Here is a 72,089-nt window from a genome sequence, read left to right on the forward strand (position 1 = left end):
TATTCTGAAAACTTACTTCGCTGTAGTTTTTCCGAATCGCCTATGACAGTTTCCTTAAAAAACCGGGGAAAATGTAATGCTTTTTCTATGAGACGCTAACCCTAAAAAGGTGATTTTTTCGTTTAGCATTACAAACGGGTATCAAGTCATATTTACAAGGGCCTACAGGCCCTGTAGAATCATTAAACAAAAGTTAGCTTCAAAATTCCAGATAACGTTATAATTATTATATATATATTAAAGAGTTCATATTTAACTGCATTTACCAAGGCTAAAATACCTGACAACACGTAATTTCACCTTTCATTTCATAAAGACAAATAAATAGTTATTTCCAATAGAATGTTCCATTGTTTGCCCTAACACGCTGCCCAGTGTTGTTCTTAGCAATTATGGGAATGCACTTCTCTCAACTCTAAAACGTTCTTTTCCAGAAATTAGCACGCCATCTATGATACAAAATATCTTAAATATAATTTTAGGATTATTTTTATATTAATTTATGGGATATTGTTTATTTTATTATAATTGTTTTATATAATACTATTCAATATAAATTATTGACCACGATAATTGATACTTCTGTGCATGTGCAGATGTTATAGCATCAAAGATAAGGCGCATTGAAATTCTATATAAAGATTTGTAGTCACATAGATAACGTATACTGTGAAAAATAATGGTTTGAATGTAAACCCTAAAGGGGTATTTCATTTTTGTCAGAAAATCCAACCCTAAATGGTTTAAATTCAAACCACCTCCAAATATAATGGTTTAAAAAGATACCATACGTTATATCCAAAATTCTCTTAAGAGTTTAAAATAAAACCCTTTGCGGTCTTATTAGAAACCGTTTCAGGTTAAAATCAAAACCATTTTCACCCAAAACAATTCACCTAATTGCTTTAATTTAAACCATAATTAGCTTTAAAAGTACTCCCTATTGATTATGCTTGTTTTGTGTTCTTAGTCCCTTTTGTTACTTATTTCAATCCATTATGGTTTCCCATTTCATTTATTAGACCCCACAACTTCCCAATTTAGTCCATTTACATTCCTTATAAATACCCTTTCTTTTAGAAAGCGGGTGTGATTTTAAACCCCATAAAAATTAATTTAAACCCCTTAATTTCATTTAATCCCCTTTAATTTAGTCCCAACAAATTTCATTTTAATCCTTTTATAACTAAGACTAATAAATCAGTTTAGATTATTACATCTTTTCTTACTGTTACATAACTTTACTCGGAAACGTCAATATCAAAATGAAATATTTATTAAAAATTCTTAATTGGATGTGTATAATCCACACTAAGATACTGAATTAATTTTATTCTAAGTCTAAAACCTTTTTGCATTTAGTTTCTAAATTAGAAACTACTTTGCTTAATTTAGTATAATTGAGTCCTAGTAGACACACTTCTATAAAAGCCAGAGTTTTTTTAGTGTGTGGTTATAAACTATATTAAAAATCCAGAAAGAGGCAAATATAGCGCCAATAGCACTCTCCACATCATCGGCCAGAGCAATTTTATGTCCGTCCACATAAATCTCATACTCTTTGCTGCATACGATCGAACTCCCAGTGTAGACAATTATTGCACCTTTAGAATTGGTTTCAATATCGCACGGTTTCCAGAACATCCTTTGAACGTTTTCTTTCAACAGATTTGGCAAGAGCAAAATGGTTAATATCTCTTTACCACCTAGGAGAATTTAAACATTAAAAAATTATAATTCAGCCGCAGGAAAGAAAAAACATACCTTTATCATTTTTCATCTTTCGCATGACATCTGCTTTTAAACCAAATAAATCTTTTTTGGTTAAATCCCACATTTTCTCCTCGTAGAGGACCATTGATTCTTTCATCTTCTTTAATATGTCAATTTTCATCAATCTTGAAAATTCAGTTAACACCTACAAAGAGATATATAATAAATTTTGTTGCAATGTCACATTTCAAATTATGAGTGTTGCATACTTGTCGAACATTAAATAGAGCGGGATACTCCATTTTAACTTTTTCAATATCTTCACTTCTGATTAATTTCGTTCTATCTGCGAATGTTTTGTCCATATTGTTATTGATTAATACCAAATCGGGTTCTCGCTTTTTCATTTCGCTTTGCTTCAATCCCTTCAAATCATCAATGCTTCTCTTATTCTACAGGACCGGAAGGCCCTTGTAGATATGACTTGGTACTCTTTTGTAACAATAAAGCACAATTAACATGTTTTTACCAATTATCCTATGGAGATTAACATGGGGTTTTTCGTGATATTAACCACCTCTAACTGAAAAACTAGAGCGAAGTTACTCTTCGGAATACTCTTAATTCAACAATTAAGTATTCAGGGTGTGTCCATCACTGCTTTAGAGCTCGAAAGCAGTATAATATCGGCTGCAAAACATAATATGTTACATAGTGTTCCGCCTATATCGAAGCCAACCCCAACGGGAAGGTCTCGAACGAGTTCGTCCATGAGAGTGTTGAACAAAATTGGAGACATAGGATCACCCTGCTTAACACCATTTGTGACAAGCACGCGGTCTCTTCTCATTCCCGCATACGAAATCACAGTTGATGATTCCTGATAGCTCGCAGAGACATATTGCACCATTTCTTCCTCAATGCCAGCATTTCTCAGAGATCGGGTTATTGAGCTGTGTGAAACGCTATTGAACGCCTTAGATGAAACAAAGAGGTTTTTCCGTCGATGGTGTGCCTCATGTATGACGAAGTCAAGAGCCATGGAGTTACTACTTATTCCGTCTTCGGGAATGAAAGCCTGTTGGGCCGGGTGCAAGTCAATGGCTTTGAGTAGACGACTCAATATGCCGTGGAATACTCTGATTAAAATTGGAGCAATCGTGATCCGTCTCCAATTGGTTGCCATAGACAAATCTCCTTTCTTCGGTAGAAGCACTGAACGGGCCATTTTCATGGGCGCTGGTAAAGCTTTTCTACAGAGAAATATGTTAAGCACGAGAGCGAGCATGGAGTTATCAGTCCTCCTTAGATCTTGGAGGGTAACACCATCTGGACCGGGAGAAGAGGAATTGCATAATCTTAGAGCCGTCTTAAGCTCGTCTATAGGTATAGGATAGTACGAATTACAACGCCTATTCCGAGACAAAAAATGGTGCTTTGACTTTTGATGGTTTTGAGAAAAGGTAAGAGAAAGTCTCATTAATGTCCGCCAGCGAAGGTTTCATTTCGACCTCATCAAAACTCGAGAAAATCTCAGACGATAGCTTCTTGCGGTTATTTTTAAACAGCTCTTGAAATCTCTCGTACAGCGCACGACGCTCATGGCGGCGCTTCGGTCTTTCAATTTTGGGATCGTTGGAGGCCCGATCCGGTCTCCGCTCGGTCTCCCGTTTATTAATTAGGTTTTGCACCATACCATCGATGTGGCGTTGATCGTCTTCTAAGACCCACTCAGCGAGGGTGGGAACACGCTCAGAGGTAGAGTCCAGGAAGTGACGGAACGTGTCCAAGAATGACTCCTTAATAGGAGAATCTTGATTCAGATCGCACTCATAGTCAGGACTAAAGGCACCAAGATCCTCCCGGCCGGAACAGGGAGTCACCTGGATTGCCGCAGCAGACCTTAGGCGTTCTAAAATAGCTTTATAAGACGCATTGGGGCGACGAGACTTCCTAGCGTCGAAGCAAAGTGACGTTCGCAAAAGCGACACCCAAATTGCTCAACAACGGGAGCAGATGATGGTACCGCCAAGCAGAGGATCAGATTTTGCTTTGCACCATTTCGAGTGGGAGCTGACACCAAAGATCGATGGTTTCTCGAGTCCGCAAAATCGGCATCGGTAAATGATAGGATTAGAGCCATGGCGCATCATATGATTACGCCATGAGGTGTGGTCAATAAAGTTTTCGTTTTCACATAGAGAACAAGTATTCCCACCCATTACTGGGTAGAAATAGACTGCCGGCGCTGCTTGGCCTTGAAAGATGCTGGCGACTTATCTGCAAAATAGCAAGAATAAGAGAATACGGCGTAGATATGAGAGAAAGCCAGAAAGAACACTCAATTACTTATATGGTGTACTTTCATTGAGGTTGGGGGTTGCCAGAGACCATAATGTTTTGAACACCCTATGGCTTGGACTTTAACGAGTGTGGAAGGAGGAAAGGTCATAGTTACTCCCGCCGTTTACCCGCGCTTGGTTAAATTTCTTCACTTGGACATTCAGAGCACTGGGAAGAAATCACATTGCGTCAACACCGATCAACGGCCATCGCAATGCTTTGTTTTAATTAATCAAAAATGTCTTGATTAGAATCAAGACCTAAAAAATATCGATAAGACTGAGGTTATCACTTGACTGAGAGATCAGATATTAGGTTTTCTTTTTAATTGAATCTTAAAGGCATGCTTAAGAAAAAACAATGTTCCATTACCGTTTTCCGATGAAATAACTTATTTTACTGGTAGTCTATTTTAAACATTTACTTATCTCGGCTTTTCGACAACAATTCCATTCCCCGAAAACATTTTATCATTACATTAATTACTTTTGACAGAGTACGTGCACGGCTTTGCGTTTTAAAAGGTTCCTAAAGACGTTTCATCCCCATTCCCGGCACGCTTCGCAGTGGAACATTTTAATTATTCTAAAACCAATGGCGGCAATTTCAATAGGGACAGTGAGATTTTTACTCGTGGTTTTGCAAAATGATGTAATATCAAGTGTATGTTAGTCAACCGTCGTGTTGTTCTTTCTCATTACCTCATAGTTCAGGGCATGATCTATGTTAGTCCCCAATTTCTCTAGTTTCAAACAATGGGTAAAGAATATTTGATATGGCACGTGAAAACGTTATATAAATTTGTAAATTCTAAGTTGCACAAAAGGAAAAAGAATCCAATTTTTTTATATTTTGGTTTGAAAAAATAAACTCATGATTGTAGTTATGACGAACTGAAAGTCAAGGGAATGACACCGGTAATGAGCAGGAAATGAGAGGAAAGTTTGCTTCAATATAGCAGAGGGAGATAGGTAGTGAAAATAGTAATCTATAATTTTGTTCGTTCAAATCTTAATATAATCATGAAAAATTCAAGTCAGGAGGCGGCACTACCCTGAAAGATTGATTTGGCGTGAACGAGTAGGAGAAAACAGCGAACAAATTCGTTTGGATCATAGCCCACTCTATCCATGCTCACAGACGAAAGATGCTCGCGCCATAACAGCTAGTGCCGTTAAGTGTGCGTGATCGAATGGGCTACGCCTGGCACCGAAGTCCTCCCAGCATCCTCAGCGTTTAGATGATGCATCACAAGGTACACTGGGAAAGTTTCGGTGCCACATTTCGCTAATGATAATATTTCAACTCCAGTTTACATCAATTCTCGCTGGTCTTACTAGTAGCGGGATAAGCTTTAGTTTGTTCAGGTCCTGTTAGTCTCGAAAGTGTTATATGGTTCTTGTAACTTTTAAAAGGTTGTTGTCTTGGCTAAACAGACCGCTATTACAGTTTTTATTGTTTTATAGCTTATTTTGACACGTTATCTCCCAAAAGTAATTAATGTAATGATAAAATATTTTCGGGGAATTGAATTGTGGTCGAAAAGCCGAGATAAGTAAATTTTTGAAATTGATTACCAGTAAAATAAGTTATTTCAACGGAAAACGGTAATGGAACGTTGTTTTTTCTTAAGCATGAAATTAATTTTCAATTAAAAAGAAAAATTTATATCTGATCCTTCAGTCAAGTGATAACCTCAGTAGTATCGATACTTTTCAGGTCTTGATTCTAATCAAGACATTTTTGATTAATATCTGTTCCTCAGTCTTCATTTTAATTAAGATTATTAAGAAACTGTTTTACATTTTCAAAATCTGCACTAAGTAGAAACATATATAAAGGGGACCGTGACTTTAGCTCAATCAAACATTTATTTATAATGATACTTCAAATAAAACTTAAATCATTATAAGTTTGTATTCTTATTATAATTAACATAATACAATTTTTTACAATCGTTTATTGAAACAAGAGGTGCTCCCTTAAAAATTCCAGAAATAGTTGCAAATTGACAATATTACACATGTTTTAAAAACGCTGATTTATGTCCGTTACAGAATAGTACGGCAGTATAGGGAAAGGATCTCCCCTGCGATCCCCCTTGCTGACCCCATTTGTATTATAGGGAAAACTCCCGCTCCCCTCCCCCATTTTTGTACTCTTTTTCTGGGACCCCCTTGCTGACCTCCACTTGGTTTTATAGGGAAAATCGGTTTTGGGTTTATAGGGAAGCTGGACGACCAAATTTTCATCCCCATATTTTAAAATTAAAGTCCCCCAATTGAAATTTAGGAGGCTTAACGATTATTTTCTTCGTTTTCTGATCTTTTTGCTTTGCGCCATCTATCGGATGGTGCAAAGGTTTAGTCCGACTATTTTTTACGGCTGGGCGCGCCTTTTTCCCCCATTTTTCCCCTCTTTTTCCCGTGCGGAATTCAGAAATTTTTAAAAAGTACTCAGTATCACACTTAGGTGGCTCTGCAACGTGAAAGAATTTTATTTATTTATGAAATTATTTTCCTCCTCGACCGGGTTTCGATCCCGCACCATCCACAGAGCACTCACTCCACGGATTGATGCCTTTACGCTCTCGGCCGTCTAGTCATATTAACAAGCTCGAGTTATGTTGCTTAAACCTAGCATCTATCTCACGTCGGCAGCCGGCGCGTTCCTCTCGCGTCTTGCTTAGTTGGGGCAGGGAGGAGGGAACTTTGTTCGAGGCGGCGTCGCGGCGAGTCTCGCGTTTCCATGGTAGCGCGCCTATACAATGCCGAGAATTGAAATCTCTTGGCGGGAAACTCGCGAATGGTAGATAGGCAGTTTAAAACGGGTAGCGCTACAATTATAAAATACGTCGCGTTTTTAGCATTAGAAGGTTTACAAAATAATTTTAGGAATTGCACTCGTCGGAAAGTCTGAAATATAATAAAAACTAAACACATTTTTAAAGTAAGAGATATTTGATTTGTAAACCAAAAGAAATTAATACCGTAGTCTCTGGAGAGTGTATCAGGGAAACCTCTGTAACTAAGCAAGTTTATGATATTACCATCTCTGTAAGTGTTCGAATTAAATAAATATATATTTATATTGTAAGTTAATTAAATTAACTTGCAAGTGCTTCTAGACAGACACATTTTTGAGGTTAACCATACCTGTACATTTAATTTGGGAATTTAGGTTTTGGGATTAGATAAGCTAAAGTCTAAAAACTTATTTTTTCTCTTTAAGCGCGTTACAATTTTGGACAAACAAAAACGATAATTTGATGTTTAATTTTAGTATTGGCATTTGCAATAAAATCTTTCTATTAACGTTTGATTACTCAAATAATACTAATAATAAATTTTACGAAGCACAAGCACTTTCTAAGGTTCTTTTCACTTTTCAGTAACAAATTTTGACAATGAAAAGTTATCATTTCAAGTTTAAATTTGCCTAAAAACGATAATGATAATTTATTTAATTAACTCTTAATTGGATTCTTTTCAGTTACATATTTGCCAAAGACAAAATATCGTTTCAAGTTTAAATTTCCCTATAAACGTTAATAATAATTTATTTAATAAACTCTTAATTTTAACTAATAAGAGTAATCAATTACTAATCATCACTTATGATCACTAACTTTAAGAAAAAAAGTTCAATATTATTTTTATAAACGTAATCAAAATAAGCATTGTTAACATGATAATTCAAAACCGAATACTACAACTTCACATTAAGTAATGAGTTTAGAAATAAATGTACATGTTTCTCTCACCAGAAGGAAAACCATTATCTAGACATCAAGAAACAATATCAATATCATCATCCCATTCGTAAACGCAACAGTTATGAACCAAATTTGAAAATTTGCAAAAAAATATCTTCGAACTCACTTCCTTGCTGATTGCAGACGCTTTTCTATGCCTAGCAGCCTACCGGCGTTTCCCTATTGTAGCGTCATCTACGTACACTACTATTTTAGCAATTTGGAAGAAATAATTATTCATTTTTAACTATCTATTAAATTTAGTTTTTTAATTGTAAATTTTATGTATGAGCAAAACAGTTTAAAATAACTTTGGCATATGTATTAAAATTAGGCCGACATGATGGCGCTAAATAGAGCCTAGATCTGACTTAGATAACCAGCCTTCATTCCGACTCTCAGAGCATTCCACCCCCATTTTCCTTATAACTACACCCCCAGTTCAAAGAATTCGATTTACATGTATAAGCGCGACTTTTGAAGAAAATTCGAAGGAACTGAAAATTAACATTAAGTTTTATGGGAGGAGGTAGGTATTTTTGCCAGATCCTTTCTTTGACCTATTGATTCAAATGACCTTAAATTGTAGTGAGACGTGTGTTTCAATGTGTTTTATTATACTAAGAAAGATTAAAGCTTTTTTGTGTAAAAATTATTTCCAAGGCCAAACTGATGATATCTTCGGATCTACTGATCCAAATGTCCTGAAATTTCACCCTGAGCTGTGTTACAATCTATTCTATTATATTAAATAGGATAAATATTTGAATAAAAATTAATTTCTAAAGTAAAAATTGTAAATTCAGTATTTCTAATGTGAAAATTGTAAATTCAGTATTTAATCCACAATTCAACCATTTTCCAAGAAAGAAACCCATCCCCATCCTTGTCCAAAACAGGCCTTTTAGAGAGTAATAGCAAAAGTCTGATAAGACTTCATACAAAAAGTACTTAACTGGCGCGGGGGTGCGAAACGTGTTATTTTCAGTGCTTACCCCTTTGTCCGCGTGGGCAGATATCTCTGCAACGCGGCCTCTAAAATCGAGTGACGTTGACGCCGCTTCACCAAACATAGAAGGAAAATAGTGGCTACGCGCTACAAAACATAGTTCCCCCGGTTTTGACATATAACACAACTCTTACCAAGCGTAGAGTGATGGTAACAGCTAAGAAATGAAATTTGAAGTAATTTTTCCAATAGAAAGATTTTAAGTCAACAATAAATTAAAAATATGAATTATTAAACCATTATTGGTTAAATTTAACCACATGAATCGCTCTTGATTGGTTCACTAAGTTCGTCTGCTGTATTATTTTGGAGTCATGGCTCCCGAAACTTTGTAAGTAAACCTAGTTCCTTTAAAACTAATTTTAAATTAAATGTAATAAGTTTGAACTATTGAATTAGGTTAAAGATGAAACTTGATTTACTGAAGGACTTTAAAATCAAAGACATTCTCAATTTTGAAGATGACTTTTTCAAAGTTTGCCATTCAAAAAAGAAAATATTAGAAGACCTAGAAGGCAGTGGGAAATTGGACGAAATAATTATAATCTTAGTTGATAAGTTCTTTGAACTCAAAGATAATTTCGAGATGGGCCGCACACCGAATTCCAGTTTCCTTTGCGCTTGGAATTCATGGCTGCCTTCATATTCAATGAACCAGCCCGATAATTTCTTAATGAAGCTAAACTGTGATGAAATTGAATTTTCTTTAATAATTTATTGGATTGCAAAAAAAAATACTGGAAAAGCATGCTAACCAACTGAGATCCACCTCAACTGCTAGTCAAAGTAAAGCCAGCTCTACGCAAGTTATCGTTTCCCCTAAGAAGAAGAAAATCGTACGCAACAGGAATTCTGACAGGATTTATTCGTTGCAAAGACTAGTTGGTGGCTGCCTTGGGGAGATGTGGCGCGTAAACAAAAAAAGGATGCAAGTCTATTCAAAAATTAGGCAAGGGAAGAAGCCCCTGACTCAAAAGCAAAGAGACATTGCACACAAATTATACCAAATCAGCCTGTCACTACGCAACATGGATCAATCGTCAAAAGACATACCTACAGCTTTAATACAAATCAACCAAGGCGGATTATTAATACCCCATGTGTCCCTTAATCCATACATTGAGAAAGTTCATGATCTAGTTGTGGATGAATGGATAAAATGGGATAAGATTAAACCAGGAGAAGTACTAAGTAAGAATTATTTTAGCAATTATTTTTTAAATCATTATCCTAATCAATCGTCACATTTTTTCTTTAGAAGAGACTATGGCCACATTAATGAACAATGAAGGTTTCAAAGATATGTTCCACAACGCTTTATCCAAAATAACGGAAATAGTGAATAGGGATTTTTCGTATGACGAACTCGAACATTTCAGGAAGGTATATCAGAGAAAGATGGGTCACGCTAAGCTTGGTGATTTAGTACGTGCAAAAATTCAGTCACGAAATGACAGAAAGGGAAAAAGAGGAATTGGTGGTCAGAATCTCAGGTGCTACTTATACAGAAATACAGTTAAAAAGCCAAAGACAGGGGAAAAGGGCACTCGCACAACACAAAAATCAGTATTGCTAAAGCAGTGTAAAGCCTCAAAGTCAGCAGTGGTAAAGAAAATTCGCAAACGTGTTCCTAATGATATTGTGATAGAAAGTAAATCTGTTCCCAATGAGCCTCCAAAATCAGTATTGCCAAAGAAATCTCACAAAATTAAAAAAGAGGCGACTTCTACTACATTCTCAAGTCCAAAACAGTCTAGAAGCGGAAGGGTCCTGCGACGAAAGTTACTGATGGATGAATTCATTTACCAATGAGATATTTCAGGATAAGACTTCATGAAATGATTTTTAATTGATCCACCATTAAAAAAATTACAAAAAAATATTAATTTAGAAATTAATTTAGGATTCATTGATATCCTCGATATGATTTTTTTATGAAAACAAAGCTTTGTGATATTATCAAATGTTAAAATAAACTTTGAAATTATATTTTGGCTTAGTGAAATTGCATAAATTACATTTTGGTTGAATAAAATTGATTATTTGCTTGAAAGATCAACTCCAACTTTACGATATTCAGCTTCTGCGTTTTGTGTTGTTTTCGTGTATCATTTAATTAGTAATGCCCGTCTAGAAGTACGGTAGTTTAAACTTGTGAGTTTACCTGCTGTTACATATTTTTGTTGGCTGAAAATTGTTTCCACTGCAGAACCATTTATGCGTACTGGGTAAATATACTTGGTAGGGTTACGTGAGGTGAAATCTTCAGCAAAGTCACAGAAACCAAAAATAGAAATTCTTAAGAGCTCCCACGTTTGCCATGCTAGAAATTTCTGGCCAGTTTTTTCTTTTAGATCTGCTTCACACAAAATTCGTTCCGTTGCCCAAGACTCAAAAAATTCCAGTCCTTGCAGCATTGATTTTACAGGTGCAGACGTTAATGACTCTACTTTCTCGTGCGATAATAACCCCTTCTCAAATATTTTATGGCACGCAAATAAGTAATCGTGGCATGCCATAACTTTATCTTTATCATCAGGTGGATCTTCTGCCATGGGATTTGCGTAATTAAATAATTCACCCAAAACCTTCTGAGTTTGCATAATTTTGGCTGGAGTAACATTCAATTTTACCCAAGGATCTCTTTCGATGAACGCCAAAATTAAACCTTTCACTTGTACCAACTCATTGTTATCACGTCTGTCAACTTCCCTTTCATACAAATCAACGATTTGTGACCAACCGAATACTATATCTCCTAATATCGTAAATTCTTTAGAATCGTTATCCTTGGAGTGGTTTAACGCATTAATCATGTTTTTTAATTGGTGTGTTGGGCAAACAATCCAAAATATTAGTCTTCCCTTGAGAAATGGGTGTTTAAAGGAAGGCTTGAACCGAAAATTGAAGGTTCCATTCTGATTTTCAGAGTAAGTAAAGGGTTTCTCAATTCCTATCGTGTGTCTTAACGCTGCAATATTGGAAGTGCCACCATCACAAACCAGAGCAGATGTTTCCAAACCAACACATTGAAATGCCCAGATGACATCGTATATGGTGTTAATTAAGAAAGAATTCGAAGCAGCTTTTGGCAACATAAAATAAGGACCAATTATATCAAAGCTGCTAGAAACGCATCTCCATAAGAATTGTAAAACATATTCTGCTTCTAAGGTTTCAGAAACGGTATTTTCTTTAAATAAATCGTCCATTGAAGGGTATTCTGCTGGATCAATACAACAGCCAATGAACTCGTTGTTGCTCGAGTTCCACATTAACTTCCCAATAATTTTGACCTCATCAAAAATTAGCACTCCTTCTTTAGGTAGTTTATTCTTTCCTGGATACTTCTCAACGAATTCATCGAATCTCTTTGCTTCTCCTTGTAGAAAAATTAAGTCAATACCTTGCTTCGATGGAATGTTTTTCATTTTGTTCCTTAGAGAATAAACACTGGGCAACTTAAAGATGTCAAAGGAAGCTAATGCTTCATAAGCAGCCGGAGACCGCGAAAACACGCTTAAAGCAATACGGTATGTTAACGGACTCCACCTGTTTCCTTTACTCCCTTTTTCACATCTCATCTGATCATCAATGAAACCATTCCTTTCAGTATCCAGATTCCAGCTTTTTTTCAAGGCAATCCCTAGAGTATGGTTTTTTTCACTTGCTTCTTGGAAAATCTTTTCAAGTTCTGCACTTCCATTAGTATTGATACTGGCGATTACTTCCTGCATTTTTCTGTGTTGATCCATATTGAGCTCTAAACTGCTTTCCTCCAACTTTTGCTCTAATTCCTTAACTCTTTTATTAATTCTGAATCGTAAAGTCCGATTTTCTATGAACCGTTTTTTTCGGGACCTCGGCGTTAAAACACTAATTCTGCACCTTGAAAGCACACTCTGCCTTTTAAGATGGGTTCGTGGTGTGACTTCAGTTCTTTTTTTCTTTTGCCCCAAAATATATCTACAAGAAAAAAAATTAACTTTCCAATATTTGCTAAAAAAAAATGGTGAAATTTACCTATTAAGGTAACGACATTTTCCACACTGATGCTGATAACTTTGAGCTTTTAACTGTTCCTTTGGTAAATTTTTTGGTGCGGCATAAAAAACTGGACAATCAACAGACTGATGTCTCCTAAAAGGATATTTAATTTCCTCGAGTTTTTTGGTTTTGATATTTTCACAATCTTCCTATTAAAGAGAAACAAAACATAATTTATTAGTTCCGTACCTATTATTCAGCTTAGAAAATTACACAAACCTTGGGAATCCCTGGGCAAAATACAAGATTTTCAACTAGTTCTTTTAATGCTTCATCAATTACATTATAACTGATTATTAACCCTTGCTCCTCAGTAGATCTAAATACTTCTTTCTGCTCTGCTTTTTTGAATGGTTTTAGAATAGTCAAGCGTCCATCCATTGTAAAAAACATTCTGATAGGGGTATCATAGTAGTTTCGAAGAATTACTAAATTGTCAGATCTGGTGACTTCCAAATGACGCAATGTACCATCAACACTTTTCATACATTGGAAAACAATACAGGCTTAAATGAAAAAAACCGTTAATATACACTCCTCATATTATTCATTTTTTTATTCTATTATACTTACCGAGTTCAAATTTTGAGATGTAATCGTAAATGAGGTCTAATGCAGAAGTAGTAATTGAATCATCTTGGCATAACTTCAATCGTTTCGTAACTTGATCACCTGAATGTGTTGATTTTCTTTTCAAAGGGTTGGTTTGCGTCTCTATGGAACGTGTTATTTTCAAGTGAAAGTCGCACTGCGTTGTTCTATTACTGGTGTAAACATAATCGGTTTGTGAGTCTGCTATCTGCGTTTCTGTTACATTCCTGTTTTCAGTTGTTTGTGTCCAGGTATTTTTAAATCTTTGTTGTTTTGTTTGGGATTCTGCACTCCGCAAAAGGGGGTTAATCTGAACAGCTTTTGAAGAAGTTTCTTTCAGATAAAAATCGCACTGCGTTGACTGATTTTTGGGTTGAATAAGTGGAGTTAATGATGGTTTTCTTTTAGGCGGCATAGCCAAGGCTTAGAAGTTTATAAGCTTTATAAAGAGCAGAAAGTTATCTTAACTTGGGTTTTTTATATAAAAACTTTTAAATTGCAATTATTTACTTACCTGATGCTAAGAAATGTTTAGGGAAACACTTAGAAACAATTCTAGATTTAAAACGTCGTTGAAACTTGAAAAAACTAAGACGACCCGAGTTTAAACCGTTTGTTCTCAATTAAGAAACCTCACTTCGTACTACTTTCAGAACTTCCGGATAATTCGCCTAGCTATTGGCTAGTTTTGAATTTAGGTATCTCATTCTCATTGGTTAGTGTAGACTACCGTCGTCTGCAGTGTAAATTACATGTTTTCTATTGCCACAGCTAGAACCGAGAATCAGTTAAGTACTTTTTGTATGAAGTCTTATCAGACTTTTGGTAATAGATTATAAAACCAAGACCTCTTGAACCAATATTCTTAGATTTGTAAACGTGCCGAGGGGCAGGTCTCGCGAAACCTGATCAGTTGAATAACACATATAATGAGAACGTTCTGCGTTCGTTACCAAATGATACTGATAAAAAATTATTGCATTAAAATGTAAGGTCTCCCTCGCAAGAAGCTTCAGAATGTCATCGAAAAAGTAGAGTACCGCTGAGAGGAAGCTTTTTTCTTCTTGGACCTTCTTGACAACTAAGTATAATTTAAAACTATATCTCAAGTAAATCCTGGTTTTTTACCAACAGTAACTGATATTGTGATACTTTTCCCCCACCCTTTCAGTTAGTTTCTTAATCATGATTTTTCTACTCTTCATAGTTTTTCAAAATATGTAATATTTCCAATAAATACAGTTTTGAACTAAAATTGCGTTAACATAGTAACGTTTACTTGGTAGAAACACAAGGGCTTTTCTGAACTTTCCCATTTAGATGTGTTGTAAGCTTTATGGCCTGTAATTTGGTTTAGTTACAGGATTTTTAGTGCCATGTGTAAGCGATATGTTTAATCTTGGAAAGGGCCTGAAAGTACTAAATTTATCATTTTGACAAAACTAATTAATTTGAAAGTTTTTAACCATTTTTAGATATAATAGATAGTAGCACATCTCTTATTAAAGTTTCATTACATTTGGACCATTAGACCTAAATATATTGTGGATTGAATACTGAATTTACAATTTTGGCATTGGATATTATTTATCAACAAGAGGAAAAAAATGATACTTGAACTTCATATCACATTATTTGTGTTTTTGCTTTTGCGCTTCGAGTTGCAAAACTATTGGCCTGACCCTTGCTAGCAGGCTGGCTGGGTGCCTTTCCGCCCTTTTTCCCGCGCGGAATTAGATTTAAATTTATTAATAGCATTTAGAACCATACTTATGTGGCTTTGCAACGTCAACGTATTTTATTTATTTAAGAAACTATTAAGATTAGTCATGGTAAGTAATTGACTAGACTTATTATAAGTTAAAACAACAGATAATTAAATAAATTATTAAGAACGCTTACAGGCAAATTTAAACTTCAAATAATAATTTTGGTTTGTCAAAAATTGTATGTGAAAAGAACCTTACAAACTGCCTGGTCCAATTTATTATTAAGGGTTATTTGAGTAATCAGACGTTAATAGAACGATTTTGTTGCGAATACTAATGCTTATAATTTAATCTACAAATTATCATGTTTGTTTATAAAAAATTGTAACTGAAAATAACCGTTGAAACTGCTTTGTCGAAACTATCATTGAGTTTATCAAACCGCACTAGAAAGATTTTATTGTGAATACTAATTCAAAAATAGTTTGTATAGTATAAAACAACTGTAATTGTTTTTGTTAAAGAATTTATTTTAAGGTCAATGATTATATTAAACCAAAGTCATACTAAATTGATTTTGTTCATAATCGAAAGGATATTTGATAAAGAAAAAGAGAATACCGCCAAAAATATTTCCCGGAATCACACCAGTTCTAGCCAAAAGAGGGCGCGCAAAGCATAATATGGCCGGCGCCATCTTGTTTATAAATATTTTTATAAACTCTTAAAATATTGGTAGGGTTGACGTTATTCGGAGCCATTTTAATACTCGAATGATAAGCCGAATTATAGGCGTTAAGAAAATTATCAGTCGATGTATCTGTAAGTACTATAATGGGTGAAATATTTATGTATTCGTGTTTTAATCGTTCTATTGAATCTTTCTACGAAAGGGGCGTAGTGAGGTTCGCAAGTGTGGAAATTAATATTTTTTTCTTTAAGAAACTTTCTGACTTTGAAATTAACAAACTCTTTACCCGAATCGAAATAGATTTTGCGAGGCAAATTGCTTTTATCCGGAGAGAACATAATTTTTAAACCTTTCAATACTTCTTCGGCCGTCTTTCGCTTTAAAGGGACAATGAAACCTTTTCTAGAGAAACAATCTATACCCATTAATAAATAATTGAAATTGTCGTTATATTGAGAATAGGCCTTCATATCGTCTAAATCCAATTCGAATCTGTCGCCGATATTAAAAACTGGTATTTTACGTCTAGGAAATTTTTAAAGGAGTTTTGTGTAAAGTATAAGCTTCCGAAGTTTCTAAAAATTCGCGTACATTTTTTCTCAAAATTCCTTTATCTTTTACGGCCTTATATAAAGATTCGATACTCGAAAAGGAAGCGGGATGCGAAACGTCGAAATAGATTTCGTTTAAGGATTTTTCTTGATTGTTCGATAAGTCTCCCATTCTCCTTTGTTAATTTTTTTCTTTTTTATTCCAGGGGTTACTGTAAGAACGCGTTTTCTTTTAGGTTTTAATATTGACCTATTCGGCGTTGTTGCGGTAGTAGTTTTATTTCTAAGTCTTTTTTAATCGGTAACGAACTCGGGGTTGTTGTTAATTGAAATGGTTGGGGTAGTGAAGGTGTTGATGGTGGTGGTGGTGGGGTCGGTTGTTGTTGTTGTTGTTGTTGAAAAAATAATGGTTTAGTTTTTTAACGTAATTTTCAACCAATGGTTCGAATTCTTTCCATCCAATTGGCGGAGATAATAAAACGTTTCCTTCGTCGAAATTTTTAATGGCGTAATAAACTAATTCGCTAATATCGCTATTTAATACTCGAGATTCGTCTATAAAAACGAATCCGTCTTTATCGGACCACTTGACTCTTCTTTCGTTAGTCGACAAATAATTTAAAATATCTTTCGCGCGTCCTCTATATTCCATAGAAAATAAATTAATCCAAGGTTGTAAAGAATTATCTTCCTTAGGATTTTTAGTCGTTTGATATCTTTGCCATATTTTTTGATATAAAACCCATTTAGTTTTATCGTCTAAATTAACGTTGTTAATTATTTCGCGCATATCGTTTTCCATATTATTCAATGTATTTACGTCGTTGGGAACCGGAGACGATTCGGGTTTTTCGTAAGGGACTAAAGTAATTTTTTTAGCGAATTTCATTTTCTAGAACTAAATAAAGATCCAATGACAGACGCGGCCAAGGGTAAAAGCAGTGAAAATATCCCTCCGCCTTTTTGATTAATTAATAAGGATCTTTTTAATTACCAATTAACTTTTTAATCGGCAATTTTTCTTAATTTATTTTTTATATTTAGATCAATTTTAAAATTGTTCGAACTTAATTCGAGAATTCCGTTAAGGATATTAAGCGCGACCTCGCTTAGAGTTTCGACAAGTTCTTTATTGGCGTTTTTCAAAAGACCTAAACGTTGATTTCTTTTTAATTTACTTAAAGTTTTAATTAAGTGTATATGTTTTTTAGCTAAACTTTGACAAAAATTTCCTTTCCTTCGCCGCTTCGAAGATCTATTACGTTTCGTAGCCATCGTAAAAATGAAGTTACGTATCGCAATGTATCTTCTTTCATTTAGTTCTAATTCTCCATTCCTCCGGACAATTTTGACTTAAATCGAATAATAAATAAGAATAATAATTTTTGGTAGCGTCTTTGTAACTTTCTTGAATAAATTTCCAATTATAGGGATCGATTTGTTTGAATAAAAAATTTACTTGCATTTTATCTCTAATTTGCCTAAATAAAATAATATATTTAGCATTCAGAGATATTTCTCTTATATTTTTATGAAATAAATTTTGTACTAAAAAGAAAACCGATATAGATCTATGATGACTATATTTAGTGAATATATCGGCTATTAAAGTACCTTTATTTTCGCTCATTAAATCGTCAATTATCATTAAGAGATTTTTAGAGCCGTCATAAATAGTAATATCATCCGGTTATCCTCGAATAAATTTAATATTACTACTTTTCATATCGTTATAAAAAGGTTGCCATTCCGAATAATAATAACCAATCTGATCAATTTAAGGCTTAAACATATATTCTAATTCTTTAATAATTCGACAACAGAATACTATTTTGCCGCTACCGGAACTGCCGGCTAACAATATCGACGCTGGATGTTTGAAAGGTACCATACGGCTTTCTTCGAACTTTATACTATTACGAATGAATCGAAAATGAGAAATGTTATTAAATAAATAATCAACGCGTCCGCGCGCGGAAAAACTAATATCACGCTACCGAGGATTCCGCGCGCGATGGGGGGCAAGGCCCTTCCCCCCACCCAAAAAAATTATTTGGAGGGACAAAGTTCCTCCAAAAAATTTATCTTAGGATAAAATAGGAAAAATAAAGACACGTTAAAATAGTATATTTTATTTACAAAATTTATAGTCAGGGGAGAGTTGTTAATTTTTCGGTGTTACTTGGCGGAATTAGCCAAGTTTGATTTTATAAGTGAAATACGTTAAAAACAAGATAAGCTATCGATTTAGACTCGTCTTCAAAATTTCATCAGCTGAAATTAATTAGTTTTAAATCTTTCAATTAAACGAAAAATTCACTTTTTTGTTTCTGGAACTTTGTGAATTCAAAAGCTCAGTGTTTAAGTTTGGAATATTTTTCAACATTTATTATTTTGCACACAATACGAACAACTTTCCACGCCTATCTTAAAATTATATTTCAGCTAATCAAACAACTAATATGAGACATTATACATTAACTAAACTGAAATTAAGCGAATAACTATCTCATTAAATATTTAATAATCCAAAGAATGAAAATTGTTCAAAAACACCACAAATGCTTAATAATACCCCCGAGTAAAATCCCTTAAAATCTCGAGTAAATTCTTTCTATTCATATGAAAACGTTCTTCAAAAGCTAAAAGTTCGAACATCCGAATGCAAAGGGAGCGGAGCCTTTCTTCAAAACTACATTAAGCAAGTGCTTAACTTGCTTTCGTTTATCCATGCAACTCGCAGCGGCAGCACCAACTGGAAGCTTCATTTAGCAACCCTAGAAGAAATGTGTATATACTTTCACGCCCACGATCAACAAAATTACGGTCGCTGGGCACCTTTATACATAGCTGACATGAAAGAGCTAGAAATTGAAGATCCCCAAACTTGGAGCTTTTTAAACAATGGCAACTTTGTTATTACCAAAGGTAAAGTTCCATTCACTTCATTAGATCCTGACCATGCAATTGGACAGGAACATAAGAAAATGAAGATCAGAGGCAGAGACGTTGGAATATCAGGAAACCCTACAGCTCTCCAAAATTACTTCACAATTGCACCACTGTTAAGTTCGATGGTTGAAAAATTTAAGGAACAAGCAGGCATAGAAAATAGAACCCCTTCATCGCTTCACCATGAAAGCTATGGAAATAAAGGATGTAAAATTGTTAAACATGCCATAAGTATATCCTTAGCAATTTCCAAAGAAGGCAATCCATTTCTTGACGGTGATATCCATAATTTGATGACAGTTTCTGTACCGTCTACTGAAATCGCAAATGACATTGTGAATAGGGATGAACTTGGAAAAGCAGCTTTCTCCAAATTTGTCGAAGAAAGACTTATTCAACGTTCCGTGGGGTTTTGAGATTCACAAAAACGAAACAAATATAAATATTTCAAGGACTTCGGATCTCAAACCACCATTAAAGTCAAAGGTGATCTCTAAACTCTTAAGGAAGAGAGAAGCCTAATCTTAAAACTATTGGTTGTTGCAAAGGCAAGACCAGATCTGGCCGCGAAAGATGCCATTGGGGAATTCGAGATTCAGGTGTCACCTCCATCACTTTTCAATCCCGACGGCACTATGCACATGCTAGCTAATAAACACGAACTTATAACGGAAATTTTAAAGCTGCCACTACCAGAAGTCCTAAAATCTATGGCCGTACACTTCCTGAAAGAAAGGTCGTCATTATTGATGCCATGTGCGTCGTGCAATCCTTCCAAAGCTCTAAGGATATCACCTCGGCACAATAACTCTAAGATAAATTTGTGCAAAAAGTTGAGCGCATGGGTTTATGCACGACGAAATAAGGGTACTGTTTGATCAATACGTTGTGGCTTCTTTGAAAGATGCAACACGTTCTAAGAGGATTGGGAAAAATACAGCCGTCCACTGCCACGTAAACGACGCAACCAAATTTCATAACGTGAAAAAATTTCTTCTCCATTCTGAAACGAATCTGACTTCTTATCTTTCGGATAAATTATTGTCTTATTTTTAAGACAATGAGACGATCTTAGTAGTTTCTCATGATAATCTGATTTCGGCGAATCGTCCATTGGAAGATGTTTTTGAAAGCCAAGAGATGAGACACGGTCGTCATTCATTGGAAGAAGCAGATCAGCAAATTATTCTTCACGCCGAAGACGTTGCGAGAAGTCCCTGAGGCACTCAACTGGATGTATATTCGCTAGACACTGATGTACTAGTGTTCCTCACAGGATTTTACAAAGATATACCAACTAGTACAACGATGATCCGAAACAAATACCAATATAAAATTAACGACTTCTACTACAGACTAGGACCAAAAAAAGCCTAAGCGTTGATAGGTTGGTTTTGCTTTAAAGGCTGTGATAGTACTGGATGTTTCGCAACCAAAGCTCTTAAATCCCACTTCAAAACCTTAATGGCATGTGATGACAGCATCTTGGAGGCATTTGCCCTTTTTGGAACCAATGCCTTTATATGTCATGAAATCGTTGAACAAATGGAAAGGTACGTCTGCCTTCTCTAGAAAAAGAATGCAGATCAACGGAGCTCGGTTGGGAGGAAAGGAATGGTGTTTTCCATCCACAGCTGTGTACGTTGCCTCCAGCACCAGAAGCTCTTTTAACTTTGCAAAAATGTTCTTGCAAGAAAGGCTGTCATGGTAGATTTGATTGCTTCAAGAACAATTTGAACTATACAGACCTTTGTCGTTGCAACGAATCATGTCATAACAGAAAAATTATTCAAAATATTGAAGAAGAGACTTTTGCTAGTTTGAACTTTTTATGAGTTGCATATTGTTATTTACCTAATTAAAAGTGTTTTAAAAATTCACTTTTAAGCATAAATAACCAAAAATATTGTTAAATATACTTTATTTGGTTGAATTTAGTTTATTTAAGTATAATGTTGCTTAGATTTTGTGTAATAAAGGTAAGTAGTGTTAAGCGTATGGGAAGCGTAGCGAAGTTAAAACCCTTAGGTCTAAGATTCACAAAGTTTCAACAACAACAACAAAGTGAATTTTTCGTTTAATTGAAAGAATTAAAACTAATTAATTTCAGCTGATAAAATTTTGAAGACAAGTATAAATCGATAGTTTATGATGTGTTTAATCTATTTCACTTATAAAATCAAACTTGGCTAATTTTGCCAAGTAAAATACAAGTGTCTCCTGACTATTATTTATCAAGTTTTAAAACCGTAAGGTACCGTTTCGAAACTATTAGGTAAAATTCTTACTTTATCTAAAATATTCTGTATACTTCAGTTTCATTGCGAGATACAACAATATGACTTGGTAATCTTCTTATTTGCTTAGGGAGACGTATTTTAAAGTCCGAAGTTTCATTTTCTTCATTATCTTCTATTTCTACGCCCAATAAGGTTTTAAGGTTTTTTATATTTTTAATTTTTTCAGAATTAATGTCTAGTCTAAATCCTTTTACTTTAGTAATATTATATTTTTTCTCCGAGTCAGGATCAAATATTGACATGCTATAATTTTTAGGGCCGCCGCTTATGAATAATTCGCAATCCGCTCGCTTGCCAAAACATTCTAATTCGTTTTTAAGTGGGCCTAAATAATCTCCCGTTGTTAATAAAGCGGCTCCGGTAGGGGATAAATACAGCAATGAGTCAGTGTCATAATAATAGCAGGCTTGACCAACTTGTGCTAAAGATTCTAACAAATGAATTCGGGCCATTGCGGTAGTGTATGAGGCGACTACTACATTCGTGTGTTTGTGTTCAATTTCGTTTCCTTCGGTAGGTATATATTTTACTAGAAGCGTCTTTTCGTTTATCGTCAAAATACTTCTAACTTCGATTTCGGGGTTTAATAATAATTCGAATAACTCTCGACCAGTTTTCAACGCTTCCGTTTTGGTTAAAACCGTTCTGTGCGCGAATTTTCCTCATAAAGAATTAAGCATTAGTTTAGCCAATGACCTAAACCCCTCGTTTTTCTTAATATTATCTAAATTCAAATCGATACCTTCCATTAATTTATAATTTTTAACGTATTCTATCTTCTCTTGTTCGGTGTTGCAATTTGATGGAAAACCGCTTGCCTCGGTTTTATATCTTAAAAAAGGTATCGATATATTCTTGAAATAGTCCCCCCTTTCCCGTGGCTTATCGTATTCGGTAGTTTCGTACACCCAAGCTTCGATTTTTCTTAAAATTACGTATCCTCTATTAACCGCGTGCCTAAGTTCGTCAATAACCCACGTACCGTTTAATTGCCTTTCGCGAGGCTCGTGATTACATTCCTCTTGGTTTTTAGTTTTACAGCACGTGTAACACAATGTAAATACTAATTTATAATTAATTTTCGCCGGAAGAACGGGGTGGTAGAGGCTAGACGGGGGCAAAACTTCGCATTTAAGTAGCCCTTCAAATTCGAAAATATCGGGTATATTATCGAGTAATATTTTGAGGTGACCTAACACGTTCTTTTTACATTTATTTACGTATGGATATAAAGATGTAAAATCTAAATAATTAATCTGTTCGATACTCCTTGGAATGTTTTCAAGGTATTTACTCGACCTTCGAAAAAACTATCTTTAGGATTCAAGGGCTCTTTAATTTTAGTTTATAAATTCTGGTTCTAAAGAAACTCGTTAATTTCGGGACTTTTTTTTCTTTTCTAAATTCCACTCGCATTCCCAGATCGTGGACAATTTTATATTATTAATAGATTCGAGTCTATTAATTATTTTCATTGGGCGGACCCATCTAGTATTTAAAGTTTGGCCCGGATCACCCGATATAGGTTTATGTCTATTTAAAGGGAAAAAAATTTTACACCCGTGGAACCAACATCCGAAAAATTCAAACTCTTCATTCTCGCACATCCCGTCTACTTTCATATTAAGGACTCTAGCTTCTTTCCCCGTATACGCCGATTAAATAGGAATGTTTCTTTTATGGCCTAACCATACTAACCATTCAATCGCCACGAGAGACTAATTCTTTGGTATTATACCTATCGTATATTTTTTTAAAAAGGTTTTGCGATAGACGTGACTACAAACCCCTGGCAATGTCACCGCCCCGCATCGAAACGGATCTACACCGACTCTATCTTTTAAAAGTTTACGTAATATCAAGCAACCTTTTCTCAAGATAGTCACGTCATTCGAGAAATATTTATTAAGATCTTTTAAGAAATTAAAACCATTTTCAGATTGGTTTTCTTCGTTATACCATTTAAGAAATGATTCGTAATTTTTTGAGGTAAAATTTTCGCATCCGTAGGCTTCTTTAGGGGATAAACCTTTCTCTAAGACGTAATTAGTATGCTCTTGATTGTTAATGTCGAAATTATGATCAACTACGTTAAAAAGAGAGTGGGGCAAATAGCCCTTAGATTCGTCATCCTCTCTAAAGCCGAAAGTGGCGAGAAATTTAGCCAGAACTACTGGGACGAATTTGTACGAGTCTAAGAATATTAAATTGTAAAGTTTGATCTGATATACCTCAGTTCCATTCACGATTAATTCCGGCTGCCAATTTTCGTCTCGCTCCATTATTTCTCTTAATAAAAATTCCTGGTCGTATTTACTACCGTTATGACTAATTATAATGACGTTTTTAACGTCGGCCATGGTTTTTAGGTACTCTATAAAACCGTGTATAGGATTCGATCCGGCGAATTTTCTTTCTCAGTTTCCAAATTGACCGCATAACGCGCAAAATCTTAAATTTATTTCGTCAACGCAGTTTTCGCAAACAATTCGGCTAATAAGTAATATTGGTTGAAGTTCGAACCCTTTGTTCTTACAGTCTTCTTCGTACATTTTTATTTGTATAGTTTCTATGTCGAAAAATACGAAGACAAAATTCGGTAAATTAGTTTGTCTTCTCTTCGCGGACGAAGCTAAAAACGGGAAATCTTTGATTTGTTGGATGTAACAGAGATGGTCGGGACCCTGATATTTCCCGCATACGTTACAATACATTTCCCCGCACGTCTGTTTTTCCTTTCTTTTACCATAATCTACGACCTTAAAACAATCTGGGCAGTGAAATAATTTTTCGCAAAGAGGTTTAGGGACTTGTAAATGACTTTGAAAACATTTCTCGCCCTTAAACGATCTTAAACATTTATCGCAATTAAGGTTTTCGCCTTCGCAATTTTTATCTCTCAAGGTTCGTTTATAAGCGAGCGAGAAAACGTAGGATTGCTTATGCATGAAGCCGAAAGTGTATTCCCGCGATCGGTAAAATTTTTCAGCTTCAGCCTATATTCCACGTGTGCAAGTTTACAAAGAAGCTTGAGGCACGAGCCAATTGGTACGCTTGTTTATAAACTCCGGCAAAATGCCGTCGACGAATGCTCCTTCTTAATTCAATAACTTTATTATTATTTAAAAAGAAAGCATTGCTTTTGCAAAAGAGAAACCAATTAGTAGAGAAACGAGAAAGAAAACAACGTAGGTGGGGAACCCACCCAATTTGGAAGCTTCGGCATGAAGAAGGTTATTTTCATACATTGGTAAGCCTTAGCTGTTTGAATTCAATATATCTATGTTTTGTAAATCAATGAGGTTTTTCAACGTCTAGCTAGTGACTATGAGACGAGTAGATAAGGATTATTTTAGCAATTTCACAAGGATGTCACCCGAAAACCTTGATGAAAATATCCACCATCACGGAAACCACTATCACCAGCAATAACATTAAGGCAATTCTTTGTTATAAAATGTGGGTGTGTATTCTACCTTGAAATGTACCGTTTTCAGAGTATTGGCCAGTGGTGATTCCTAAACAAGCACCGCATTTGGGTTCAGAATCCATAAGTCAACAGTCCACGTTGTTCTTAAGGAAACTTGCGACGCTTTATGGAAACGTCTTCAGCCGTTATATTTAAAGGTGCAATACCCAAAAACTATTGACATAACTCCTATTATAAGTTATATGTATACAAGGCCCAAACGGAGGAATTGTGGAAAACAGCTGCATTTGAATTTAGTCGTCAGTGGCAGTTTCCAAACTGTTGTGGGGCAGTTGATAGGAAACATGTAGTTATCCAGCAACCAGCAAAGAGTGGTTCGATGTAGTACAATTATAAAGTACACAACTATGCCTACCAATGACAACACTCATTATACCATGTCTCTCTCCTTGTATAGGGTACAAATTTTGTGGCTTTTATGGCTGTCGTAGATGCCGACTATAGGTTTTTGGCTGTTGATATTGGCGGATACGGGTCAAATTTGGACGGAGGGGTTTTCAAAGCGTCTCCTATTGGCCAGGCATTGGTTAAAGGTAAGCTAGGTCTGCCACCACCATGCTGTTTACCACGAACAAGGATGCATATGCCGCATGTTTTACTTGGAGATGAAGAATTACAACTAAGACCAGATTTTATGCGACCATATTTTGCCAAAGACTTGACATCGAAAGCTAGGGTGTTTAATTATCGTCTAAGTAGAGCTAGTTAATGCATAAACCAACTTGTATTGGTACTGAGCTAATGTACTATGTATAAACATTAGGCGATGTAGTTAGAATGCTTTTGGTATCCTTGGGGCTAGATGGAGGATATTTCAAAAACCAATACCTTTGGCACCTAGAAATATTGGCAAGGTGATAAAAGCGACAGTGGTTTTACATAACTACATGTTAACAAAGGAGAAAAGGCAACCGAAGAAAGTTTACTGCCCACCCGGATATGCCGATTATACCGATTCCTTGGACAATTATTATTATGGGGCTTGCCACGATGATGACAATTCTTTTCGCCCCGTAAATGCATCAGAATCAAGAAATTTTAACGAAGACGCCAAACTGACAAGAAATAATTTTGCCGACTTCTTTTGGAGTGAAGAACGTGAAGTACCATGGCAATGGGAAATGCCAGAGAATGTTCAAAGAGAATGAAATATGAAAGAAAAATTTATTTAATGTTAAAAAGGAAAATAATATGTACACTTTGAATTGAAATAAACATTTAGTTATAAATAGATGTCTTTGGGACTATTATTGAGCATTTTTCATTCTCATCAATATACTTGTTAACAATTTCAAGGAGTTGCATTTCACATTTTCTCCGTTTTGAGGGGGTTATCTCCCGCAGCAGCTCAGCCAAATATTGTCCAAATTTGTCTTCTTTATCATCTGTTTCGTCCTTGGCTGATTTGGCCACCGCTGCTGCTACTAAGCCTAGAGTCCTTCAAATATATAGTATTCCTTAGTATTGTTATATTAATGCAAAGGTCAGTAACATTTACCCATCTATGCTCTATAGCTCCTCGTCAATGCGTTCCTTTTGGGACATACTCCCTTTGCTGCGGTTTGAACGAACATTGGCTGCTCTTTTTTTGGGCACTTGAACTGGTTTTTTGTTTTTTTGAAACCCGACGGGGTTGAACAATTTGAAACTCCCGAGGATGTTGAAGGGGTGGAATTTTCGTCGGTTAAACAGGATGCTTCAGTTGTCGCTTCATCAGTATTTGTCTGATATGCGACATCTGTGACCAAATCTTCGTCGTCTCCATCGTCACAATGTCCCATGGACATGGCGGATAATATCTATAATTAGAGAATAGTTAAGATTTACTATGTATAAATAGTATATGTTGGATTTAAAATATTTGTCTCCGTTGTTCAATTTACATGACGTCTTGTAGACATGATCAATTCAACACAGTATTATTACCTGATTTGCCTCCTTCTCCCCATTGAGACAAATATTTGGTGACGTGCCAATTTCTTTGGCTGTGGTCGTTTGGGGTTTGCGGGTGCAACAGACTTACGAGAGGAAGCGTCTTTGGTCTTATAAAACACTGATACATACCAATAATTGAGATCAGCAATAATATCGTGACCAGCGACTAATTTAAGAATTTCCTTGCCAATGATTTCTTCTTATTTAAAATATGCTTGTTAATTTGAAAGTATTCTTAAAACTACCTTCGCTCTAGTTTTTCAGTAGCGCTAGTCTCATGTCCCTTAAAAAACCGCGAAAATGTAATGCTTTTTCATTAAGAAGCTATCCCCAAAAAGGCTTGTTTTCTTCGTTAAAAATTACAAACGGGTGTCAGATCATTTATACAAATGCATACCGGCCCTATAGTATTCATTTACCTGTAAACATTAGAGAAACATACATTTTCCTTTTCTTCCTCAACCTATCCAACATCCGTTAAGGTGTTTGAAAAATTTTGTGTATTTTCTGCTCCTCACTATATTAAAATGAGGAGGGTTTCTATGTTAAATTCAACTGTCCTCAAAACAAGTAATACTTCTATTTATATAAATAGCTTAATCTTTGTTTTCTAAACCCTTGCCTATACGTAAATTTTCTTCCACAGTAGCCATTCGATTCTTATATTTAACTTTCGAAATAATCCTTTTCAATAATAATAATAATTTTCAATTATATCTCTTAGGGACAAGGGGTTATAATTATATAACAGAGACCTTTTAGTAAGCATGGATTCTGATGAAGATGAAGACGATATTTATCACACGCCCCAGAAAATATTGACAAGAGCAATATGCCACCTTACAAAAGAAACAAACTATTCCAAGATACTTGGCTTCGTAATGATAATTTTCGTGGTTGGTTACGTGCTGTAAAGGAAAAAAAACCACCAAAGCGTTATGTATCGCTTGTAATGCTAAGTTTGTTTATGATAAAAGTGAAATAGAAAAACTTTCCAAGGGGTTTAAGCACATCAAAAACGTTAAAAGTTTAACCAACACCAGTAGTTTTGTGACTAAACCCAAAAAAGATAATGCAGTAAAAATGGCTATAAATAAACTAACCGGGTTCTTTACAGAACATAATGTAGCATGCATACTGTAGACCATCTAATACCTCTGTTGAAAGATTGAGTCAAAGCCTCAAAAGTTTTACAAAAAATGCATCTATGACTAACTAAATGTACATCTATAGTTAATGGGCTACTCGCAAAAGGGAAAACGAGAAGACAATGGAACGTCTGCGAAATACAAATTTCTCTATACTAGTTGATGAAAGTACGGATATCGCCGATTTTAAGAAGTTTCTAAGGTTAGAGTTTTTGTTCGATATGTGGTTGACACTTCGGCAACAACTTTTTTAGAACTTATAAAACATGGTGCAAAGGACTTCCACAGAAAAGTTGTTTAATGCTTTTAGCCAATGTCTTTGTAAGTTTGAAATTCCAATGGAAAATATTATAATAATGCCTTGCGATGGGTGTTCAACTATGGTGGGAATTCACAACTCACTTGTTAGTCGTCTTAAAGAAAAAGTTACAAATATTGTTCAATTTAGGTTTATCTGCCATTTTTCTGCTGTGGTAGCAAGTAAAGGTTATGCAGAACTATCCAGGTCCTGTGATGAACTTTATACTGTATACCTGGAAACGGAAAGAGGTGTGAAATTCTCAAAATATTCCAAGAGTGTTTCAAATAACATAAGAAGAAAATTCTAAAATTTGCATCAAAAAGATGGCTTATTATGCACCAATGTGTAGCCATAATTTTAGAGCACTGTACTGCTTTTGGAAAGCTTTTTCAACTAGCTCTTTTTGAGGACAAGCTAAATAGTGCAGGAACAATGCTGATGGAATTAAAGAACAAGTACCCCGAATGTTACTTATAAGTTTTAAAGTATGCCTTAAATTACTGTAATTCCTTCAACACCACTTTTCAATCATGGAAAATCTTAATTCATCAGTTTGTTGACAGTTCCGAAAAGTTAGAGATATAGGACAAACAATTTCAAAACTACTTAGAACAGAGTTTTATAAAATTAATCCGGAAAGTCCTCATAACCAACTTAGCTTGAACAAAGTATTTCATGGACCGGAATATGAGGCTTTTTAGCTACTGTACCTCCTGAAACCAAGATCCAACAGGAAGGAATTAGAATGAAATGTTAAGAATTCTACATAAAAGCAGGAGCTCATAATAACCCCCTTCGAGGGGAAGTATGAAACTGGCCATAGAGCTAATGGTAAAAATCGCGAAAAACAAGATTCTGTCGTTGCGCATAGAAAGGTTTAGCCTGTTTATGGACATACAACCTTACAGTATATCGTAGTGGTATCTATGCTCCTTTGTTTTCGTTCCAAAACTTCCGTTGGCTGGGATCTCCGTCGAAAAGAACAATGGCGACTCTGGTGGACGTAGAAACACGTTGCAATTCTTATATAAAAGATACTGCGAATAAATTTGTCCAAACCGTTTTAATTTAACCACGGAATTCTCACTCACACATATCACAACAAAACATTATTGACGATCGTTTAAATGTTTTGTAGAAAACTAGAAACCCCGACTAAAAGCCAACTTCTTAGCCAAGGCTTAATTTACACCGTTCCGACAGAAGCAGACTTGAGCCATTTTCGCTCTCAAAATCACAAGATAAAAATAGTGCCAAACCGGAAGTGTGAAAGTTAATGCGCGTGGGCGCTAAAAATGGGGTAACTATTTCTTTGGGAGGTAAGCGGTGTATGAATTCGCTGAGCTTTACGGCGAAACTTTGTTTTTACGGGCTTTTTAACCAGTTTCGTACTTCGGGTTATTATGAACTCCTGATAAAAGCTTTTAGTGAAATGTAGAGCATGTTTCCCCCAAATGATAAACTCATTAAAAGCTTTAAGTTTATTGACCCAAACTTGTGATTAGTTAAGGGTTAGCGTCCCATAGAAAAAGCACTAAAACTTTTTGGCTTTTGAGGCAATTGTCATAGGCGATACGGAAAAACTATAGCAAAGTTAGTTTTCGGAATACTTCTAAATTAACAAACATTTATTAAATGAGAAACTTACCTGTTTTGTTTTTCAATTAAGGAAGTCTTATTGTACTTTAACTAATTCAGAAAGTACATCAAAAAATTACTTACTTTAACCTATTTCTTCATTTCGTTCTCGTTGACAACTAGAAGGGCCTAGGTTTGTGGGTGCTTAAAAGTTACGTTGATCAATTCCAAATGTTGGGTTTCTTGCTTTTTTTCCAAATTTCTTATTCAGTAGACGCTAACAAATTACTTCATCCGAGGTTGAACAATTTTAGATGTATTTTCTAATTAACTGTAGCACCCATAATAAGAAAAAGGTCAAATTTTGGTCTAGAAAAGTAATTCAGGTAAAAAATTACAGTTAATAGAGGTTTTATATCATTTAAAGTAAGCTTTTCGACGTTATTTATGGCCAAGGCTTAAGTTCTATTTTAGTTTGTCTATGCAATATAGTGTCTATAGTGTCTTTCCTTTTAAAGATTATAAGAAAGCTCTGTTTTGGAATTACAAAAATACACAGTCTGTTTCGATTCATGCTAAAAATCGTAACTCTAGGGCCTAGGTTTTACGCTACTTAATACTGTATTCATCATGACTGTTTGTTGGCGCTTCTAGTTTTATTTAAAAAATGGCATATCTATCCAAATTATTATGGTTTAGAAATCAACGGTAGTGTTTTCACCCTGTGAAGAATTCAACTTCAAAATATTGCAGGAAAGATAACAAAATGTTCAATGTGTTTTCCCTACGGCAGTTAAAAGGGTGGTGTTTACGTTAGCGCAGTTAATTCAACATTCTCATATGAAGACAGGGATAAACGGTTTCATTATTTGTTAATCTCACTAAAATGCTACTAATTGTGAAGGTGTGTGATATCATTCCTGAAACTAAACCAATGTAGAGGACCAGATTATTCGTTAAAACAATTTTGATCTTATTGAATCAGTCATACTGTGATGTTACGTTATCATTTTATAAACTATATGTTACCAACAGTGGATTGTTTAATTCATAAGTAACAGTGGTGCTGGTTAATCCAGGAGGATAGTGTCGTTATATCATTTAATTAGTCAACTAATTTTCTTGTTTACATCACAGATTCTCTCAACGTAACCACGTTAGAAACGGAGGGTTTCGTTGTTTGCTATTGCCACAGTCCACATTGCCGTTTGTTTATTGGTTTAAATTGCTATGAATTGTATAGGTATTTGATTTAATTACTGGCATTCAAGCTAAACTATAGAATAACATCATTCATTAACATATTGTATAGATAATCTTAGACCTGTGCGAGTACTCGAATGAAGGCGAGTTCTCGATCGAGTCTCGAGTCAAGTACTCGACTCGAGACTCGAAAATCAAAATTTTAGGACTTGAAAATTATTTTGGGTTCTTAAAAATCTTCAATATTGGACTTGAGAAGGACTCGAACCGAGACTTGACGCCTTATGAAGTCCAAAACTATTTACTTTGTGACCCGGAATTTTAAGTAGAGCGCCGCACCTAGTGGGGTTTAATCGATTTAAAGTTTAGAATAGACAGGTCATTGGACAAAAATTTGACTTCAGCTTAAAACTGACCGAACACACACACACACTGGCCAATGTCAATCACATCGGTAGTTGACGTTGATATCAAGCGCGAACACGCAGTTCTCAATCTCATCAATATTGAAGCTGCTTGTTGAGATGACCATACGATAATATTAATCGTTATATGTCATGCATACTAGTTTAAACATTTGTATTACCTGTATACGGCTGACCCTTGGCATCTAGCCCTAGCAATGGAACTAAGTTTCTTAAAGTAGTCTGTTTTAACACTATTAAATGACCTTCAGACTTTCTATCCAAAAGTGGCCTGTGATTTAAATATTGTGATATTAATTACACGCATATGTAATGAAAAAAGTATAGCTTATAATATTTTATAGAGCACAAGATCTAACGAAAGGCAAACAAAAACATGATAACAGTCCTTTTTTACGTTACTATCTAATAACCAGGGTTTGCTTGCATCCAACACGTGCTATATTCCCTATCTACACAATATTTATGAACATAAGTGCTTACCTTTAATCAGGGTTGTTTGATTTAAATCAGTTTGATTTAAATCACTGATTTAAGTCAAGAGATTTTTTAAAAAAATCATTTGATTAAAATCAAGAATATATATTCATTTTTAACACATGTTTTCTAAGATTCCAAGAAGTAGTTTAAGAAACTCGAGAAGATACTTAACTAGAAAAGACCTAAAATTAAAAATAATCATGGTTTTCGTATATTGCAATGTAAGTTTTTCCGGCAAGAACTCCAGTTTGTCTTGCTGTAAAGGCAAGGAAGGAAATAGCGGTCAAGCTTCTCGTGCTCTTTCTTCCATTCATTCCTAATTTTATCTTCTTTGTTTTTCCCCATGTTTTTATGCCAATATCTAACAAAACTACACAAAAAGAGTTCGCCATATTGCTGCCTCAGCATCTAGGTAAGTGATTAGACGTTTCCTAATTAGTTAGTTGTCTCATCAATCGAAGCTGATGTCGACCGCAGTAGACTTGAGTCTACTGCGGTCAACCATCAATATTCATCCTCAAATTAGTTGATATCAACGAAAAAACCGTCAATTTTGGCAAAAATTGATGCGTGTTCGGTCAGCTTTAAAGACTTTGGGGGCAATTCTATAACTTATTAAAGAAGTGGGAACTATCGTCTAAATGGTTGGTGTCAACCTAGTACCGTCGATGAGAGCGCGATATCTAAATAGATGATTAGTCTTAGGTGTCATCAAACTTTGAAAGAAAATCGGCGATGTCTTGCTAATTCCCCTCGTACTAATAAAAAACAAGTTGGTTGTTTAACTTTTACTATTTTTAATTTTCACTAGTGCTAATTTATCGAAGGCGTTAAGCAGGTCGATTAGTTATCGCTGCTTTATAAGGTAAAATTTTAACTTGACCACCTTGTTTTCTAGTAGCACGAGAGAAATTCGCGAGACATCCGCCGATTTCGTTCAAGGTTTAATGACACCTATGCCTAATAGCCTATTTAGATATCGCGCACTCATATAAAGCACGAGGTTGACATCAACCCTTTAGACGATTGCTATAACTCGCGATAACTAGCTTAAAAAGTTAAAGAATTGCCACCATTAAGTGTTTTTTCTTGCTGTTAATCTAATATAGATAGATGGTGGGAGAGCGTCTCGGTCATTTCTTGGTATATAGAAGGCAAAAAGTCTTATCAAAATAGGAAGATAGTGCCGGAAAACGTAATAAAGACATCATACCTATTTGCTCTAGAAGATTTATCAACATCAACAAGGGCAGAAGTTTCTACCGCCGCGGACGGCTTTCCGATAGAAATGGGCATGGCTTCATCATGATCTTTACTACGGTTCTGGTCACCGAACACCTTTTCCAAAGAAGCGGGTTGATTTTCCTAGCATCCATTATAGGTGCTCTGTTTACAAGAAAATTGAAGAAATAAATGATGAAAAACGTTTTAGCGAAATGTTTTTATCCACAAATTTACATTATAAAACCAAAAAGAACAAAGCGAACGTTTGGAGAGACGTCTAAATACTAATAGATAGGCATCGTAAAACAGGGTGTAAACAAGAAAATGTTTATTATATATGTATGTATATTATAAGGATTATGATCATTCTTTTTATAAAATAAACTCGAAACAGGAAACAATGAAATTTGAAAAAGGAAGGCATATTTAATGCTTACAAGAATCAATATGTACAAATTGAGAAATGAAAGGTTTATCATTTAAGTTTGGTCAATTTACTTTACAACTTCCGTAGTTCTTTTTTCAAACGTTTCACCGAATTTCTTCTTTCTACAAAAATTAAATATACATTAGCTTAAAGTAAATACTTATACTTTAGAATATTTAACCTTTGTCTTGATGTTCCACATTTTCAGAAGCGTTCTTGGATGAAGGCACAGAAATAGAGGCTACGGCAGATTGCAACTCGATGTCGTCTCTACTATTAGCAGCTGTGGGTTTTTCTCGGTGTTGTTTCTTCAAACGTTTTACCGACTTTCTTGTTTCTACAAAAATAAAATATACATTAGCTCATAGTAAATACTTTTATTTTTGAATATTTAACCTTTGTGTTGATGTTCCACTTTTTCAGAATCTTTCATGGATAAAAGCATGGAAATAGAGGCTACGGCGGATTGCAACTCGAGGTCGTGTGCTGTCAATTCTACATCTGTACTAACTGCGGGGTTTTCTCTGAGATCTTCCATTAAACCTTGTAAAAAGACAATAGAAATAACAAAACACAAAATTATTCTTGTTTCATAACTTACCGAATATTTGTTGAACACTGAATGCATTGAATTTTCGTTTGATAGAAAACATCTTCATTACTATCCATTTCTACTTCATTCTTTTCCTCGATTGGCTAATTTTTTCGATTTAAATGCTCGTTTTTTCCATCTTGATCTTCATTTTTTCTGGTTTTCAAGCTCTCCTCTTTTTTCCGATATTTCAAAATCATCTCTATTTTTCTGTCTAACTCTATTTCCTTGTTTTTGGTACTCTTCTCTATTTTTCATTTTTTGAAACTGTATGTTTTTAGCTCTTGACTATTTTTCTTTCTTTGAAACTCATCTTCTTCTTTCATGTTTTCAGGTTGAACAGGGTTTTCTTTCTCGTCCAATTCAGATTCACTTTGACGGTTTCAGCTAAGCTATCGTCTTCATCTGGCGGCAAAATTTCATTAACGAATTCTGAATCTTTTGAATTTTCGTCACAATTACGGGACTCGATCGAATTTTCGTCATCATTTCGGCATTCATTCGAATTTTTGTCAGCATTTCGGCATTCGTTCCAATTATTGTGAACATTTCGGGATTTGATCGAATTTTCGTCATCATCTTTGTTGCTTTCGCTTCGATATTTAGTACTTTTTTGGGAAACAATTGTGTAGAAGTTAAATCAATATTTATTTAGTTTTATACTGTGTTAAAGATCAGACGAACACCTAAATTTGTGGGTGCGCCCCAATAATGTATCTTTATGACATCAATACTGTAATATACAATGTGTAAATAACTACATGTCATTTTAAGAGGTAAAAATGTTTCAAAGGGTTTATCATAGTCATCCGACGGCAATATTGGGGGCCGTCAACAAACACGTTGTTGGTGTCTTCTTTCCACATAGTATTTTCTTCACCATTGCACATTATGATTTATTCACCTTCAAAACTCTTATTTGTTCTTGTCTCTTTGGTTTTTTTCCTTGTTCCTTTGTACGGCCTAAGATTGGACATTATGAAATAAAGTAAAGTTCATTTCTTTATGCAGAACTTACTATCCAGTTTGGTTTTCAGCTCATTTAGAAGCTCTTCTTCACTTTTTTTTAGAGCTAAGTACTTGAAGTTTCTTAGATATTTTTAGCATTTTTTGTACTGAAGTTTCATAAGCCTTTGCTGGGCAAAATATTCTCAGAGAGTTGACAACTCTTTGGTTTTCTTCTTCTTGCTTTCTCTTTTCCAATGCGGCTTTTGCTTGAAGCTTTAGATCTATAAATTTTTCTTCTTCTGTTTCAATTTGTTTTTTTTTTAGGTTTTTAACAACTCTTTCTTGAACCTGTGTATGAACAAGTTTAAAAATATTACTCTGCAAACGATCTTTACTTACAATTATTTTATATTCGAGATATGATACCAATTTCACTATACTCACGGATTTGGAAACGCATGAAATGTTGCTGACTTCATTGTTTGTTTCCTCTTCGTCACTGGAATGCGCGGAATCGGTCACGCCTGATAGAAAATATTTCATTAGATATTTTAATTCCGATGCGCGTATTTCTATTTTTATATTACGCTCTTCAATTGTTTATCTATCAATCCATCCTCTGGACTTTGCTGCTTTGAATAAGTTAGTGAATTCAGGAGGTAGAAGCATAGCTTTTATGATTTTACGCCCGTTAAGAAACATTTCATTTAGATGTTATGATCTACGGACTTTGGGTGGCTCGGATTCGTGTTTCAGATCTAGGGAAAGTTCGTGCAGATTTTTATAGACTTACAAGCACCACTACGATGACGCGGAAGATTGCTTAATGCTTTGCAGTTTAGGCTAACTTCATACCAACAGACTTTTGTCGTTGGGTAACACGAATGAAAAATCGGAAACAAAAATTGATTTTCAAATTTCTTTGGGATCATAAGACATCTTCCCACAGTACTTTTAATTGTGAATATTTCAGAGAAATTTGAAAAACTATACTTCTTCCGGCTCATCACCCGGCGGTACCAACGACAAAAAAGGTACAGTGTGTGCCTTACCGAGAATTTTCACCATAAATGATGAAATCACATCTCCGTAAGAAATGGACCCAGGCGCTCTCTCCATCAAAAATACTTTAGCAGGCTTGTAGCATAATTACGGGGAAAATTTTTATTCTCACTAGAACAAAATGTATTTTTAAATACTTTATATCATCTTTATATATCATCTACGGTTTTAAACTTACTAAAAAGTTAGTTAAAACACTTAGGTGACACAAACCTACCATCCATGTTCTCTTATCGCTAATCCAGCGACGAACCTCCATCATTTATCGGGACTGTTCTTCCCTTTAGATAGAAGCTGACTTCAGTCTTATGCTGGAAATTTCGCGGCATATTGCACGAGGGCTTTCACAATGGTTGAAAATTTAATTTTTTGAAAGCTGGGGTGGACTTGATTTTGCTTTTAACATCGTGTTGCAAAACCAGGCACTCCACTAGTTTTTCATAATCCCTTAATTGCAGCACCAGATCTGATCCTTCACTATCATTGTCAAGCTCCATATTCTTTGTAGTTTTAAAACTAAATGATAAAATATTATGACCGTTAGCACCTTTTATTTATAACAATAAGAATGTGGTGCGCCATTCTTCGTAGGTGGAGAATAATTAATATTATTATTATTTAGAGCGAGTTAATGTATATATAGTTGGTCAATAAGACATCACTTAGCCAATGTCATGTTATGCACCTCTAGCGAGACTTAATGTAAAATGTGGCATTTAGACATTACTTAGCGACGATCTAATGCAGGTCTAAGCCATGCTATGGAACACGCAAATGAATTTTCATCAGTGGCGCATAAGATGTCATTATAAAACATGGCTATGCCATGTTATGTACTCTTCTATGCTAGATTGCAGCGCGAGTTAATGAATAGTTGGTCAATTAGACATCAATTAGCTACGTTCTAATGCATGCCTACGCCATACTATGTAACACGCAATTTGATTTACAACATTCGAGCATACGACGTCAATATAATACATGCCTATGTCATGTTGCGTACTCTCCAATTTAACTAACTACGTCTTTCTCACATTCAGCGAATACTTCCCAAAACCCATATTCTTCTTTTATTTTTATTTTTCATTTCATTTCTACGATTTATTAAAAGTAGAGAAAATATCACGAAATTATTCATTTCCAAAAATTGCTTGCGGTGTGCTTGTGTCTGTACGAGGCGCGTAACAGGCGTCCGAAACTGAAAAATACGTCTGGTGTGGACGGCAGGGTTGGCAAAAATTAATTTTATTTAAAAAAAACAAAATTTATGTTTTTTATTGTTTAAAACACGATTTTTTGTTTTAAACTGTTTTTTAAACAAGAAAAAAAACAGTAAAAAACACAAAAAAAACTTGTTTTAAACATGTTCAAAACCACTCTTTTTCATACGACCCTACGTATTATTTATCCCCGCTCGCTATTTAAGCCACTATTCCCGCTAGCGGCTAGCGCTAGCGTTTATTTTCACAGCCGACTTTATTCTCCATTTTGATTTATAAGACACGCGTCTCTTTAGTGCAGGTCTTGGTGCAAACGCGTTTCAAGTGGGAAACTAAATCGAAACGACCGAGTTAGGGCGTCTGCTATGGGAAATAATTTTTTTATTTGGAACCACGTGGAGTTGAGAAAAATATCTCATTCGTGTCATTGTTTTAATTTCGACATAAAATAAGTTTTTTACCACATATCATGAGTTCCACTGGGCGCAGAAAAGATCCAGCGTGGAATTTTTTCCATCATGTAGAGCCTAACGCAAATAGTAAAGCCACAAGAGCTAAGTGCAAGAAGTGTGAATTAGAGATGGTTTCAAGAATGAAATTACATTTTGACAATTGTCTTAATACAAACACCAAACCGAGTCCACGGGCTCCGTGCACAGTGACAGTCCCAACAGGAAATTTGGAAAGTTCTGAGTTAAGTTCCGATGATGATGCGCCCTTAGCAGCAAACATTCGCAAATTTAACGAGACAGCTAAAGCTAAACATCAACACTCTGCTAGTTTTCAAGAGGGAGAAGAAAAGGAGAAAAATGATACAGGTTGGCGAAACTTGGTGCTATTTTTCCATAATAACGAATTTTGACATCAAATTACGATTTGAAATATTAAACTAAGTGTTTATTTGGTTTAAGGAAGTCGACCAGTGACTCCTAGAAGTACTGGCTGCAACTCCAGACCAGTTACACCAGCCCTATCTAATGCTTCTGGACTTTCTGGTAAATCTGTCGCTAGTGTGTGTACAGAGTTTAGTGACGAAGGCACAGACATTACGTTTACTGAGCTAAGAAAAAGAAAGTCCAACACAGTGGCAGCCACAAGACCATTATCGTCGTCGAATCCCAAAATAAGCAAATTTGTAGTTTGTACATCGACTACCGAGAAGAAAGAGCTTGATTTGCAAGTTGCTCGATATATTTATGCAACCAACTCAGCTTTTCGTCACGTTGAACACCCGGAATTTATCAAACTTACAAATATGTTGCGACCAGGATACAAACCACCGACTCGTCGACAGGTTGGAAATGAGTTGCTAGATATACAGTGTGGAAGAGATCAGAGCAACACCTACCTTTGTGGAAAACCCCCAAAACCCCTGACGGACTACTTCAATGCAGTACATTTTCGAGCTCGTATACAGGGTGTGACATGTGTCATTGTATGCAAATGAGAACGTGCCACAAGTATCATAGTGAATATCGTTTAATGATACGCACTTTGAAACGTTAAAGACCTACGATTAAGCTTAGGAACTAAGGCATCACACTACAAATTAAAGGGCTGTTTGGTAAACCCATCAGCGTAAATGTTCGATGTGCCTACCGTCGTGGTGTAGGCACTCTTCAAGACGATTGTCCATGCCTTGTATTACGTTTTCTAGCATTAGAGGAGTGATTCGTTCAATTGCGCTTCGAATTCTGGCCTTCAAGTCGTCTACATTTAAAGGTTCTGTTGCAAACACCTTCCCCTTAACATATCCCCATAAGAAGAAATCAAGTGGGGTTAGGTCAGGGTTTCTTGCTGGCCACGGAATTGGTCCACCTCTACCGATCCAACGGTTTGGAAAGTGCTCAGTTAGCCATTGTCGAACATGGACCGCCCAATTTGGTGGCGCACCATCCTGCTGGAACCACAGGTCCCGCATCACTGCTAATGGTAATGCGTCTATCGCATCGCTAAACTCGTGGCTTTGGCCTACTTAGATAAGGAATCCATACGAGGTTACGAAGGTCAGAATTTTCCGTGGCACAGAAAATTCGGCACATTGTTCAATCAAACCTACGCGTCGTTACTAGCAGCTTAGTTCGTATAAACGTTGTAAGTCCTGTGTCGTAGACGAATGGCAGCCTACTCCAACCGAGAAAAATTGGACATGACGTTTATTTTGGGTGAATGTCGCGGTAACGTTCAACAAGCGGCATTGCTTTATGCCGAACGCTTCCCAAACCGACGAAGGCCGGTTCGAAGAACCTTCACGAACATTAGAGACAACCTACGAGATTTCGGGAGTTTCGTCGTGCATGACCGTCAACGTAGAAGAGACCGTATAATTGGTAATCATGATAGGAAAGTCGACATTCTAGCACGTTTTGAAGCCAATCCTCATACTAGTAGTAGAGCGGTCGGAGAAGAGGTTGGTCTAAGCCATTCAACCGTTCTTGCCATTTTACATCGGCATCACTACCGGCCCTATCATATCCACCTCCACCAAGCCTTAACGGACGATGACTACCTAAGACGTCAAGACTTCTGTCTTACCATGCGCGAGCTAATTGAAGCCGATCCATTGTTCTTAAGAAAGGTTCTTTTTTCTGATGAGGCGACATTTCAAGGGGACATAACTTACATTACTGGACCCAACGAAATCCATACTGGTTACGGCAACATTACCATCAAATTCGATGGAAGATAAATGTTTGGTGTGGCATTCAGGGGAACAGAATCATCGGACCTTTCTTCTTCGAGGACAACATTACTGGTGACAGGTATTTGAACTTCCTGCGCCACGAGTTTAGTGATGCGATAGACGCATTACCATTAGCAGTGATGCGGGACCTGTGGTTCCAGCAGGATGGTGCGCCACCACATTGGGCGGTCAATGTTCGCCAATGGCTAACTGAGCACTTTCCAAACCGTTGGATCGGTAGAGGTGGACCAATTCCGTGGCCAGCAAAATCCCCTGACCTAACCCCACTTGATTTCTTCTTATGGGGATATGTTAAGGGGAAGGTGTTTGCAACAGAACCTTTAAATGTAGACGACTTGAAGGCCAGAATTCGAAGCGCAATTGAACGAATCACTCCTCAAATGCTAGAAAACGTAATACAAGGCTTGGACAATCGTCTTGTAGGGTGCCTACACCACGACGGTAGGCACATCGAACATTTACGCTGATTGGTTTACCAAACAGCCCTTTAATTTGTAGTGTGATGCCTTAGTTCCTAAGCTTAATCGTAGGTCTTTAACATTTCAAAGTGCGTATCATTAAACGATATTCACTATGATACTTGTTGCATGTTCTCATTTGCATACAATGACACATGTCACACCCTGTATACGAGCTCGAAAATGTACTGCAGTAAAGTAGTCCGTCAGGGGTTTTGGGGGTTTTCCACAAAGGTAGGTGTTGCTCTGATCTCATCCACACTGTAGTGTACCAATCTCTCTCCTCGGAAATGAAGAATAATCTCAATGGGAAATCAGTTTGCATGGCATTAGACGGCTGTAGCAATGTACACAAGGAGCCTGTGGTTTGAAATTCAGTGACTAACATGGAAGATGATTCGTGTCATTTAGTTGATACAATTGATACTGGTTCAGAGCGTCATGATGCTGACAATTTATATAATCTGGCTGTTCAGTCCATTAAAAACTGCCAGAAATACAATTGCAACGTAAAGAGCTTCGTTACGGACAATGCAGCAAATATGGTTAACATGCGTAGACAATTATCAACCTCTGAGGATTTGGGTTCAGTGGATATTATCACTTATGGATGTTCCGCGCATATATTAACCTTGTTGGCCTACGACCTCGAAAAAGAAACTCCAGGAATAAAAGAGCACATTAAACAAGTTGTGAAGTACTTTCGAAACACACATTTTCCAGCTGCTAAATACAAAGAAGCGGGTGGAAATAAACTAGTACTACCATCTGATGTCCGTTGGAACACTTTGGCTGACTGTATCGAGTCGTATCTAAAAAACTGGCATATTTTATCTAAGGTATGCAGTGAAAATCAAGTTGCAATTGATAAGAATATATCAATTTTTGACATGACTCTGAAAATGAATTCCGAAGATTACACGAAAAAACTGAAAGTCATTGCTGTCGCACTTGACCGAGTTCAAGGAGACAGATGCACCATAGCGGAAGCAACTTCTAACCGTAAACTTAAAATGTAGGAAAGGGGGCCTAATTTCACGGCTCACAAAGAATTCAATTTAAAACTAGAAAAACTAAGAAGTTCCCAGGTTCCCGTTTAAAGGATTTATTTTCCATAACTAGCAATATTTACCAGGTCGAAGAAAAACGCACTTTGGTTTACGAATAATAACTTGAATATATTCAAAAAAAAAAAAACAAACAGGTCCGAACTGGAGCGCGATTACAAAAGAACTAACTGACTCATGACTCCGTTACAGACGGAGGCGTGGTTTTTATTCCCGCGATAAATTTTTTTATACATTGACAGCGGTGGCGCGTAAGGGGCCACTTCGGGAAAATTTATCATTATACACAGATAAATGTAAAAAATGAACAAAGCAGACGACGCGGTTTTTCCCCGGGAAGGAGGTGCTTGGTGGACGGTTACATCCTCCCCCCCCCAAAGAAAAGTCGTCTGCTGCGGCACTCTTGTTCCCAATCCGCTGAGGCTTGGGCAGGCGGCGAGGAGGGCCTCCTGGCCTCGGCAGCAGTCTGCTATCGTAGCTAATTCTCGAGATGCCGAATTCCATGGGCCGCGTCAAAACGTTATGTTGCGTTCCGAATAGTCTCCCATGGTTCTCGAGAGATTGCTTGACGGGAAAAATTAAAATCACTAGACGTCATATCTGTGATTGAATGCATGTGTAGATACTGTTCTACGTCTGCGCGAGACCGAAGAGTCTTATGAGGAAAGTTCGCTGGAGGGTGATAATTTATGTCCAGTTCAGGACCTCCAGGCTTTGGATTCTTGCTCAGTACAATCTCACGTTTCCATCCTTTACGAAAAGGATTGACAAATCGCATAGGATTTACGGGAATGGGACTGGACAATTCATTTTCGTCTTCCTCAGATTCAGAGGAAGAAATGGAATCGTCAGGGTGAAATAGAGGAGAGGGTAGAGGGAGAGACTTCTCCCTCGGGCTCCTATCAGGAGAGGAAGGAGGAGAAAGGGCTGGCGGTATCCGATTCGCTCGGAAAAAAGCTGGAGGATCGGGCGAATGCGTCGGGCTCAGATTCCTCAGGTAGAACAGAGACTTCTGGGAAGGACTCTGGAACTTCTTTCGACGGGGAATAAGAGGATCTATTTGTGGATGAAGATGTGGTTCGATTGCTCCTCGTTCCTTCTCCAGACGACTCGGTTTGCTTTCTTGGTCCCTCAACAGTCGTTGTCTTCGTTCTCGTCGAGTCTCACGACGTTCGTCAACCGTACTGACTCCAGCCTAACCAAACCTAACCTAACCAAACCTGACCTAACCAAACCTGACCAAACCTAACCTAAACCTAACCAAACCTGACCAAACCAAACCTAAACCTAACCTAACCTAACCTAACCAAACCTAACCTAACCTAACCTGACCAAACCAAACCTAAACCTGACCAAACCAAACCTAACCTAACCTACCCTAACCTAACCTAACCTAACCTACCCTACCCTAACCTAACCTAACCTAACCTATTCTAACCTAACCTGACCAAACCAAACCAAACCTAACCTAACCTAACCTAAACCTAAACCAAACCAAACCAAACCAAACCAAACCTATCCTAACCTAACCTAACCTCATCAATGCGATGTATCACACCTCCTCGGTGGTGAGAGCTGGTAACCACTGCGTTGTGTGGGCTGAGCGGATACGCGTCCTTCCCAAGCCAAGGTGTTGAGGCATCGTGCCGAGGGCTGCATGGTACCGGGGAAGTAAAACTGCGGTATCGCTAACGGTCCCCTCGGGGCACCAGGCGACACCCCGTTGTATCTAGCCTTCCACCCGGGTGGGGGACTACCGGGTGGTGACCGTTTACTTGCCCCCTTACTCGTGGGATTCTTATGGAAACCTCAAACAAAAACAACTCCAAAACTACTAAACCTACGGTGCAGGGGTCTGCTCAGGGCAGAACCCACACTGATACCACTACGCTAGGGCCTGTATCCAGCGATACTCGTGCCGATTTATCGGTGCGTGTGACTGGTCAGGCTTCGAAACGCACCGTGCAACGTCGCCGTAAACGACAGATTGCTCGGGAAAAGGCCAAATCTGGGTCTGGACCGGTCTCCACCCCCGCTGGGGGTGCGGCGACACGTGACACCCATTTGAAGAGGCCTAGAACGGAGGATTCGACTCCCTCGCCCAGTACCTCGCAGGCGGCGGCTAAAAAGGCTAAGTCCTATAGTGCCGTTGCCAGCGCCGAGAAGATGGCCATTGTTAAAAAAGGCTATCCGAAGGCGGCCATCACGGAGGAGGACGTGGGCCCTATTCAGAAGGCGATTCTAGGGGCGCTGGATGGGATACCTTCGGGGAGCCGTCTACCGCGCTTTGCGAATTTTAGCCTGACGGCCGGGGCCCTGGTATACTCCTGTGAGGATACGTTCACTGGTCAATGGTTGAAGGAAAACATAGCCGACTCGGTGGTGGGGGATGCGGTGCTCTCAGTAATGAGGGCTAGCGAACTCCCTAAGCCGTTTAAGGTAATGTTCCGCACCAGAGACCAGATCACTAAAGAGCCGGCGGTGCTGTTCCGGCGCCTAAAGGCCCTTAACGATGGCTTTGCTACCGAATACTGGAAGTGCATTCGGACATACGTGGACAGGGCAGTGCGATACTGGGTACTGTCCATTGATGGCTCCTCGCTGGACGCCATTAAGAATGCTGGCTTCGTGGGCTACACTGGAGTGGACAAGGGTTCCTTCAAACTCCTTCAGAACACGGAAGCCACTAAAACCACTGTAGCCGAGTCTGCGGCAGGGGGTGGGAATAGCGAGATGGGGGATCTCGCTGTGGAGCTCTCTGGCGTCGCTCTAGGCACAGAGGGGGAGGGGGGGGCTCATTCGGAAGTTTGTTCTTCCATGGATGAGTCCACCCTACTGGAAGAATCGGATGGGACCCTTCGGGGTTCAGCCGATGAGCGTTCTAGTGGTCCTGGTGAGGGGGAGGATCTTGGGACTGGGAGCTTGCCTGTCAGGGGGGGAGGTGCCACTGGCCCTCTCGGGACTGATGAGGTGTAGCTAGGTCCCTTCTGAACCCCTCTCTTAAGGACCATGGGGACGCTACGTGCGATTCAAATCAATCTGCACCATAGTAAGGCGGCCTCTGCGGTACTCTGCAGGAGGTTTGCTATAGAGGGTCTTGATCTGGCCCTCATACAAGAACCGTGGATATGCCATGGCAAAATCCTCGGTCTTGACGCGGCAGGGTCACTATTTTATGACCATACTGCTGCTAGACCTAGGGCGTGTATTCTGGTTCGGAGGGATCTTTGCTGTATCTCTCTACCGCTGTACACGTCCCAGGACACGGCGGCCGTGAAGCTAGTCCTGGCCACTGGTAATGCCAAGTTGACTATCACGGCCGCCTCTGCTTACTTTGCCCACGACGCGGACTCTCTCCCGACAATTGAGGTGATCAATTTGGTCGATCAATGTGAAAGGAGAGGGGACAAACTAATCATTGGCTGCGACGCCAACGCTCATCACATCACGTGGGGCAGTTCTGACTGCAACAGGAGAGGTGATGATTTACTAGAATATTTAGTTGGTTGTAAACTCCATATTCTTAATCAAAACAATGAACCCACTTTTGTTACTTCTAATAGAAGGGAGGTCATTGACCTCACGCTAGCCACGGAAAACCTCGCGTCTTCCGTGTCTAACTGGCATGTGTCTACTGAGCCGTCTCTGTCGGATCATAGGCACATCTGCTTTACTGTCGCGACTACCTCTGTCCCGGCGGGGACGGAGGTACGCAATCCAAAACGGACCAATTGGACCGGCTATAAGGAAGACCTTATCCTACGCTACGGAGATGGTCACACCCCTAAACTCACTTCACCTTACGAACTTGATAGGGCTGCTGGTGACTTAGAGAGCTCTATCATTGAGTCGTTTCACCGGAACTGCCCACTCAAGACCGTTAACCGCTCGAGGCTTGTCCCTTGGTGGAATGCGGATCTCAGCCGGCTTCGGAAATACACGCGCAGGCTCTTCAATAAAGCCAAGCGCACGGGAGACTGGACTGGATACAGGCAGTCCCTTAATACCTACAACAGGGCCATTAGAGCTGCTAAGAAGGACTCTTGGCGGACCTTCTGTGAGCAAGTCTCCAATGTCCCTGCCACGGCTAGGGTCATGAAGATCCTAGCGCACGACAACACACATCGTCTTAACACTATTAAGTTGCAGGAGGGTGTGTACACTAAGTCTGGGGCTGAGACTCTCAAGCATATGCTGGAGGTCCACTTCCCTGACTCCACTCCAATCAATCTAACAAACCCTGACTCTCTATACCCTGTTCTGCACAGGGCGAAGAGAGAGGACTGGCTTGTAGCCAGGCAGGTTGTTACGATTCCCAAGCTTCGTTGGGCTGTCAACTGTTTTGAGCCCTACAAGTCTCCGGGACCCGATGGGGTCTTCCTCGGCTTTTGCAGGAGGGCTTAGACCACATCGCCTCTCCGTTATGCAAAATCTATAGACTTTGCATTGCTCTCGGTCACATACCTTGTGATTGGAAGCGATCTAGGGTCATCTTTATTCCCAAGCCCGGGAAGGTTTCCTACCTCGAGGCGAAGGCATTTAGGCCCATATGCCTGACCTCCTTCTTCCTCAAAATCTTGGAGAAGCTGGTGGACAGGTACATTAGAGACGAGGTACTTTCGGTAACTCCTCTCTCTTCTTCACAATTTGCTTACCAAAAAGGTAAATCAACTGAGACGGCCCTTCACGGCCTCACGAATTGCCTGGACAGGGCATTCGAGTTTCAGGAAATTTCACTGGCCGTCTTCCTCGATATTGAGGGGGCCTTTGACAAGGTCTCTAGCTCGGTTATTACTGAAGCTGTTAAGAGATTTGGCATCAGCGACACTCTTGGCCGCTGGATCAAGTCCATGCTTACCGACCGCGAGGTGTCGGCGTCCCTCCTTGGGGACTCTCTAGGGGTGACTACCAGCCGGGGCTGCCCTCAGGGTGGAGTGCTCTCCCCCCTGTTGTGGTGCCTGGTGGTGGACGAACTCTTGGAGAGACTCGGGGGTGCTGGGGGCTGTAGCTGCTTCGGGTATGCGGACGATGTAGCAATAGTCTTTACCGGGAAGTTCCCGGATACTGTCACCACACTTATGAGATCTGCTCTCTCTAGCGTGGAGCAATGGTGTCAGGCGGTTAACCTTTCCGTTAATCCTGATAAAACTGTCCTTGTTCCGTTTACGAGGAAGAATACTAAGGATCTGTTCAATGATATCTCCTTCTTTGGCCAGGTCCTGACAAAGTCCTCCGAGGTGAAATACCTGGGGGTGACCTTTGACTGCAGACTCACATGGAAGCCGCATCTTGATCGGTGTATCAAGAAGGCCAAGATGCTTTTCTGGAGGACCAGGAGCTCAGTCGGCCAGACTTGGGGCCTCAACCCCAAGGCTGTACACTGGCTCTATACTGGGATCATCAGACCCATACTATCTTACGGGGCACTTGTCTGGTGGACAAGGGTCCGGCTGAAGACGGTGCAGGCTGCCCTGCGCAAGCTTCAAAGGCTTGCCTGCATTGGTGTTACAGGGGCCATGAGATCGACCCCAACTGCTTCCCTGGAGGTGCTTCTTGACATGCTACCTCTTCATCTTTTCATTGAGGAGGAGGCTGTCATGGGGGCCTACAGGCTCCACATTAATGGCTGTTGGGTTCCAAGACTTTGGGATTACAGCCATACGAAGCTCTTTCGGGAGTACGCTGCACTTGAGCCGTCGTTAACGATGTGCTCTGACAAAACCGTTACCAGCTTTGATTTCACTAAGCCATTCAGCATCCACTTTCCCAGTCGGGCCGAGTGGACTAACCTGCTGCCTCTTGGCACTGGGGGTGAAACTATTTGGTTCACCGATGGTTCCAAGACTGATTCCGGCGCTGGCGCCGGCTATTACTGCCAAACTACAAGGGTCGGTTTTTCTGCTTGCCTGGGCACCTTTGCTAGTGTGTTCCAAGCGGAAATTGCCGCGATCTGTTATTGCGCAGACTACTGCATTAACAAAGGGTATAACGGACGGACTGTGAGGATCTATTCTGACAGTCAGGCCGCCCTGAATGCGCTGGACCAGTGTCAGATTACCTCTCAACTGGTGCGTAGCTGCCTTGATCTGCTAGCGCAACTGGCGTCCTGCAACAGGGTTCTGTTGTACTGGGTGCCAGGGCATAGCGGTTATTATGGCAATGATCAAGCCGATAGATTTGCGAAAAGGGGCGCGGAGGCCAAGCTCTTGGGGCCGGAGCCGGCCGTCCCCATCCCCTACGGGCATGTCAAACGGAGCCTGCATGACAGGATGACTGTCATACAAAACCAGCTCTGGCATGGCATGGATGGCCAGAGACAGACAAAACAGTTAGTCAATGGTCCCTGCAGGTCTCGTGCTAGAGACCTAATTTCGCTCAGCAGATGGGATATTAGGCTGGCCACCGGTCTTCTGACCGGACACGGTCGGCTAAATAGGCACCTCCATCTGATGGGTCTTGCTGACGACCCCCTCTGCAGGTCGTGCCAGGAGAAGGAAGAAACATCCGCTCACGTACTTTGCGAGTGCGACTTCTTCGCCTCGCTTAGACTAGAACATTTTGATTCACACACTGTGGAGCCCTCGCGGGTCTCCTCTTTTACGGTGGAGCGAATTCTTCGCTACGCTGCGGCTACGGGCCTATTCAAGGCCTGATTATGAGGTTGCACAATATGCCTTTGGCATCGGTGCTAGGGCGTGAGCCCCGCCTCATCAACAATAATAATATAAACCTAACCAAACCTAACATAACAGTAATGTTTTGGAAAAGGCATATTATTTGAGAAGTCAATGAAGCTAAACATGAACAATTCGGAAAAGGCGTTCCATAGTAAAATGATTTGTAAAATTTTACTAACCTAACATAACGAACCCAAACCTAACCAAACATAACAGTATAGTTTTGAAAAAGGCATATTATTTGAGAAGTCAATGAAGCTAAACATAAATATTATAGAAAAGGCGTAGAATAGTTAAATGATTTATAAAATATTATTAGCCTAACCTAACCTAACTTACAATTTTCTTCTCTGGGTTTGAACCCGAGCCTCTGAATTAAAAGCCTGATATTCTACCATGCTGCTGCGGTGATTGGAAATCCTCACAGACATTTAATTAACTAATTCTTTCAAATAAATTCCCATTCAGCAGAAACCCGCCATTGGGCTGGAAATTTAAATATATTCTCCATAAAAAACCAAAAAGCGGTTTCGGTCGAATGGGATTCGGTCCAATGGGATAATACCATGTGAATCCCTCGTTCATTTACTATATGCCCTAACACGGCTTCGCTTTGCGCAAAACGACATTTCTTCGTCTGAAGCGTAAGTCCCGCTTCAGACAGTCGGTGAAAGACAAACTCCAAGGCTTGTTAATGGTCTGCCCAAGTACTGGATGAATTGACGATGTCATCCAGATAGACGCAGATGGAAAAGTGATATCCATCCCTGAAGACTTCGTCGATGAGTCGTTGAAACGACGACGGCGCATTACATAGACCGAACGGAAGTACTTCGAACTCGTGATAAAAGCAGCCTTTGCTTTTGCCTGAAGATGGAGATCTAGCTGCCAATAGCCGCTCTTAAGGAACAGTGCTGTTACGAACTTCGGGGCACCTATTTTTCCTAATAGTTCTTCTATTCGCGGAAGCGGATAAGGATCTTTCACGGTCACTTTATTTAACGCGCGATAGTCGACGCAGAAACGTATCTTTCCGCATTTCTGGTGGACAAGTACCACTGGCGACGCGCAAGGATTAACGGATGGTTTCACGATTCCGTCGCGGATCATTTCGTGAAGATGATCTTCAATTATCGTTTTTTTCTCGTCGCTAACACGATACGCGCGGTAACTAACGGGAACATCGGTGGTAAACTAAATAAGTTCGACCCGCTTTTTCCGAAAAAAGTTTTGGAAATCGAAATAATAAAGTTTTTAAGTCTTCCTTCTGTGTAGGACTAAGTGTGGGCGACGCGTCAGCTTGTTCAATATCCTCTATAATCTGAGGGGTCGGTGTCTTTAAACCAGGGAGACGAATGGAAACGTCGTTCCGTCAATCTGACACGTTTTTGTACTAAAATCTAAAACGGCACGATGTTTATACAGGAATTTTTTCCCAGAATAAAGTCGTTGTGTAGTGAGGGAACTACGTAAAATTCCTGCGTTAGTTTCAATTGTCCTAAGCGGAAGTCTATTCGCGCGCGTCCCTTTGTGAAGGTATAACGTCCATCGCCTATGCATTGAGTCTCTTCTTTTTCCGGAAGTACTAAGTCTGGTTTTAAAGTTCTGACTATATTACGCCCCTGATATAAGCTGATAAACCATGCATCAGCGCCAGACTCTAGTCTAGTCGCGAAAGTCCCATGCGAATACACGGCTTCTATAGCCACGGGAAGATCAATCTCACAGCGACGCACATCCATAGAGCCTAATTCCATAAGGTGTTTAATTTCTTCGCGCTGCGGGAAGACGATCCCCTTTTTGTCTTCCTATTTTCGCGTTTCCCGAAGCTTGCTGCTGCGTGACTTCTTGTATGTCCAGACAGGTTGTGGCATAATGCCCTAAGAGTCCACACTTATAGCAGCATTCTACGTGACTTAATTCGTTTTGCTCTGGCTTAACCAGTGTTGGTCTATTGGTATTTCTTGCATTTGATGTCGCAACCTTTGATTTCACACCTACCCCCGGCGGTTTATTCAAAGCCGCAGCTGTGGGAGAATTTCTTGTCCCTCTGGTTTCAGGCGAGGTAGACTTTGCCCTTCTCTATAAAACTGCGCATGGATGCAAAATTTCGGGGAGGATATTTTTCTTGCAAATACCAACAAGTTCAGAGTCAGTGTACGGAACGCGTAGGTTTTGATTCATCGCGGTAATACTGGCGATATACGCGTTTAAACTGCGCTATTTCAAGGCGGACGGATTCCTCCGCTCTCAACGAAAATAAATAGTCTCTAAACGCGCCTTTTACTGTACGCCACGATAGTGTTTGATTTGGCCTATTCATGTCTCTAAACCAGATTAATGCACGGCCCCTTAATATTTGGGGTAAAAGCGCGATAATGTCATTTCCCGTCATGCTGTGATATTCAGCGAATTCCGTCAAAGTCCGAAGGAATTCCGGCGCGCTTTCACCTTCAACACCACTAAATATTAAGTGAGGGGGTGGTTTTGGCCTATTTTTGGCGGCTGGTCTAGTTCCTATGTTCTATACCGTTGTCGCAAGTGTTTGAATAGTTTGAATCAAAACATTTGACGCTGCACCTTGCGGTGGCGGCGGCGGAGGTGGGATTCCTCCTGCCGCTTGTCCTTGCCCAAGCGTAGGACTAGTACCAAGGCTTGGAGGAGGAGTGTTCCTCCTCGGGGGAGTATAGGATCCCGGTAACTGCGCGTTGAGCGCCGCAAACAAAGCTTTGGGGATCGGAGGGATTCATGACGCGACAGTTAATGAGTTCAAGCAAAGGCACAACTAATGTTCACAAGTACGCGTTTAGTACAAATGGTAATGTCAGTTTTAACGAGTCCTGGCAAGCTCGCCACTTTATGTAACCGTAAAATTAAAATGTAGGAAAGGGGGCCTAATTTCACGGCTCACAAAGAATTTAAATTAAAACTAGATAAACTAAAAAGTTCCCAGGTTCCCATTTAAAGGACTTATTGTCCATGACTAATATTTACCAAATGATCCACGGTAGTGAGGAGACGTAGGAATGATAGAAAAAATACTTTTATTCTTTCGAAACAAAAACGCGTCTAATCAATGACCACGTTACAGACGGAGGCGGGTTTTTTTTTATTCCCGCGGAGACGTTTTTTAGTAAGTTTGACAGCAGTGGCGCTTAAGGCACCACTTTGGGACAATTTAACATTAAACAAAAATAAATGTACAAAATGAAAAATGAACAAAGCAGACGACGCGGTTTTTCCCCGGGAAGGAGGTGCTTGGTGTAGGCGGTTACAAACGTCTTTCTATTTCAAGAAAACAAATCGAACATGTTGGAAAAACCGTAATAGAGGAGGACCAAGTCAAGAGGATAACTACTACTACAAACTTATTAACCGAGATATAGAATTATTTCTCTTTTTTTTTGAAGTAAAAATTTACGAATTTTTAAAGCAGTATTTCAAGCATAGCGAATATACTGTAAAGCAGACGACATTTTACATCCAATAAAGATATGTCTTGGACACATGGAATATCAGTCAATGGGAAAAAGACAGGAAATTAAGTGTATAACTTTAGGAGAGATATAAACTTTATGTTGTCTACGCCTCAACTGTTAACCCTGTATTCTCATAGCTACATTCACAACTGGATTGTAGTATAAACACTATTGTCTCGTTTCACCTCAACGATATTCTTAGTTAGCCAACATGAGTGTTAACGTTAAATAGCACCAAAGCTGACTTGTGGTTACACGCAATGGAAGTCAATGCGCACCATAACAAGAACGAAAGCTCCGAAGCTACAACCCGATTGCGATTATCCCTTTCACTGATCTAATTGCCACCATGGTGCTTTCTCCTTTTATAAAATATAAATATTATTTAAACGTGTATTTAACTTTCGGCTTACTCTGAACCGTTAATGTCTCTTTATTAAAAACACGAAAATCAAAACCCATAGTTTACTTCACCTCAAATCTCAAATTATTCCTCTTAAGTTCAAAAAGCCTATTACGGATAAAACTTGATTTAAACGATAGAGTATAGGCCTTAGCTTTCTTCTTGCAATCACCAAAGCAAGGATTTTTCTATATACAGATGTAGTATAGCTTAAGTAGTATAAAACAGCCATTTCAAATAATAAAATTAAAAACTATCCTTGGAATATCTAAATGAAACAGAGCTTTAAAGCTACAAAACTATTAAAGGCATCGTAATTACGAACAAGTTGGGAAACCAAAATAAACCTCTCCGAGTCGAGACGAATTTAAATTCCAAACACAGGTCCACCATGGAAGAACCAATACTGAAGGACGGATGGCAGAGGGAGAAAGTTGAAAAATACTTGTTTATTCGCCTTCTAGCGGCAGATAGTAGCAAACCGGGTAGTGGGGGAATCAAAGTTCTAACGAGGGATGCAGCTAACGTCTTATTTTGTCTAGATGGTGCTAGCGTTTTCCGGGATTTGACTCCGCATTCTCATAACCCCCTCCATTTTGGGGCTGAAAAGGGGAAAGTAAGCTTTACATTGGTTGTTTAGTTGCTTAGTAATGGGAACAGTAATGGGCTGCCATTGGTTCTTCAGTATTACTTCGTCCATGGGTCAACCAGCCAATGAGAAAAAAACCGGAAATACGTAGCTCAAATTGGCGGGATATTGCGAAGATCATTTGTAAAGGATTAATCGTTTAACATTTCCCTGTGTATTCTCATAATTCTAATGAGGACCTAATATCTATCACCATGAGCTACTAATATGTTAGCTCCCTTTAAGTTACTCAGGCAACTCATTTTTATACAGTACTCCAGCGATTTCTCCCGCGCCGCCGGCTTTCCAATTATATGCGACGCTCTGCGGCCACCACTTGAAAGAAAATCTTATTTACTCTTCTTTTTGGTTTTTCTCCGGAAGCGCGTGTAGTGGAAGCTAGCCAATGATATCGGAGCTATTTAAGCAGCCGAATATTTCGCTCAGTAGCCTCGATTAAGAAAACCGTTAAGAGATCACTGGATTGGATTTAGCTCAGTTGTATAAATTTCTGGTTTCAAGTCACAATAACAACTATTATCTTTAGAATTTTTTATCAATATCGGTAAATTACATTGAATTCCTGCATTTTTTGTCTCAGTACTGACACAAATGCCAAGATTTAATGTTAAATTGTTAAAATATAATCATTCACGAGTAAAACACTCTCTTGGTGAAAAAGCAGCCGAAGACCCGAGGTCGATGAGCCGTACAAGCGGGATTTTTTTCGACAAGAGAGAGCACAACATTCGGATTTATTTCCCGCGCGGGCGAAATGAGAAGAAATCGCTGGATACATGGAGCCTGAGTAACTTATAGGGAGCTAACATATTATTCACTCATGCTGTCACTTAAGTGTGTATTTAATTTCCGGCTCACTCTGAACCGTTAACACCTCATGTAAGAAGACACGAAACAAGGTCAATTCTGGTTTAAATCTAGGGTATCTTATTTCATAGACCCAATCGCTTCAACACTTATAGAGAGACGAAGTATTAAAATCCATATTGTGTAGTGAAATTAAAAGTTGCGTTTACACTATATATAAATGTAGTGAAGCTGAATTAAAAAGTAAACACCAAATTTGAAATGTTAATATCAAAGGATTTCTTGAAATATTGAGATGAAACAGAGCTTTATAGCTACACAACTACTAAAAGAATCGTAATGCCGAAAATATTTAAAATATTTCCGTTTAATATTCTGCAAAAAGGAAATGTTATCGTTTTGTAAGAGATCTTATCATCCTACTCGCTTTATATTAACTTTGATATGCGTGTAGTGTTTCGATTCGGATGCAATCTTCATTACTCGTTCTATATAAACTCTCACTTGTGTCATTACATAGAAATAAATTCATCTTAAATAATTAATTAAATATAAATGATATTAATTATTTTAATCGAAAGTAAATAACTTTAAAAATAGTTAAATCGTTTAAAATAAAGTTGTTCCTATTATCTTTCGAAACTTTGCTAATATTGACGTTTAAAGTGAAGGGTACTCCTCTTGACCGCTTTTTTCAAATTTTGGGATATATATACGATTCGTTTCCATTATAATAATAGATAAAAAACGCATTCGCCTGAACCGATGGTGGAAGCCCTGCCTTTGGGAGGCTAGACGTTTCTCGAAACCCTAGCCGATCGCCGCGTACATCTTGAAACCAAACGATGACGAAGGAAAAGAAGCCAGAATGTACTGACTGGCGTCCATGTGGAATGGACAAAGACCTGAAGGTGGTGGTGCATAGAAGCTGGTGTCAATGTGGAATTGACGAAGAACAGAAGATGGTGGTGCATAGAAGCTGGTGTCAATGTGAAATTGACGAAGAACAGAAGATAGTGGTGGCAATTACAGACTAGCGTCCATGTGGAGTGGACGAAAGCCAAAACTGGTGGTGGCTCAAGTAGAACAGCCAGCTACTGTCAATGCAGTACGGAAATTGGGAACACGTTTGCTCCGATACGCAAACTGCGAACGCGGTCACGTGGGGTGTGACAGACACACACGTCCAGTGCATGACAGCCAATGTGTATGGGAACCATATCAAGAGGCCCTTTTTTACCATTCTTATTAAAATGTATCCCACAAACAAGGCTGTATTTCTTTGGTTCAAACTTTCTTCTCTTTGAGTTTGAACCATCACGGCTATCACTACCGTTATAACTTAGCTGTATTCGGGCTATCCATTAATTACGAAGAGCATAGTATTTGGGGAAAGTATGAAAGCTGATTTTCTTGTTTATCAAGACACGATGAGTCCTCGTAAATCTTTTGCAATTATTTACGCAACAAACGGATCCTCCTTGTAAACTCATTTTTAATATTACTTATCAGTTTATCACAAAAAAGGAAATCCAGTTACGACCGTTCCTCGTTCTTTAGTCGTTACCCAGACCCAGTTCGTAAGCTAAGCCTTGGCTTGTTCCGCGGTTCATAGTGAGCCTAACAGACTAAACCAATCAGAAAAAAAAGAGATTTATTTTCGTCGCTCAACAACAGATGGTACTACAGTCAACTACGTTAGTCACGTGATCCTATCCCTTAAATCAAGACGAGACCAAGCCAACTTGTTTATTTGTTGGTTAAATCTATTAAATTGTCGTTATTAAGCTATCCTTAGTATTGTCATAGTAATATTGAAATTGATATTTTGTATTTGTATAAATTTTTGTCTTAACCAAACGGGATGTTTCAATATCTGATAGCGAAAAATAACAAGTTGGAAAAACCCAAAATATTACCTTTCCGAGTCAAGAGGACTACTACAAAAACTTATTAACCTAGATATAGAACTATTTCGCTTTTTTAAAGTAAAAATTTGCGAATTATTAAAGCAGTATTCCAAGCATAGCAAATTAACAGTAAATCAGAACATATTTACACCCAATAAAGATATGTCTGGGACACATGGAAATCAGTCAGTGGGGGAAAAAACAGGAAATGAAATGTATAGCTTTAGGAGAGATATAACCTTAATGTGTTCGAAAAGGCCCAATTGTCTACGCCTCAACTGATGCCCCTATATTCTCATACAGATAATACTTGATTCACCCGACAGTGTTTAGGCCTTAGCTTTCTTCTTGCAATCACGATAGCAAGAATTATAAACAGTATAGCTAAATAATTATATAAAAAGCCATTTCAAATAATAATATTAAAAAATATCCTTAAAATATCATAAAGAAGCAGAGCTTTAAAGCTAAAAAACTACTAAAGGCATCGTAATTACGAAAAATATTTCCACATATTCACTTTACATTATGGAAAAGGAATATTATGGTTTTGTAGGATTTCTTGGCACATCAACACAAGGCGAACTGCTTACGCAGCGCACTAGTGTAACAACGAACGTACACCCAGAAAAACACAAAGACTGCTGTTCAACTCATTCCGTATTAAGTTTGAGTAGAGAACAAGATTATCTTAAATACTAAAATAAATACAATTCATATTTAACATATTTCTTCATGAGTTATTCCCCTTATTGAGCGTTCATCGTTGAAATGAAGCATACACCTGTTGTTTTGCCTTACTGAAAGAGGTAGCATATTAAGGTTTCGAATCACAACTCTAGGAAGCACCACCAACGGGAGGCCAGCCTTTCTTGTAACACTAGCCGATCGCCACATATGTATTAACCTTAACGATGATGATGGAGATAGAAGCCAGTATGTACAGACTGGTGTCCATGTGCGAAGGGCAAAAATACCAGAAGATGATGGTGTTTAGAAGCCATTGAGTATAGACTGGTGTTCATGTGGGATAGACAAAAGACCAGATGGTGGTGTTTAGAAGTCAGAAAAGACAGACCGGTGTCCATGTGGGATGAACAAAAGGCCAGATTATGGTGTTGTTTAGAAGCCAGTAAGTACAGACTGGTTTTCATGTGGGATGGACTAAAGGCCAGATGATGGTGGTGTTTAGAAGCCAGTAAGTACATACTGGTGTCCAAGTGGGATGGAAAAAAGACCAGATGATGGTCTTGTCAGACCGACAATGGAGTAATAGCCAGTGTTAGTGGAATACAATTATCCAAATTTCGGGAACTGTAAATGCGGTCAGGAAATTGTATAGAAGCCAGTAAGTACAGACTGGTATCCATGTGGGATGGACAAAAGCCAGATGATAGTGTTGTTTAGAAGCCAGTAAGTACAGACTGGTGTCCTTGTGGAATGGACAAAGGACCAGATGATGGTGGTGTTTAGAAGTCAGTGAAGAGAGACTGGTCTTCATGTGGGATGGACTAAGGCCAGATGATAGTGATGTTTAGAAGCCAGTAATGGTGTTGTCAGACCGACAATGGAGTAGTAACCAGTGTTAGTGGAATACAATTTTACAAATTTCCGGGAACTGTAAATGCGGTCCGGAAATTAAGAAAACACATTTGCTCCGATTTCCCAACTGCGAACGGGTCTCCTGGGGTGTATTAACAGACAGACACCTGGGACATACATACGTCACTCGGAGAGGTAAAAAAACTGATTTGAACGTCTCTCTCTATATATAAGCACTAGAGAGAGAGCAAAGAACTTACCACTACTCGAGTAGAGTAGCCCAGTATTAAGAAGTAGAAATGTAAGAGTTTGTATATACCGTTTAGCTTATTGTTAATTGTTAAACCCGAAACTCATTTAAGGTATATGTAAAGAGATTATATAAACATAGGAATGTAAAGTAGACCAAGAGACATATCGAAACAATATCTACCTAAGAATAATTTTACACTTAAGACAACTTAAATATTCTGTGAATTTGCCGTGATTTTAATTTAGTTTTAATACTGGGAGCTTCTAAGCATGGATATTACCCATTTAATCTTTATTGAAGCAGGATTTGCAAGATGTAAATCTAAAAATGCAAATATTTCTCGTGAGGTTATTTACGTGTTACGTTTTTGAAACACATTCGTTTGAAATGAAAGAGAGTCAGTGAAATAAGTAGAATAATGTGGTCAAGGCTTCGCAAATGACGACAACTGTTGCAATCGAAATGCCGCTTAAGTAGACGATAAAGGCCCGTAACAAAAAGTCCACTGACAAGGGCGAAAAATCTTCAATCTGCGAGGAGTCGGGCAGCATATGGGATGCAGTTTTCTTAATGTACATCCGATCGTTAGGTGTAGCTTGTCGTGTCTCCACAAATCGCAAACACCTGTACAAATACGAAGCATAACTGCTACGATGATATTAATTAAATAATTGGGGTTATTAGTATCTTACAAATAGTCAAGTTGGTTAAGTATGTTTCTCGGCAGTCTCTTGTTCAGTTTGTAGTGTCCAGAAGCAGCTTCGTAATTATTTTTCCCCATGTAATACTTATTATCATATTTTTGGAGTTTATGTCGCAATAAATACAGAAAGTAGGGCGAAAGGTCCCTCTCGTAAAAAAATGCAATTGCGCCACTGGCAAACAAGTCTGTGGGGCTGTTGCTTAATTGAAAAATTGTCTTCAAGTACCGACTATCCGATCGAACACGTTTCTGAAGGCGGGAATACTCTGCATTTTCATTTTTCTGTAATATATTAAAAATTACAAGTCACGTAGGAAAACTTTGGTATTAGCTAGGTCTAGGTGTGGTTGAGGGTGGGGAGGGCGCAATAGTTTTGTAAGTTGCAATGTAGTACAGTATTCATGTTTCCTAACTCGCTAAGATAATGTTCGAGAGGGCCAACGGTAGCGGTATATCAAGTTCATACCACACGAAGGTAAAATGGTTTATCTAACTTCCATGCAAAAACCACAAACACGCTAACTATAAGATCACAATCGTAAAGTCAATATAGCTTTCAAACTCTTACTTGAAAACCTATAAAATCTAACTATATATATATATATATATATATATATATATATATATATATATATATATACACACACAGTGAAGTGTAAGGATATGTATTCAACGACAACTATAATTAAATAACATCGACCCAGCTTTTTTACATAGTGCCCTTTCCGCCTGAAACTGAATCAATTGGATTTCAATCGGTATTTGATATTTCAAGCTTCAACTTATCCCTAAATTCGAGTACTTCATTTTTCTCCATTTATTTTTATAATTGCTATAGACAGCTATTTCTGTCATAGTATTACCCCATATTTTATTATCTGACTAATCAATGAGTTTTCTAACATAATTGGTGTTAATCGAGGTTGTCCTAGGATATCGTCGATACTGTCGATGTGTTGATCCTTGGAACTTAATAGTTCGCCGCTCAATAATCCCGAATAACATTTGACAAAAAACATTGCGCCAAGTAACCAGCCCAGAAAAAGAATTCTCGCCGCAGTTCCATCAACAGAATCATCAGAATCTAAATCCAAATTTGAAAACATATTTAAGCTGGGGAAAAAGTAGGTGTGATAAAACTATTTCCAATCTAGAAATACATGTGCACAACGTAAACAACTAAGAATGAACTTAACAGTTTTCGAGGAGACCAGAGACGTATTTCCAAACATTTTCATAGATGAGGCGGATTAGAGAATGTGTCCCAGTTGATTTGATATTTTTGAAAGAAGATGTTGCTAACGCCATTATAATCAAAGAGAAAATCATCGTCAACCAGATGGTGTCATTGAAGCCTTTTATCTATAGAAGACTTTCAGCTTGATTTCCTTTATGCTTGACACACGTTAAGATACAATTGGACACAGTTTGCACAGCTGGTGACAAGTGATAAAGCTCCAATTAAAAAAGCTTGGCCTATAGGTTAAGGCAACAATGTCTGTAACCTATTAAATGAAATTACATGAAACACATGAACTGTGAAAGCATTTTATATTATTTTTCGGTTTGAATTTAAATCTTCCACATTCAGCATTCGTACCGCCAATGTTATGGCTTTGTTCCATAACTCGAACTCATTACGAATTTTTTTTTCACGAAGTTGGATTAGGTCTTTAATTGCCTTTTCTGCGTCCACCCATTTCAGCCTGCGTAAATAATTAAAAATTGGGAGAAATCGAAAATCATTACGATTTTCACCAAATCGTCTTTCCCGTGAAGCCTATGTTTCTCATATAAAAGACAGAATAAAAATAAAAAGTTATTTACAAAGCTAACATTATTATTATTAGATTGTGGGGAATTGTTGAAAAAATGTTTACTAGGGATTCATAACAACTTTAACTTATCTCCAAAAATATATAATAGCGTTAATATAAAACTTTACGTACGTTACGTTTCGCAAGTTACATACAATGTAATGAAATCGGAAAATGTTCAATAAAGGAAACTGCACAGACATATCTTTCATCAATAACGGAGCCATTTTATTGTTAGCCTGAGTCAAAACGAAATAGAAAAGTTTGAAATTGCGCTAACTGAACACTCGGTCAGTGAATATTTTTAAGTTCTTACATATAACAAGGAGAATCTGAAATCCATGATTTTTTCAGTGGAAATTTTGATTCGAGTTTCTTTTCAGAGCGTGTTGCATTTAACACAAGCCCTTTGTCCAGCAGTCACTTATACTGTTAATTGTAAAACGCTTTAATGTCTCCCCAAGTGTTTTACTAAATGTTTTATGTCAGAACAAAACACTTTAAAAGTTTCCTTACATGTTTAATTTGTATACTCTATGACCAGTTAACTATAAGCTGCTGAAAGCTTGCGTAGCGTAAGATATCCTCAATGTGTTGTTCTGGAGAGCATTACTTATATTGTAATTATCCCAAGATTTTTTATTTTAATAGAATGTTCAAGTAACATAACATCATACCTTTAACGCCCATGATCGAGTGGAATATGCCCTGTCTTACCCTTACCTCTCAACCTGCCAGAACTCAACCAATCCCTTTAGGGGTCAGAGGTTCAATTGAAAGTCGCCACTAAACAATTGGCGAAGCAGTAGTTGTCGTCTTTAAGACTAATTAATTACTAATTACTTTGTAGTAAAAGACCATTTATTTATTTTTTAATATTAATCCATTCCTATTTAGATGAAGGCCGTTCTTTTAAGGTACAATGTTATGTTACTTGAACTTTTCCTATAAAAAGTGCAACAGAGGGATAATGGTTCCTACGTTACTTACTCAAAGCCATTGAAAAAACCTTGTTTTCGCAACCCTATTTACGAGATCTTAGTGGATTCGGAATTTATACACCTAAAAATAATTATTGAGGCCCATATCTTAATCTGACATAAATTATTGTTACTTCGTTTAATAACAACAAATTAACTCCTCCGAAGTGATAATGAAAACTCTTAAAAATTAATAATACTAATCAAACTTCAAATTTTCAGGCCCGGATCGGCCATAAGGATGGCCGGGCAGCTGCTTTTGGGAGGGACTTCACTAAATATATTCTATTGTCCAAAAAAAATATTAGGGCTTTGAACTTTGCGCAAATGTTAGTCTGGATAACGTTTATTTATACTTTTAAAGTAAAACAACGGGTCCCACGTTTTTTGCGTGAAGGGTGGGCTTTACATTAACATAACATACCACTGGGAAAATAATAGCAAGCCCATGCTGTAATGAAAACTGGACTAAAAACTTTCCCAAGAACGAGAATTATAGGCGTTCGTGATTGGTCATAACCCATGCAGACAATGCGCTAGCAGTATTGTGAAGCGGAAATGCATGATCATTTAGGCCATGGGTTTGTGTGCTTTTTGCAGTCATCGCCGTTTGCCCGGAGATCCTACTTTGAAAATTGAGTATCACTCTCTACAATGGAGACCGAGTACGTGTCACTTGCGGAAGCCGTTACAGAATTGCTATGGCTGAGGCCAATCCTCGAAGGACTTGAGGATTTTAAATTGAATTTCAACGATCCGTTAACGGAACTTTATTTAACCAATCTGCTTATCATTTCGCCATAAGTGGCGTCGAGAATATTAGATCAAAGCAAATAGACATTAAGTATCATTTCATACGAGAACATTTAGCAAGCAATAAGTTTAATCATTTTAGAATGTTAACTCTAAATATCTAGAAATTACTAATTGTTTAAAAATGTCTGCTCGAGATGACAAGTAAACGAAATATGTTAGTAATTATGTCGAAGAGATGGAATGTTAAAAAAAAGCATAAATAGAGCTATACTAGAGCTTTGAGCCAATAGATAACATTTAATGTTAAATATAACCATCAGGGGTTTAATTCAAAAAATGCAAAGAGAAATCTGATTTTTTTTATCGTGACTTTTTCGGCGCCCCTTTGGGTCTTACATCTCGAGTTGAAATGTTAATTTAACTTCATTAATGTAGTTAACCAATAAATAATTATTTAATTTTCGTCGGTTCGATATTATTTCAACACTACACTACACCTCAACAGAAAGCTACAATGTCCACCAATTTGAAAACAGAGAAACCAGTGAGAATCATCTTGAAGACGGTGAAACTAGTGATGATGAACTTGAAACCATAGAAATAGGGAACCGACTTGCAGGTACCAAAAAAGAAAAACACTAGCGAAAGATGTTCTAATTTTGGACTCGCAAGTATCGTTATGGAAAATTTCCTGAAAATTTATCAATAACTCTGATTACTTATTTTTAATTGATTTTTTCCGAGAACCTTAACTTCTTTAAAAATATATTAGGCTTTTAAGCTCGTCAAAAATGGTAGCAGGAACAGGTGAAAAATAGTGTTCCAGATAATTATATTGAAAACATACAGTGGAAAGAACAAGAAAGTATAGAACTTTTAATTGTTAACTTGTTAGGAAAGATTTCAAAAGTATGTACTATATTAGCTTATTTTTCAGCTTTCCTGATAATTCGAAAGAATTGCTAAAATTGGCAATTTTGAAAAAATACGAAGTTCCTTAGTAAAATATACCTATAATAATGAGTGTAAATTAATTTACCTGAAATGTGAAACATTAGTGGCGAAAAGGTTTGTAAATTCACTTATCTAAGGAGCTTAAATCACTTATCTAAGGGGCGTTAGTCAACTAAATAAAGGGCGTAAATCAGTTACCTGAAATAACGTGAAAGGTGTACTATTACACCAAAAATGTGCTTAGTAAAGAAATGATAGGGTGTTAATAACACCTTTATTGCTTGAAAATCAGGTTATATGGGTGTGAATGCACACGAAAAAAGGGTGTCCAATATTGTAAAAAGAAAAATTCCTTATGAATTTGTAAGCCTACACCCTTAATTTTAAGAGTGTATTGCACGTGCATGATCCTAATCGATATTTAAAATGCATATTTGAGTCTTGCACTAAAGGATTCCGAAACTTTACCTCTTTAGGATCAAACCGATATAGAAACCAAAAAATTGCGTCATCCTTTGGATAATGGTAGCGTAGATAATACAGATAACCCTATATCAACATACAAGCCGTTACCCGCGGCGTCGCTCGCGTGTAATAAGAACTTCCATCTAAAATGATATAAATAATGTGTAGATTTTACTGATGACTTATATTTTTGTAGCACCCTATAGGCACTCGGCACAGTCCGTCAGCCCGTCGGGATACTTTTTATTACTTTTCACGCGGACATTATTCCATAAAGAAGGGTTTTTAAGTTTTTGGCCGCCATTTAAAAAGATGGCAACAAATTGAACCCAAAATACCATTCAGCCCGTCTATAGGTTAAAGGAAACCATTGTACTAAATATTTGTGAAATCGGTTGAAACGCGCGGACTTTATTGCATAGAGAATATTTTCTTACATTTCTGGGCGCCATTTTTTAAGATGGCGGCGGATTGGAAAAATCTTTCTTAGTACGCGCCTACTACTTATGAGTAACGTTCCTGCAAATTTTCAGCCTTCTAGGGCAAGCGGTTTGGGCTGGGCGTTGATTATCAGTCAGTCTGTCAGTCAGTCAGTCAGTCAGTCAGTCAGGACTTTGATTTATATAGATATAGATTCTTAGGTGTTAGAGATCAATATCAATAAATATTACTGATTCTGATGATCGTCCGCATTAATCAAATACATTACATTTTTAATTGCGAATAATCTGGCCCATTCGCGATCTTTGCATTGAACATATGTATCTGTAAATAATTCTCCCTTATGTATTGAATATATTTGAAATTTTGATAGAATGTGCATGATCTCGTTATTTGTAACCAAATTTTTTCATTGCACAATAAGCCGCTTAAACATTCATTCATAATGATTCAAATATAGAAAATAGCAGACTTAACTAATCGGATCATAAAAGTCTTAATGCTTTGATAATTTTACAAATTTAAGAATAGGGTTGTAAGTCGGAAAATTTTCCGCGGAAAATTTTCCGCTCGAAAAATTTTACGGAAAATGACCGAGCTATATTTTTCCGGAAAATTTTCCGTATTTTTCCGCTACCGGTTTTTCAATTAAAAAGTTAAAACTTTAAAATTTTTCAATTGCCTTTCTTTTCAAAACATTCATTATTTTGTTTTAGGTGAATTCGGAGGGGTAAAAAATTGTCCAAGGGCACAGAGTCTAGTGACCCCTATTCTCTATAGGAAAAGCTCACTCATTTGCTATCGCTTGCATGCATAGGGTTACTGTTTGCTCTTATGACGGTATAAGGCGTTAGAGAGTCGAGACCTAACTGTTAAGAGACCCAAGTGAAACTAAAATTATCAGGCATAAAGGAAAGTGATCGTCTGCGTCATTGTAAGGGAAACGAGGTGTTATGTTGTTAATGTTATTAAGCTTGTTAACCCTGTTTAAAATCACAAATTATGGGAAAATCAACCAGTAATATTTGGCGGTACTTCAATAAATCTACTAAAGATGGCAAAATAACTGGGGAATGTTTTAAATCTTTAAAAGTTGGATAAATTGACTCAAAGCTCACATAATTGCTAGTTTTATATTTTTCCGATTAGCGGAAAATTTTCCGCGAAGAGGAAAATTTTCCGGAAAAGTTTCCGGAAAATTTTCCGCGTTTTATTTTTCCGGAAAATTTACAACACTATTTAAGAAAAAAGCAACAATTGCCTACTTCCATTTCAACCACTATTGCTAATAACATTGGCGCTTTACTAGAATAATTTAAGGGAGCATTTTCTCAAGGAACTACTACTACACGAGACGCTCCTTTAGATGCTTGAAATTGGTCCAAATTATCATTTAGTATTGTGAGGAGCGAGTATTTACTAAAGAAATATTGAAAGTAGAACAGCAATTTAGCAACGGCTTTAACGGTCTGATACGGAACCTATTGCCTCGTAAGAATAACGGAGATCGAATAAAGGTTTTAGCAACAGACAGTCTGATACTGATAATATCACCTAATTAAAGATTTAGTTTTGACAGCATAGCTTTTTTACGCCATCTATTGATGCATGAAAAAGTCATGTATTTATTCGGAACATTTACTACCCCCGCTTTTGTCTTTTTTTTAGAGCGTTCCCTCTTTTTTCCCCATTATATCTAGCCAGGCGCCTTTTCCACGCCCTTTCCCCGCGCATTTTCGGGATCTGGAAAATATTTTAATTCGTAAATAATGGTCAGAAATTCGAACAGATGGATCGATTTACTCCCATTTAACCCAAACCGTTTCTCCCAATTCCCATATTTCCCAATCCCATTTGACCCAACACTATGTCTTTTCCCCCAATTTCTTTTGTCCCAATTCAGCATAAAACATATGTTAATAAGTTTCTATGAGAATGTTTTTGTTTTATTAACAATGATATGTTTACATATTCAGTTTAGTTTGAATTTCCATTTTATGATATTCAAGTAGAGTTTTTCTCCCCTCATCCAGTTCCCTTTTTAGCTGTTTTATTTTTTCCTCCTCAATCTTGTACTTTCTGGTTGGTGGTCGAACAGGTTACCGACCATTTCACCCAATTTAAAACACCCAAACCTCATTCAACCCAATTCCCAGTTCTCCTATTCCAATTAACCCAATATTGCATACCCAAAAAGACTCAAATAGAGTAGAATTTGATGGTTTTATTTATTTATTTTTTCATTTCATAAGGGATACACTTACTTGAAGTGTATAACCGCTCCAAAGAGGAAGAGACGTCCTCCTAACCAAACCAAACCTAACCTAACATAACATAACAGTAATGTTTTGGAAAAGGCATATTATTGTTAAATGATTTATAAAATATAACTAACCTATCATAACAGTAATGTTTTGGAAAAGGCATATTATTTGAGAAGTCAATGAAGCTAAACATCAATATTTTAGAAAAGGCGTACCATAGTTAAATGATTTATAAAATATTATTAACCAAACCTAACCTAACATAACATAACAGTAATGTTTTGGAAAAGGCACATTATTTGAGAAGTCAATGAAGCTAAACATCAATATTTTGGAAAAGGCGTACCATAGTTAAATGATTTATAAAATATTACTAACCTAACCAACCCAAGCCTAACCTAACATAACAGTAATGTTTTGGAAAACGCATATTATTTGAGAAGTCAATGAAGTTAAACATTAATATTCTGAAAAAGGCGTACCATAGTTAAATGATTTATAAAACACGAATTTCTCGTGGATCTAGCAGAAAAATATAATACATTTAGAATAACACTTCACATTGATTGGTAGGAAAATTCTTATTATATTAAAAAAGTCTCGAAAAAATACTCTAATAATTTGCCTATTCGCATTAAAAATAATCAAAGTCGTTTTGAAAGCAACCCTTTGCAACATAAAATATTAGACGAAACCATTCGATTGGGAGAAATGAGAATTGAATAGTTTGGGATAAAAATTCCGATTGGGAAATATAAGATTGGAAGAACTGGGAATCGGAAACTTTGGGATAAAAATGTATTTTTGGAAACACAGAATTGGGAGAAATGGGACCATGCCGATGGATCTGGGTACCTAAACGTAAATTTATTTTATTTCATAAATCTCGAAATCCCCGAGGAGTCACGAACCTACCTACGTTAACGCTATCGATCAGAAAACCTGTTTGTTACCTTTGAGCTACAGATACTTACACAGTTACAGTGCTTTTTAAAATAAGAGGCGCCAAAACTTGTAAAAGAGAGAAATTTAATAATCGCCCACTGTCAAGTTAATATGACGTTCAGTCAGCCTCAAAGTCACGTTCTAAGCTTTAAGTTCTTTAAACCTTACCAGTCTTTTATGTAGAGAGAAACGAATGAGCAGTCAAAGTTCACTAGGACTTAACCAATGATATCGAGTCATCAAAACTAATCTGCTTGTTAAGAGAGCAGTCCAAGCTCACGAGTGAAATTAATGATAACTTAATAAATAATGATGTAGATCAATTAAGTTTAAAATTAACCGATTGGGGAAGTTACCATAGTTTAATGAATACTATTCTGTAATTTAATCAAGATTAAAACAAACCTTTCTTCATGAGTGCGATTAATGATAACTTTATAAATAATGACGTTTCAAGTAAGTTAATTAAGGAATTTACTCTAGTTAAATTAAAATAATGCTGTAATTTAATTAATATACTGCAGTTTATGATAACGTTACAAATAATGTTCTTGTTAAAATAAGTTTAAAATTAACCGATTTAGGAAGTTATTATAGTTTAATTAATATAATAAATTAATAAAATTTAGATAAGTTACTGTAGAATAAGTGTAAAATGAAGATCATGAGTAAGTTACTGTAGATAATGATATACAGGGTGTTTCTGAAAAGTCCATCACAAATTAAGGGGCGTGTTTATGGGACCAAACTGAGCGGAAAGTACCAAAGAACATGGGGTGTACAACATTTTGTTACGGAGATATGGCCTTCCAAACATTCGCCCCTAAAACAAGGAAATATCCAAAAATGAGGAGTAACACTTAAGACCGACTAACCAGCTTGTTTAAAATTACTAGACAATTTCAATAGCCTTTAATCGAACAATTGATTTCTACCTTTACTAATCAGAAGCGTATAAATGAGTAGAAGTATGCCTACGGTGGTAATGTAAAATTAATCCCAAGTGACATGATGTTTCAAGATCTTCCCAGCACCAAGTAAAATGGTTCTGATTGAAGGGACTTTTATTAGCACAGCGTAAACAACGTTATTTTCAGGAATTAGTCCAAATGTCCACGGGCGGCATTACAAAAACGAGGCAGTCTTTCGAATGATACTTGGACATGTTGGAAGATCCCTGGCTTGTTCCTGTTATCTCAAACCGTAAAAAGCTACGCAAATCTTCATCATCACGGACAACACTCTTGTACGTTAGGTATGACCTTGAGAAAACCTAAAAGGACATCTCGAATGTATTTGAAAAACCCATCTCCAATTAAGGGGCGTGTTGTTTGTTTCCAACAGAGTAAACTCGCCCAGAGAACAATTACAATGCAGAGCCACGTTTCGGCGTTAATGGCCCACAAAGGTGGTCCCAAAAACAAGAACAAACTTTAATTTGTTTCGTTCAGTAAGTGTTTCATGTGTCATAGATAAAACGCCATGATTAATGCACGAAGAAAATGAATTTATTGACAAGTTTTAACATTTTATTGCAACTAGTTACAAAAATTGTTCAAAGTGTTCACCACCCGCGTTAAGGCACACATTAGCACGTCTTACAAATGATTACCTTACACGTTGAAAAATGCCTGGAGTTTCGCGAATTGTTTGACAGCCGTGAATTATTCGTCGACGTAGCTCTTCAACATCGGGCACTTCAGTCTGATAAACTAAGTCTTTCAGGTGGCCCCAAAGAAAGAAATCACAAGGGTTCAGATCGGGTGATCGAGCAGGCCACTCCACAGGTCCACCTCGACCTAACCACCGCAAAGGGTATGGTCGCGTTAAGATAATTTCGGACCGCGATGCTGAAATGTGGTGGTGCACCATCGTGCATGAACCACATTCTGTTTACCAAACCTAAGGGTACGTCTTCGAGTAGTTCCGGTAAATCGTCCCGTAAGAACTGCAAGTAAGCCACACCGTTTAACCTGGGCTCTAGGAAATATGGCCCAATTAAATTGTCACCCACAATACCACACCACACGTTTAAACTGAATTGTACTTGGTGACTTCTAACGCAAGTTGCGTGGGGGTTTAGCTGGGACCATTGATGTTTATTATGTAAGTTAATAATACAATCCCGTGAAAAGTTAGCTTCGTCAGTAACCAACAAATCCCGTGGGAAATCGATATCGTTTACTTTAGCTAGAAACCACTGACAAAACGCCGTGCGTCGTGGGTAGTCCGCTGGATTCAAACCTTGAACTTTTTGAACATGGAAAGGATGAAACCGGTGGCTTCTGAGGATTTTCCACACGAGCGTGTGGTTTACGCCTAATCGGCGACCAACTTGGCGGGTACTTGATTCAGGCTCGTCCTCGAAAATGGTGAGAACTTCGTCTTCTACGGCCTCTGGGATGGCTCTCGCTCTAGGTTGAGGTCCAGCCGGTTGGATTCGTCCATCTTGCCTCAAACGTCTGTCCACAGCCTCGAACGTCAGTCGATTTGGTAGTCGCCTCTGCGGAAATCTTTCCTGATACAAGCGTACAGCTGCAGCGGCATTCCCCTCGGCTAGTCCATACATTAGGTGCATATCCGCATATTCGGCATTTGTGAAGAAAGGCATTGTAACAGACTTCGTTGAATTATGAGTTTAATAAAACAAACACATGTACGTGAAACCTCTTTTATTCCTTTCTTAAAAAACATAGTGCTCTGTTTTAGTGCTCTGTTTTTTAAGAATTGGCGAAGTTCTCACTATTTTCGAGGACGATCCAAAAACAAGCAGCCGCCAATTGGTTTGCTGATTAAGAAAAAACCACACGCAACTTGCGTTAGAATTCACAAAGTACAATTCAGCTTAAACGTGTGGTGTAGTATTGTGGGTGACAATTTAATTGGGCCATATTTCCTAGAGCCCAGGTTAAACGGTGTGGCTTACTTTTAGTTCTTACGGGACGATTTACCAGAACTACTCGAAGACGTACCCTTAGGTTTAATAAACAGAATGTGGTTCATGCACGATGGTGCACCACCACATTTCAGCATCGCGGTCCGAAAACTTGTCAATAACATTTTCTTTGTGCATTAATCATGGCGTTTTATCTATGACACATGAAACACTTACTGAACGAAACAAATTAAAGTTTGTTCTTTTGTTTGGGACCACCTTTGTGGGCCATTAACGCCGAAACGTGGCTCTGCATTGTAATTGTTCTCTGGGCGAGTTTACTCTGTTGGAAACAAACAACACGCCCCTTAATTGGAGATGGGTTTTTCAAATACATTCGAGATGTCCTTTTAGGTTTTCTCAAGGTCATACCTAACGTACAAGAGTGTTGTCCGTGATGATGAAGATTTGCGTAGCTTTTTACGGTTTGAGATAACAGGAACAAGCCAGGGATCTTCCAACATGTCCAAGTATCATTCGAAAGACTGCCTCGTTTTTGTAATGCCGCCCGTGGACATTTGGACTAATTCCTTAAAATAACGTTGTTTACGCTGTGCTAATAAAAGTCCCTTCAATCAGAACCATTTTACTTGGTGCTGGGAAGATCTTGAAACATCATGTCACTTGGGATTAATTTTACATTACCACCGTAGGCATACTTCTACTCATTTATACGCTTCTGATTAGTAAAGGTAGAAATCAATTGTTCGATTAAAGGCTATTGAAATTGTCTAGTAATTTTAAACAAGCTGGTTAGTCGGTCTTAAGTGTTACTCCTCATTTTTGGATATTTCCTTGTTTTAGGGGCGAATGTTTGGAAGGCCATATCTCCGTAACAAAATGTTGTACACCCCATGTTCTTTGGTACTTTCCGCTCAGTTTGGTCCCATAAACACGCCCCTTAATTTGTGATGGACTTTTCAGAAACACCCTGTAGTTTAATTTAGTTCAAAATTAACCGATTGAAGAATATACTATAGTTTAATAAATATTATCCAGTAATTTAATTATAATTAAAATCATGAGTTAATAATATGTTAGCTCCCTATAAGTTACTCAGGCTCCATTGGCGTAATGTATCCAGCAATTTCTTCTCATTTCGCCCGCGCGGGAAAAAATCCGAATGTTGCGCTCTCTCTTGTCGAAAAAAAATCCCGCTCGTACGGCTCCTCGAGACCTCGACCTCGAGTCGTCGGCTGCTTTTTCACCAAGGGAGTGTTTAGACTTGAATGTTTATGTTTTAACAATTTAACATTAAATCATGGCGTTTGTGTCAGTACTGAGACAAAAAAAGGAAATCAATGCAATTTGCCGATATTGATAAAGAATGCTAAAGATAATAGTTGTTATTGTGACTTGAAACCAGAAAATTATACAAATGAGCAAAATCCAATCCACTGATCTCTTAACTGTTTTCTAAACCGAGGCTACGGAGCGAAATAACGGCTGCTTAAATAGGTCCGATATCATTGGCTAGCTTCCACTACACCCGCGTCCGGGGAAAAACCGGAAAGAAGAGTAAATAAGATTTTCGTTCACGTGGCGTCCGCAGAGCGTCGCATATAATTGGGAAGCCGGCGGCTTGGGAGAAAACGGTGGAGTATGAAAATGAATTGCCTGAGTAACTTATAGGGAGCAAACTGTTATGTTCCTGATATACGTATCATCTAATTAAGTTCAGTTCAATAAGTTCATTACAAATTTTATTCCCGACACCTTAAAAATACATGTATAACTCCTACGATACAAAACCCGACATATTTATCATTCTTTACTCCTCTATCTCCCATACCCAAAAACTGGTTTTCTATGCTCCCCAAGGAGTATCTTTCTTCCAAGAGGAGTGTAGTGGAAAATGAACACAAAGAGTATATATGTGACTGACTTAAACTACATTATATCTACTACATTATATCACATCCCCCTTTTTCAATTAATACACGAGTCGCTGCGGGCGCCTGATAACACGACCATATCTCGAGGTGATCGGAGTAGCGCTGCGTGGCGAAGACGGTGTGCTAGTTGCGCCGGACTCGGGACATGATTGGTCCTGGACGTCTCTGGTACTTGGTTCACCCGTACTGCTTAGAGGAGACTGATCTGCATGATTCGTGACGGATCTGCTCATAGGCATTGCTGAGGCTCTGGACTGCGTCATTGGCTCAATAAGCTGTGCTGGCGTGGTCT

At 37.8% G+C, this 72,089-nt stretch overlaps 2 protein-coding genes across 2 annotated transcripts; one reads left to right on the forward strand and one right to left on the reverse strand.

The window, feature by feature from the left end:
* Positions 1–21,653: 21,653 nt before the first annotated feature.
* On the reverse strand, positions 21,654–24,020 carry LOC149704637 (uncharacterized). Its single transcript, XM_089865731.1, has 3 exons — positions 23,399–24,020; positions 22,403–22,852; positions 21,654–22,321 (listed from the first exon to the last, which is right to left on the reverse strand). The coding sequence occupies exons 1-3, from the start codon at positions 24,018–24,020 to the stop codon at positions 21,654–21,656; spliced, it is 1,740 nt and encodes a 579-aa protein (XP_089721857.1).
* Positions 24,021–41,241: 17,221 nt separating this feature from the next.
* LOC149704638 (uncharacterized) lies at positions 41,242–41,843 on the forward strand. Its single transcript, XM_089865732.1, has 2 exons — positions 41,242–41,694; positions 41,771–41,843. Exons 1-2 carry the CDS (start codon positions 41,242–41,244, stop codon positions 41,786–41,788), a joined length of 471 nt encoding a protein of 156 aa, XP_089721858.1. The 3' UTR covers positions 41,789–41,843.
* The last annotated feature ends 30,246 nt before the right edge of the window (positions 41,844–72,089 follow it).

Source organism: Phalangium opilio, unplaced genomic scaffold (assembly GCF_054372755.1).
Source record: "Phalangium opilio isolate 3A_F unplaced genomic scaffold, DU_Popi_V2 ptg000015l_1, whole genome shotgun sequence".
NCBI classification, from domain to species: domain Eukaryota; kingdom Metazoa; phylum Arthropoda; class Arachnida; order Opiliones; family Phalangiidae; genus Phalangium; species Phalangium opilio.

Bases quoted from the DNA above. Each gene is read 5' to 3' on its own strand.
- LOC149704637 (XM_089865731.1), bottom strand. From the start codon at position 24,020: ATGGCCGACGTTAAAAACGTCATTATAATTAGTCATAACGGTAGTAAA. The intron at 22,853-23,398 runs GTATAATACCAA...AGAACGTGTTAG, and splicing joins TTTAAAAAAATATACGATAG to GTCACCTCAAAATATTACTC. The intron at 22,322-22,402 runs GTATCGATTTGA...ATTCTTTATGAG, and splicing joins AAATTATAAATTAATGGAAG to GAAAATTCGCGCACAGAACG.
- LOC149704638 (XM_089865732.1), top strand. From the start codon at position 41,242: ATGGAAGATGATTCGTGTCATTTAGTTGATACAATTGATACTGGTTCA.